The 72,089-nt window shown below is 45.5% G+C and overlaps 1 protein-coding gene across 2 annotated transcripts; it reads left to right on the forward strand.

Moving 5' to 3' along the window:
- The first annotated feature begins 7,090 nt into the window (after positions 1 to 7,090).
- On the forward strand, positions 7,091 to 59,387 carry LOC146180527 (uncharacterized). Of its 2 annotated transcripts, XM_084577801.1 has the most exons (5): positions 7,091 to 7,239; positions 7,367 to 7,426; positions 14,632 to 14,686; positions 54,327 to 54,473; positions 59,325 to 59,387. In XM_084577801.1, exons 1-4 carry the CDS (start codon positions 7,178 to 7,180, stop codon positions 54,435 to 54,437), a joined length of 288 nt encoding a protein of 95 aa, XP_084433927.1. In that variant the 5' UTR covers positions 7,091 to 7,177; the 3' UTR covers positions 54,438 to 54,473; positions 59,325 to 59,387. The 2 variants fall into 2 exon arrangements, with proteins under 2 accessions (XP_084433927.1, XP_084433926.1); XM_084577800.1 differs by lacking the exons at positions 54,327 to 54,473; positions 59,325 to 59,387 and adding an exon at positions 22,711 to 22,931.
- Positions 59,388 to 72,089: the final 12,702 nt, after the last annotated feature.

Raw genomic sequence — 72,089 nt, forward strand, 5'->3', positions numbered from 1 at the left:
AGATCAAGCGCGATGTTGTTGTGTGCAAGCTAAGAGGAGGAGGAGGATAAACATTTATTATTTGAGGAAGTCAGGCAGACAGGAGCTTCGGCGCCAGATGGCCAGGAGCCCTTGAGCTCTAGCGACCTGGATTGCACGCTCGATGGCCCGCAGTTCGATTGCCGGGTCCGATCTGAGCGTAGCGGCCTCCCACTGCTCGCAGGTGGATAGCTCCAGATTCCCATAAAAATTGGCGATGAGAACTGTACTTCCTAATGCGAAATTTGAGCGTAGATTGTCAGGTGTTTCAGTTTTTTGATAGATTGAGGGAAAGAATTGTACATACAATTGCAAACAACGGGGGACAACGGCGACAGCGACGACGAAGCGAAAGCCAGGAACGGGCACTAAAGAGCTTAAAAGATTTTTTTTTTACCGTGGTTCATTAGGTGTATATACGCAAGCAACATCAAAATATGATTATTTTCGTGTGAGTGTGTGAATTCCCGGTTGCTGCACATGTTACCCTGGTGTGCGGTGTGGGCGCTCGCATTATTCATGAATTATCTTTGCAGTGTGTACAGTGTGTGGTCACGCCTTCCACTTGAGCTCTGAAGCGTGCCTTTCATAATTGAGTCTTGAATTGGAAAGGCGCACAATCTGTCACACTCATTTCTGTCGACACCTGAATCATATTTGCAGTGTGTACCATGTGTTATGTTTTTCACTTGAGCTGTGAAGCATGCTTTTTATAATTGGTTCACATAAATGGAAAGACGCCGTATTTCTAACACGTTTCTCTGGACACCATAATCTCAGCGTAAGGGAATAAGGAAGGTGTGTGTTAAAGTCGAGCTGGTTACGAGGGACAACGCCGACGCCGCAAACCCAGGAACCCTCGAAGTTGCGAGGAATAACACTAATTTATGTACAGTCATTAGGGACGTCGCGGAATAGACAGCGTATGGTGATCCACTCAGCCGCCTTGCCTCCATTCTTCCATGTCTTCATCTTGATACAACTGGCAAAGTGCATCGCAGCACTTCACCCGGGTCAGTCAAAGGTCGCTCTTGAGCGGCAGATTAGTTAGCTGGCTGTCGGCAAGGTGTGAGGCGGACGATACGGACGACCTGATTCTACAGAAAGCGGCTGCGCCTTCAGGTAGCTCGAGATAACATAATGAACTAATTAACTTCACTGACGCGGTGGAGAATGACAGCTGGATGGGAGTACGTCGAGCGATATTTCTTACAGTATCTTCGTCGACTCAATTATGTATAAAGTCAAATGCAGTCCCCGGGAGAGTATATAAATGTAATGCGGGCGTCGTCGTACCCGACCCTGCCTAGGCCTTGTGAACTCATGTTTCTGAGTCGGGGAAGTCTTTGCGCTTCCTCTCCACGGCAGAGTGTCCTCGAAACGAATGTGTCAGGATGATGAGATAATCGAAGGCTTCTGTATGTTCGACCTCCAACATGGGACGCACGTTCTTGAAGGCGTGGTTTTTGGGCTCTCTGAAGCCACTTGAATATGAATCATAAGGCGTAGAACGCCGACAATCAAAGCAAAATTGCAGAAGGAACTCTTTGATATCATCTACGGTAAACTGACGTCTAATCTCTGTAATGACTCGATGAGCGATGGGGCAAAGAATGACAAAGCACAGCAGACGTTAAAAACGTCTCCTGCCAAGGCAGACTTGAGAGAAGAACCTCTCTGCGTATCTTCTTTAGTATTCGACTCATACAATGATCCAATGGTGGCTGGTTGCTGACTTGTTGAGCGGACCAAGCACCAGATACCCACTTTCGAAAATGGGGAGTGCAACCGGCTAATCAGTTGCATGTGCCAAACTAAGAAAAGTAGGAGGCTTAAAAGGTTGACACTGGATATAGCGTGATACGTACTGCCGCGTTGTCATTTATAATCCGGGCAGGGAGAATAGCTGCCATGTTCTGGGATATATGTACGCGTGAAGCCATGATGGCCGGACGCAATATAGTTGTGCATGACAGGCAGAGCAGTGCCTCGATGGTCAGGAGGGACACACAGAAGCAGTCGGCTGCCCTCAAGACAAACGTTTGGGGTGAGATTGCTGATCTCACAGAATAAAATGAAGAATCTGACGGTGAAAATTTCGAACAAATACATATTAGGACTTTGTTTGGATTATTTCACGTTTTTACATTATGATTTAGTATGCGGCTCCCTGGGCACGCAACACATGCATTCTCGAGCTTAGACTCCATTAGCGGAATATAATCGAGTAGTTTAACTTCATTGCGGGGCCTTCGAAGCTTTCTTCGGCAAGAATAACCCTACGCTGCGCAAGATGGACGAGCTGTTGTTTTCTGCATGGGAATTCCAGGAGAGATTGGTATTTATTGTTATATCTTCGTGTTTAAAACTGGAGACCATGTAATGGTGATTGGCAAAGGTGAGGCCTGCGATCAAAAAGATTTTTCCTACGTGTCATGCAAATAAGACTTCTCTTTTATTTGTGTATCACGATGACCCAATTCTGCCGCCGTTCAAGGATGACAAAAACGTCAACATCAATCTGGTTTTTCGATCACATGATATGATGAAACAGGCCGTAATCATATGCAAACAAACGGGTCTTACTACCTGTTGGTTTTTCATTATTTTCTCTATCATCATCCTTAACAGGAAGAGAACTGCAGCTGTTTGCCAAGAAAAAGAGACTGAGATCTGTATTCTGTTGAGATAACTGCAAGAAAACATACGCGCTGGGATGGCCTTGGAACACGACAATTAGTCTTAGCTAGTAACGTCCAAGGAAGTTCATTTTATGGGATACGTCATATTTGTCTGACGTTTCATCTAAAGCAAATTCTGGTCGCTCTGATATGACGACCCTAACGGTGAAGTATCTAACACATATATTTCCCAAATAATGCGAATTTTATAAATTATGGGCAGTAAGAACGATCAAGTTAGCCGTGGTAAACCACACTGTTTGTAGCACTTCTCCCTAAATGCTTTTTCATATTTGCTTATTGCCCTAATGAGAAACAATTATCGTCCCTTTACACCCCGTTAAAGAAAAGAGAGGTGTTCTTAACGGTGCTACAAATCAATAAAATTTCGGTTTTTGTTTTGTTGGGTTATAATATTCCTAGCGGCTGACATTGTCTGTTCTCAATGAATCTTCTCCAGTTTGCACGTTTCAGTTACCTTAGGGAAACTATAAGACGGCCACTTAGCGTTAGTTTATGCGCGGTTCAGTCGCCAGGGCCAGCAAAGACATTGCATGCCATTCTCGCTTCACGTTTTGGTGGCACTACAATGAGCACGCATGAAAAGGACCTGAATTCAACTCGTACGTATATTACGCTCACTGATTTTAAATGGTTCTTTTTTCAGTGGACGCCACCCATGACACTGCACACATTCAGCACTATAACTCTTATCCAGTTCGGCTGGGAAACCAACTAACTGAAGCTGCTAGACACTGCTTTTGAGCATTTGTTTGAATTCAAATTTATTTTATGTTCCGGCGAAACATTTTGTTTAAGGGAGTGTACTGAAAGCAATAAAATGCACGCAGTTCTGTCTTGATAAGCAAGGAAAATCGCGAACATGTCAAGCATCGGCGTTGTTCCAGCTCTATTGTGCCGCGTACGGCGCAAGTTGAACAGACAAACATTTCTCTTTGAGTTGTATCCTTGTTACTGGTGTGAGAGAAACCTCAGTACACGCGATAACTATTTTTGTTATAAAATGTATAATGCCCGTCGTTAGATGCAGGTGACAATCATGTGGGCGGAAACCGGCATCGTTTTATTAGAACACTAAAACTAAACCTAAAATAAAAAAATGCTCCAACTTGAACAAGGAACTCCATTTAGACATCATGTCTTTGGTTCCAGTGACGTATAATCTATCAGCAAGTGCATGAAGTCTGAGAGCAGCTCCTTAGCTTACCGGGATTTCGTTACCGCGCAGTGATGGATACTTAAGGTATTGGGGGGAAGCCCTTGAGTTTGACCAGCATTTGACCGCTTCATTGTGTGCTGTTTGAACATAGGTGGTCTTCCAAATTTAACCCAATGTGTCAATATGTGCCCTTACCAGAACATTTTGCCTTACCAATACCTTAGTAGTAGTGTACCGATACGTACCGATTTCGCAGATTTTTGCCTAAATACTAAGCTTTAAACATAATAGTCGACCAAATTGGAATTGAAACGAATGCGGCAGCGAACCTAATCCGAGGATGGCCTAATGATGCTAAAGCCTGCACAGCTTCGATCGGCATGCAGACTAATCCACCGGCGGGCTGTTCGTTAATACGATTAGGATGCACGAATTCATGCCATGCATTAAAAGGCTGTGCTTCAGATCTTGTAGCTCCTGTTTCAGAAATATCAATTATAACTTCTTTAAATTCAACGCCGACGCCTGTAATTATGCTCAAGGGAAATCTAATTCTTAACGAGTAGTGCCTTTAAAATTACTTGCTCCATAAACTTTGCATATGCGCTTACTTGGCATCTGATCGAATGAGCTATATCGACTGAATTTTGCTTTCAACCAAAGTCGAACTGAAGAGAGATAAAATATAGAAAAAAAAGGAACCGTTTTCTTTTGACGTTTTGAGATAATTTAGATTTTCATTTTTGCGTATACCATTTTATTCAGGCCTATTTTGTGGAGTGCCTGGGGCATTCATGTTTGTAGCGTTAAAACTGCAGAAGAAAGTGCTTCGAGCGCCTCTCGAACGTGGTCGATATATTTATGATGATCAGCCTGATTACACCCAGAGCAGTTCAAAAAGCGCTTCCATGTCTCTTCGAAAACCCTGTCTTGGTCGAGCCCCTCTTATCTTGGGACCGCGACGTTCCTTATCAACTATAACTATCCATCTTTCTCCTCTTTTCTTCTGCGCCTTTCTCCTCCTTGAACATAATCATTTATTGATATATGTCCACTATTTCTCCTCTTGGGACATAATCATTTATTGATATATGTCCACTATTTCTCCTCTTGGGACATAATCATTTATTGATATATGTCCACTATTTCTCCTCTTGGAACATAATCATTTATTGATATATGTCCACTATTTCTCCTCTTGGGACATAATCATTTATTGATATATGTCCACTATTTCTCCTCTTGGAATATAATAATTTATTGATATATGTCCACTATTTCTCCTCTTGGAACATAATCATTTATTTATATATGTCCACTATTTCTCCTCTTGGAATATAATCATTTATTGATATATGTCCACTATTTCTCCTCTTGGAACATAAACATTTATTGGAATGGGAGCAGTTAGGGATAAGGGTAGATGGAGAATACCTCAGTAATCTGCGATTTGCTGATGACATTGCCTTGCTAAGCAACTCGGAGGATGAACTGCAAATAATGATTTATGACCTAGACAGAAAAAGTAGAAAGGTAGGCTTGAAAATGAATATGCAGAAGGCTAAGGTAATGTTCAACAGCCTCGGGAAGGAACAGCAGTTTACATTAGGTAGCGAAATACTGGAAGTAGTAGGCGAATATGTCTACTTAGGACAGGTAGTAACCGCAGATCCGGACCATGAAAAGAAAATAACAAGAAGAATAAGGTTGGGATGGAGCGCATTTGAGAAGCACTCCCAGATTATAACTAGCAGCTTACCGGTATCGCTCAAGAGGAAAGTACACAATAGTTGCATCTTGCCTGTACTCACCTATGGGGCTGAAGCGTGGAGGCTAACCAAGAGAGTTCTACTTAAGTTGAGAGCAACCCAGAGGGCTATGGAACGAAAAATTGTAGGGGTAACATTAGGAGATAGAAAGCGTGCAGAGTGGGTCAGAGAAATAACTCGAGTTACCGACATTCTAGTGGAAATAAGAGGAAGAAATGCACGTGGGCAGGACATGTAGTGCGAAGAGAGGATAACCGATGGTCGCTGAGGGTAACAAACTGGATTCCAAGGGAAGGAAAGCGTAGCAGGGGGTGGCAGAAAGTTAGGTGGGCGGAGGAGATTAAGAAGTTCGCAGGGGTCAAGTGGATGCAGCTAGCACAGAACCGGGTTAAGTGGAGAAATATGGGAGATGCCTTCGCCCTGGAGTGGGTATAATCAGGCTGATGATGATGATGATGATGATGTCCACTATTATTGGTTATAGTTTCTTTGCAGAGCCTGCTCTGTCTATTATAAACTTCATTTCAGCTCACATGTCACAAGTGGACTCTCTTCCCTGACCCACAAGTAGCGGCGTCCTCTGAAATATTTCTCTTACGCTTAGTTATCTTTGCCATTTTACCTCATTGCTACGACCCGGTTGGTTGAAGTGGTTTTTTATAAGACACTCTAAGACAGATTTTGTTTATGTTCATTCCGTGTTCTTAAGATGCCTTGCCCAGAGCGCACCCTATACATGCCCAACCTCAAACCAGCAGCGCCTGATAGGTGCTCTTCATGGTTATCGACTTTCGCTAGCATGGGCAGCCATTAGGAATGGGAAGCCTGGCCCAGAAAAGACTTTGCGCTCGGTATTCAATTAAGGTTATCTCCCAGTCTGTTCCATCATTGTACTCTCGTTTTCCGGATGTTCCATGTGTACCTGTGCTGAGTCGCCGTTTATGGAAGCTTCCAATTTTCCATGTCTATCTCAAGAAGATGTCTACATAGAACAGGATACGCGTTAAAAGAATTTAGTAATATTAAAATAAATAACTCGTATGCAAGAGCAGCCGGTATGAGATATAAATTTTAATAAGAAAAACTAGACGCTTCTGACGCGGTCGGTAAGAATAAAATGCACTTCCTTAAAGTAAAATGCGTCTGTTACGTTTTTTTTTTTATTCCCTACTGTAGCCTTGACTAAATAAATACGCAAAAAAGATCCCCAGACGTTCGTTCCTAATAGGCTCCTTTCTTCATAAGTTATTCGTTTTTCATTACTTTATTTTTGCCCACGATTTGCAAGTTACATATGATGGGATACAGTGTTTTGCATCAATCATTACAGGTCTCTTACATTCCAGGACATGTTTTTATTTGAAGAAGATTTTGTGACATCACATTATTCATAGTAAAGGCTATCAAATACCAAGAAACATTTATTGTATATATATATCAGGACCCCCCTCTGTGGCACGCAGAGCTCTACATGTGTGAGAATCCCTCTACCCCTTGTTGCCAGCCTTATCTGCGAGAAAACGCTTGACATGATTACTACGAGAGCAGGAGTTATTTGCATTGTTTTCGGACTCCTTTTTGACATCTACCAGTAAGAATATTCTTACTATGTGACAATATATTTGAACGCAGATTTTCATCTCGAATATTTAGCGCCAATATAACTGGCAGGGAGTATAATTTGTAGCTCATATATGTGCCTTTTCTTTATTTTTCAGATGTGGTGTTCCTTCAGATAACTCTCCATCGAAAGGAACAGGACTGTCGAAGCCTGGAAAGTAAGGAACAATGCAGGCTGCGCACGCCTTCCCTCTGATTACTACCGTTTCTGGACTTGTGTAGATACTTCGGTAAACTGCGACCCACGAGATTCGCACCGAATGGAAGCGCTTGGTTCAGCTAGCGCCTTTGGCTTTTAGTTTAAAATTTCTCGACAAAGCCCAACACAGTGATACAGTCGCTATAATTTATAGTTTTAGTTCACATCAGAGAATATATCTGAAGGAAAATTGAAGAATAAAAGGACCAGTATAATGGTATGTATGGCGAAACTTTGACGAGCAGAAAGAACGCAATCCTTATATCTGCTTTATTTTGCATCATTCAAACACTTTTACTGGACATTTATTCAGCCTCAGTTCTGCATTATATAAGAAAGTTTGAGATTTCGTTTTACTAATATCACAGACTGCGCCGTTTAGTCTTTTAATGGTTCCGCCAGCTTAAGTTTCAACATAAGCCTTGGTTTTACTCTAGAAATATTGTACTCCCAGGGAGTGGAATGAAGTAAACAAAATTCGGTTTTGCTTCTTTCATGTTAAAGAACTTCAGGTGGTCAAATTTTCAGAGACTACCCCTCCCCCCCCCCCCCCCCTCACTGTGGCGTCTTGCATAGGCTGAGTCGCGTTGTAACGTTAAACCCGACAAACCAAACCAAACTAACTGGTCGTAAATTATGTGACCGTTTTGGGCTCATAACACAGACATTCATGCTTTGTATTCATCCCGGTATTGTGGTTTAAAGCAGAATAACGGAGTAAGACATTTTAAAGCAAAAGATTCAGTATAAATGAAAGTAATCGTCTTCGACAACACCACTTCGTCGTTAACGCATATTCTCCTAAACCAATATGGACTAATATGTACTTGCACAATTCAATGTACAAGCTTCTAAGACAAGCCGTTCTTGTTAGCGTTGATCTGCATAATTCTGCAGGGTAATTGGGTCGGCGTATTTTTCATATCATTCCGGATTTTCTATACGGGCGGAAAAACTCACATCCGTTTTGCAGTTTGGAATGAAAGGAGGATGAACCGTCAAATTCTGATTTATTCCTATATTACTTCATAAAGTCGGGAGTGAAACAAGAAAAGACATGTGTTTGTCATACTGGAGTCTACGAAGTAAATTTCAAACTGTGTATTTCATTACCGCGCACACAGATACCGCGCGTCAAAGAGAAAATTTCGAGTTCTATCTCCAATCGAGAGGTCATCGTTTTAAATGTGTTCGTCATAATAACTGGTGCCCACCTGCTAACGCAGTGATTATGGACCTATTGTAGGGGGTGCGAGAGGGTCTCGTCTTGCTCTTGATGATGAGGGGGCATACATAATCAGATGATACATAAGGACAACCAACCACCCTAAAATATAAGATATGTAGGAATATTACCCACGAGGGGGGTTACGTATGTGGCAAGATGCATTGTTATTGTGACTGATGCGGCTGTGTTTTTTACAATACCGTGACTAGCTTGCGATAGTAGAATACGTCTCGGGGGTAAGGTGTTTCCAGAAAGATGGTGTCGTGAAAATTGCATAATACTGACAATGACGGTGTGAGAAGGTTGACTGAAAGTCAAAAATAAGGAAGCGGAGGCGATGACAAAGAGTGTGCACAGTCTGCAAACTTTCGTTAGGTAATTGAAGATCTCAAACAGTAGACAATCTACGGGGAAGAGACAAGAACCTACTAACAAATACTGTATTCTTCATTGCAACGACGCAATATGCACCTGACGTCACACTTGTGAACACAGGCTGGAACGACATGTCATGTGGCCCGTCTTAACGTCGTCAGAGAGCAAAGAGATGAGGGAATACATATATTCTGGTTGGCTGACAAGGCTATTTGCTTCCCGAATGTAGAATTCGTATAATTTATTAAAGATACCCTTCTCTGAATCGAATATTGCATGCGATGTTGCTTCTTATTAGGAGTGTTGCTTAGTGTCTTTTCCGACAGTGCTATATTCTGTCATTGAGAAAAACATAAGAGCGGGTAAATTTGTACTGTGTATTTTCAATATTTGTTTCAATTTGTTTTTTGTGCACAAACTACCCACCTATCTCGCAATGCGGCTAGCAATGTAAAAGAGTAAAAAAAATGGTAAAGATCGAAATACCCTCAATTAATACTATAAAGGGATATTACACATAAAGTTTCATGGTGCCCTGGCTTTGTTAATTTTACCGCCACTCCTCCTTCTGAGGGCTTATACTTTCGAGAATAGGGTAAAAGGCATCCGAGATGAACGTCAGGTGTTCTATTATCATGAGGCAGGATACAAATGGCCGCAGGATTAGGAAAAAGTTGAGCGGTAGGAAATTCACAACCTCATTTGTCGTCACACGCATTTCTTGATTGCTAGTATACTAGAACCCTACAAAGGGCTGAGACATTGTGGAACGGCTTACCCTGTATATTATACTACTTGGCGCAGCTCCCCCGTTTTCATTTCTCTGTATGTACCAAAACTATGCTATAAAATTGAGGTGGAAAAGTTTTGCGCCTTAGCAACATTCTACCGTGCGCAGATTGCTATAATCTTTTTTTTTGCCTTCCAAACAGTAATAATTGCCAATCTAGTGAAGGAGGTTAGTATTGTGAATACTGAAGATCAGACATGAAAAATAAAAGAAATGTGCGGCGATATATAAATTCTGGTTCGCCGAAAAGCACTCTCTGCTCCCCAGCGCATGATTCCCTAAATGTATTAATGGTGTTCTGCGAATTGAACATTATATATGATGTTCCATCTGACTACTAGAGTTGCTTAGTTTCCTTTCCGGTAATGCAATTTTTTTTTTCAAAATGACGGAATAAGCAGGTAAACATAATTGTCTTTTTAATTATTTGTTTTTGTATTTTATGCACAAACTATCCACCTATCTCTTCAATGTGGCTAGAAATTTAAAACAGTAAATAAAATAGTAAACATCCATCTATCCTAAGTACTAATATATACGAATATTACACACGAGACGGAGTTGCGCCTGACAAAACATTGTTATTGTGACTGATGCGGCGATATTTCATAAGACTGCCGTGACTATCTTGTGATAATTGCATTCATCTTGGGAGTAAGCGATTCCAGACAGATGCGACTGGAAAAGGTCCATAATAGTTATAATATGATTATTTAAGGAGGTTTAATGTAAGCCACAAATAACGGAGCGGTAGCGATTACGGAGCGTTTCCGCAATCTGTCAACTTTCGTTATATAACTGATGAGCGCACACAGTACACAATTCACGGAAAAGAGACAAGGACAGTTGTTACTAACACCTACATTATATTCCCTAGCAATGACAGGCATATAACCCTCAAGCCAGACTTTCGAAAACAGGCTGAAACGATATGTAATCTTGTACAAGTTAACGTTGCGAGCAGAGCAACTTCTATTATGCTTCATACAGAGAAATGAAAGTATCGGTAATGAAGTCTTCAGCCTTTTTCCTGCTATGAAAGGCTTCGAGTGCCAATAGCGCACGTTCATTTTTGCTTCTACCAGTCAGCGACGTCTTATCCAATTGTGCTACACATTCGAAAGCAAGCATATGAAAGACGAGATGGACACGTTTGTCATCTTTCTTCTTCAGATTTAGCGCGTACTATCTGAGTCGTTCATTCATTCAGCGGCCAGTCTGCCCGACGTACGTCTTCCCACAGGAACCCAGCATGGTGGTGATGTGGTTAGGGCACACGAGTACTGTGGCCAATGATGCTAGATGGAATCCTGAACTCGGCGGCCGCTTTTCGATTGTGGCTACAAGCAAGGAGCCCGTGTGCTGTGCGTTGTCAGTACACGTTGAAGAACTCCAGGTGGTCGAAATTTCCCGAGCGTCTCTCATAGCCTTAGCCGCTTTGGAACGGTAAACCCCATTAACCAATATAAATGTTCCCACAGGAATGTGGGATAGCATACACCACTCCGATGGCGCATGGAACGTTGGTAGTCCCTTGCCTTGTGTACGCCTTCCATCATCGCATCTGCGGGAGCAACGCTTAGCTTGTCCAAATCAAAATACTCCACAGGGACAGAATGCTTGTTTGTTTGCTGTTCCTTAAGAAGTGAAACCTTATAAAATAAGGTACCACTATTAGGCTGAACATTTTGCGCTCGACCGCAAACCTCTAACTTGGCGTTCTGGTTCTACGCTTCAGAATCAGGCCCCCGAAAACAGCTGTTAAGAGCGTCAAAGGGAAACCAGCTGCCATAAGCCGGCACCGGTACAAGTCTGTGAGGGCCGACTACGTGTATGAAGACGCTATTCCTACTATTTTGAGTACTACTTTTGAGTGTAAAGACTTTAGCGGGAAAAGTTCTTTGTCTGCACGTAGTTGGTATTCGCATAAACTTGGCGTTCCGAGACCTGGAGCTTATGTCCAAAAACTAAAACGTATTCCAGTGAGGTATCTGGAGGGCAAAATGTAGGCCTTCTCCGTGCTGCCTAAAATCTTTCGAACCAACAATAATTGATCCTGGTAGAAAGAGTAAGAGTTGAAAACCAAAAAAGGTCAACGTGCTTAACTTTGTTTTACATTTGGCTTTTAAAAAAAAATTATAAGGTCCGGTGAATGTAAGCTAAAATATATCGCAAAGGACTTGAGCAACACTAGATCCAGTACATATGTCATTTCATTGCAAAAAAAAAAACGGCTTGTCACAAAAGACGGTAAAAGTCATCTGGAGGTCATATTCCAGAATATTTATAAAGGTCCGTACAATACGTCCGGCAGAATTCTGGAATTCAATGACAGCATTCTCCAACTTCAAGTGTACTGAACACCATCACAAGCAAAGAGCAAAGAAGCATTCATTCCCCCAGGGTTTCGCTGCCCCGAATAAGATTTTTAAGCTTTGCTCCAGCGCATACGATGATGGAAGGCTTTTTACCACATTATGCACAGCGCTACCTACGTTCCACTACCCGCCGGTGTGGTGTATACTATCCTACGTTTTCTGTGGAAATCTTGCGTCGGGCGTACTGGCCACTTTATGAATAAATCACTCAGTAAGCATGCGCTACATGCTAAGAAGAAAGATGACAGAGTTGTTTATCTCGGGTCTCTGATTCTTGCTTGAAAATATACACCGCGATATTTATAAGGCGTTCATTTCAGACAGAAGCAAAAGCAAAACTTAAAGCATTACATATCAATAAAGAACCTAAAGACTGAAGTAGTGATAATTACGTATCGCGGTACGAAGCAGAATATAAGTTTCTGTGCTCGCCACGTTGTTACCTTGGACCAGAGGATATGTTTTGTCTTCTGCTTTCTAAATTGTGACCTGAAGTGTACATGCATTGTTGCTATGAAAAGCAAAGTAGGGGTTAGTAGCACCGGTCCTCCTTGTCTCTTCTCCGTGAATTGTCTACTATTTGCGCTCATGAATGACCTTAGACAAGTCATGAACCAACTAGGGCGAACAGAAAGTTTATTGCCATCAGTCAACGCTGCAACGTTTTTCCGTTTACCATAAAAAAATGCCGAGAAAAGAACGCGTTAACGCCGCAGCGTGGTAGGAAAGGAAAAGAAAAAGAGACATATTCTGTATTGAAAGAGGTTTTTGTGGGTGAGCTGAAGGCATGACTCTAGCATAGGTAACTACACCTAAAAATATTCGCTGCAGTAGACACCCTCTTTTCCGTTTGACATGCAGAAGTGATGAAAAGTAAGGCTTATTGTACCCGTGAAATTCATCTGTACAATAAATAGCGATATAACGCCTATATCTTATGCCGTCTCTATGTTTATCCGTCCGTAATCTCTGGGCGTTTTCATCACACAGTAAACTTGAAGAGGATATTGGGAAAGTAGCGTTTTCACTGAAGAAAGCAGCACCATACTACACCGTTTGGATAGAGGATATCATTTCTGTGTTTATGTATGACGCACATTACAACATTTTTGTCAATAGCCTCAAGTCATTTAACTGGACCAGCCGGTATCCTTTCATTGTACCAAAGATCTTGTCTGTGTCATTATTCTTGCTATCTCATATATTTCTGACCTTTCCAATTATGTTTCCTCCAAACGTAAGCAGATGGGATATCGGACTTTAAAGTGGGAGATTTAAAGATGTCCGCCAAAGTTAAATGATCTCCTCTTGACCAACCAGACTTGTGCGTTGCCTGGTGGTGTCATAGAGAAGAAACAGTGAGTTAACACTTTCAGGCATTAAACACAAAATGGACGAAACTTCTTACTTCTTAAGTGTTACATTATGCTAGGCATTGGTAGTTTCACCACCATGCAATAGGTCGATATTTTTATATAATTCATAGTCATATAATGCAGCAGTCATTGCAAAGACCTTGAAGAGAGATTTCATCTTCTATAGATATGTTTAGCAGTGGTACCTTATAAATAGCAGTTTTCTCAAATTCCGAGGAATGGACATCGTTGCATCGCAGTTCAAACATTTTACATTTAATCGCCAGCATCAGCCTGACACCGAGGAAAAGAATTAAGAAATAGCTTCCTTCTTTGGTATCATCATTAATGTCTCTTACCTGTTGGGGAGCTCTGTGGTCATACTCCTTCAAATTACACAAGTGTTATACTATTGAACTTTACACTAAAAAGCACACGTCGCGCTTTAAAAAGACTTATTGGATTGCCATGTGTCAACCACATTTATGAGAATGGTTTTGCTGCAAGCATTCAGACTGAACAGCTGTCTGCGATGATAGAGTGCATGGAGATACAACAGGTATTTTGATGAAGGGCGCGTCGCTCAGTGACTCGCTGTGCTTTCGAATAGTGATATGCATTCACCGACTTCTTCAGCTGCCTGCTAATAATTGGGATTGTCTTGTTTTCGGCTAATGGGCACTAGATAACAGATCTTTTTTGATAAATTGGTGCTGCGTTTTGGAGACGCAATGTTGAAAGCTTTTCCGAGCAATCACACTGAAGGTTTCTGGGACGGCATATTTTTTCACGCCCAAGGGGAGGACGTGGAAAGAGACCCTTGCGTACATAGCGGAAGTGTCGTTTTTCGTCACCCTTATCCCTCAACCCTCATCAGGAGTACCATGCTAGGTTCATCACCAGGCAGACATCACCTGTTGCCATGAAAATATTAATTCTCTTTTCGAGAATCTGTCTGTGCTCAGACTTCCTCTAATATAAAGGAGAGATGATTTTAAATATCTTGTGTCTAATCAGCATTCCTCATTACTTTTTCAGACCCTCTGTGCCCGTTGTATATAACCCAAACAGACCTACCGCTTGCGCAGCAAGGGTAAGTCTTTGCAATAATCCTTCGGAGATGAGAGAAGCTATCTGAGAGGGCACATCAACATAGTATCAACGTGTATTCAGCAAGTTGGGGAAAAGCAAATCAATCATGGTTTTACATTGAGCAGCACTCTTTCGTGGTGCAGTCATACATTAGACACCTGGAGTTGCTGATTAAGAATATGAGGATTATCAAGCGGATTGTCAACCTCGAGAATAGGGTAAAAGGCACCGCAGGTGAATTTCAGGTATACGATTATCGCGATGCAGGATTCAAAAGACCGCAGAAATGGACCAAGCGTAAGCGGTCCATTTCTTTGTACGCATTTATTTTGGAAAGTGTACCAGTACACTATAAAGCGACAAGACATTGCAGAACGGCTTACCCTGCGGCATAATATATTACTTTGCGCAGCACCCACGTTTTGATTGATCTGTTATTTTGCCAACACTATGCTATAAATTGAACGTGAAAATGTTTTTTGTCTTGGAAGTGTTTTTCCGTGCTCAGGTCACTACGTATGTTTTTGTCTTGCAAACTGTAATAATTGGCAATCTACCGAAGGAAATTAAGACTGTGAAACACTGAAGATCAGAAATCAAAAGTAAGAGCGATTGAGGTGATACATAGGTTTTGGTTGGCCAAAAAGCACTAACTGCTCTCCAAGTACAGAATTTTCTAAATGTATCAAAGGTGCCCTTTTGTTAACCAAGTATTGTATATCATGTCCCTGTTCATGTAGAGTTGCTTTGTCCCTATTCCGAAAATGCTATACTGTTATTTAAATTAGAAGCAGAAGCTGGTAAACGTATATTGTCTGTTAACATTGTCGGTTTTTATAATTTATGCAAAAACTAACTTCCTATCTCGGCAATGCCTCTAGCAATGCAAAACATTAAATAAAATAAATTTGTCATTGCATATACAATGTCGAAGCAAACATGAGCAACAATTGCAATGAAAGAGGGGCTTTGATATTTCACATTCGTTGTAGTTAGCATGCATTTGTAATTGAATAATAATGATCTGAAATTCTTAAAATCTTCATCGGCTGAGTTGTTATAATTCGAAGGCAACAGAATTTTGCGTTACTTCAGTCTAGTCACATCTTTAGCCTAATTCGAGTCTGCAAGGAACGTGCCGCGCGAATCTTTGCATCTGGTGTTGTTTGGTTCCGAAAAAAGCGTCGATGTCTGTACTCAGCAGTGTTAGCAATTAGATTTTGTACTTTTCAAAAACTGATATATTCTCGTTCATGCACTCTCCATGCACTCTCTACGCGGCAACTTATGGGCTGCTCAGACCGTTTTATCCGATCAGATCAAAACTTTGTCTGCTCTCCGCCATCACTTCGTTTGGGTCAAATCCCATCGTTTCGAAGCACCCCTTACATCGTATAACGGCGCTAGTGAGCGCTTTTTGAAAGCATGTACTGTTCGGCGTGAGAGAGTATTGTTGGTCGCCCCTACGCGACAAGGCATGATGTCTTCGTATTATTGTTGGCGTGGTGGCTCAAGTGAATATTGGCCCCCTTCCTATCTCGTTTCCCAAATCCTAATCAGGAATTCAATTACAAGTCGCAAATAAACCTGAAGTAGAAACGGACTGCGAACACACTTTGACGGTCAATTCGATCATCTACCGTGTATAGCTTTTATTGCTTACTTAACCTTCCTCAACCACGGAACCGCATTTTGAAAAGACTTCAACGCAACGTCTATGTCATTTGCACACGTCTTTATACCAACGACTACTGCCGTGCTGTCACCGGCTTTGACCGGTTGCTCGAATATTATTTTTCCATACATCGTGCTCGAAATCATTGCATACCAATAATGCATGCTAGGAAATTTCCTGCGTTCACCCGAACCAATATTATTGCTTCTACAACTCGTCTGCTGCGATTTAGAGCTCATATTCGACTTTAGAATATTTCGCTCCTACTCTCGACTGCGCCTACCACAACTCCCGATGGTTCTCACGAAATCTGCTTGGGACCGGCCCTCTTGTTGTGATTACCACTACATTAATGAGATCACGCTTCCGAATCATTACCGGCTGTTACATATTGCGGAGCTGTCTTGATCACGTCATGGCGACGTCAGTATTAGTCTAATGTAAACTGCCATTTGTAAGCTGTGTAAGTGGTGACCGTTCCGCGTTATGTCTGGACGCCATACGCTGCCGCATCAGAGCTCTAATGAGACTTTAGGCGCATAACTGTGAATTAACGAACCTAATTAAAATACTTAATGCTGATATAAAATCACCTACTGAAACAGAGAAAGCACAAAATAATTTCAAGCTGAAGGACGAATGCAGCTATGACTCTCCATAGGCATATTGTCCGACAATTCTAAGTTTAGTCGCATTAGCATTTTTTACCAACAAGGTTTAAACGAATACGATGCCTTAGCATATCGTAGAGTGCGTATACAACACTCAGCCTATTAAGTCTCCTGCGACTACTAATACATAGGTGTACCCTTAGGAGATTGGTGCTTTATAGCGGTATATATTAAGCTACCCAAATAAAGGTTCACTACTGTTTTTGCATTCCTGCCTCTAGAGTACGGTGCTGGAGAAAGAAAATTAAAAGTAAAGTCATCACCATTTATCGTAATATGCTACTGTTTATTTTCGTATATCTACACCAGTTTGCTTGATTGTGTCATGATTGCGTCTGAAATGGTTACAACATATAAGTATGTTACGTTTTCTAATTCAGCCTGGCCTTGGATCAAGAGTTAACATTAAAAGGAGCGCCGTCCCGAATCCAAAACAACGTCAAAGTTATACCATACGTTTTAATGAATAGAAGAGTAGTTACATAGTGATGCACGTTAGATGGTTTATATTCGTAAGGTTACCACCAGGCAACAAGGAGTGTAGTAAGCTCTCGGTGCTATCGTCTCCCATTACTTCTGATAAACAGTGGAGGCAAGTTAACCTAAACGAAGAATTTCAGCTGTTCGGAAACTTTATAAAATAATATAAAGCGTTTTGTGTGTTGTGAGGTGTGATTTTGCACCTACATTGGGTGTAATGAAAGAGGGCGTGTCTACGTCTTAGCTATGTTCAAAGCAGCAAGTGGAGACAAGAGCAGAAACGGTGTAGTGGTTACGGAGCTCGACTACTGTTCCCAAGGAAGCGGGATCGAATCCCGGCCTCGGCGACAGCTTTTCGATGGAGGCGAAAGGCAAGGCGCCCGTGTGTTGTGCGATGTCAGTGCACGTTTAAGAACCCCAGGTGGTCTACATTTCCGGAGTCCTCCACTACGGCGTCCCTCATAGCCTGAGTCGCTTTGGGACGTTAAACCCCACAAACCAACCAACCAGCAAGGCCATATAAGAACGTTTGCATGCTAGTTATCTATCTGGCTTTATGCACGAATTCATTCAACCAGCTTTAGTGATCGTTAATTCCTCTCCTGCGGTAACTGGTGGACGGGTAGGGAAGACGACTTGATAGTCGGTTTTATCTGCGCGGTTTGGCAATTCATACAAGCAGAAATTCGGAGCACTAAGAAACATCAAAGCCAGCGCCAAACTTTTGGAATCGGCAACGAGAACTGTCCTTTAGCGCTCGAGGGAATTCAAGGTTATGGAGAACAGCGCAAAGTCAAAGGCTGCTTTAGTGTTTCAAGCATACCGGCAAAAGATTTACAAATCCCCCAAAAAATTCCCTCCTGACATAATGCTCAACTTCAACTTAACATTCAATATATTTTTACACCCTTACTACGAAGGATTGAAATAAATGCCTAATGTTTCGAACTGTGAACAACATTGGTTCTCTACTCCAGACAAATATTCCTTGAGAGCACAAAACAAACATTAGGAACAAACTTTTTCAGCGCATTAGGAGTTTAGAAAACCCTCACAAATGCATTTTTATTATCCGGATGGTGACTGATAAGTTTTGAAAACATATCTTGTTTGTTTCTTTAAAACAGTTTGACGGTTTTGCGCGAGCAGGAGAAAAGTTTCTGCGCCAATTATAATGCAAAAGCATTACTTCCTGTGACCAGGAGGAGCGCACTTCAGTGTCCCCACGTGCGGAAATGCAAAAACATTGCGGTCCATGAGTCGTACTTTTCAGCACAGCCAATCTTATCGCAATAAGACACCATTGCTTATGATTTCACCAAGTTTGTTCTTCACACAGTAGGTGTGCTCACTTCACAAGGTGGTTAGATATTTTTCATTCCTGATTTTCTCGCGCACCGCAAGCATGTTCCCATTTACATATAAACCTTAATATATCGACTTATGGCCTCAGAAATTTTCACACCTCGACTACGTTCGCAATATTTGCCATCTTCACGATAGTCGCAAAATGTTGACGCTCATAAAAACTAACATTCGATCAATAACGCAATAAAAATTGGTGGCAGATTCTATCAGTGCAAGAAACCCTGGAAAATTCTTGTTGCTGCACAAGATTGCAGTTTCAAAGGCTCTGCTGGTGCAAATAGAGTGTTTGATTCGCTTTTGACCAGCAGCAGTCGGGAAACCTTGTTGAGCAGCCTGGAACACCAGAGCGACAACTTCTGCTTCGTTTCACGCGGACAATTAAAGGGCAGCTGCATCACTTTTTAAAAAGAAAGAGTTCGGAATACAGATATACGGTTTACGACCCCCTTAACATGAATACGACGTTAAATTTAGTCATAAGTGACCGCAAACTACTTTTTAATCAGAAAAACGTGCACCAACGCCGTGGGGCGTTTTGAAAGTGGCGCTCTTGCCTGTGATTGGTCAAGCGCGCCGTGACGTCAATGACGGCGTGTTATTCAGTGGCAGCGGGCGGTCCAAGCGATTGTACATGCACGCACGTGCTTTTCTGTGGATGTATGCTGCTGAACATGCAACGATCACGCTGCTCAGGGGAATATGATAGTGAGCCGTACTTGTTCGAACCAGCGGCGGCTTCGGAGCAAGGTGACACTGGCGGCATCGGCGACATGACGAGAGAGGAGACAGCGCTAACCTTTTCCCGCATGGGAAATTCACACTGGTACGTACCGCTGCGCTGCTTTATGCGCCTGTGATCCGCTCTCAATTGAACATATCTGCGTTACTCGTGCCCTAAATCTCCTGCCAGACTCGAACAAAGCAGTGTCACGTCAATGCGCTTGATGTGACGATTGTAAACAAATGAACCCATCCAGACGAGCCGTCGCCCCAGTTTTGTTGCGTGAATTTAGTCATTTATATGTCAGCAAGAGCAGCAAAAGTCATGCTCTCAGCTTCCGCAACCTCGAGTACGTATACATTTTATTCTGGCGGGATTTAGCAAATTAACGCGGGAGCGCGGTATCGACGAGAAGTCAGGCCGCTACCTTGCTGCGCGCGCGTAATCCCATTTAGAACACCGGTAAAAATACCGAAACGCTAGGACAGCTATCGGCAGTCACGCGCTGCCATGTCGCGAGTTTAGCACACTTCATTTAGCTGCGCTTAACATCGTGACTTCGACCACAGACATCATGCTGCCCCGATTTCTCTTCTTAATTGGGATAGTCGAATTTCCCAGGAGCTCTCCAAGATCCTGAAAATAAGAAAATGGCCATAAGATATAAACATGACATAAGAAACTTAATTTAACAAAGCAGAGGCGAGTTTAGGATGTGCGTTCTCCTCTATGACATAGGTTTCTGACTTCCATTTTAAAAAGTTCATACTTGGCATGTGCAAGCAGAATCGGATCGCCAAGTGCAAAACGTATAGAGGTCCAAAACTGCTTGTTTTCCTGAACAAAACTTTTCATAAGCAAATAAGAGCTGCCTTTCCATTCGTCGATTCAGCAGTTTGATGACTCTTTCCGGATCGCACCGATACCGATAGCCTAATCATGAAAAAAAAAAAAAGTCCTACTCTCTCACAGTTTTCCAGCCGCGTCAGCGGGCGCCAATGCTGAATAGTTTTACTTTCACCTGTGCCTTCATCTGCCCGGCCACCCATGTGCCCCACAAAACAGAAGAGCAATATGATGTATTGGGCCTCTTACCTCGAGTTTTCTTCTTTTTGCGAAAGCAGCTCTTGGCGGCGGAGAGATGCTCTTGTGTGAGAAGACAGAAGGCACAGCACCGGTTTTCAATCGCGCAGATTTGATCGGTATCCCAAAAGATCCCATCAACGACAAGCTTTGGTGATAGTCACTGTCACGATTTTGTAGGCTTGAAATCCTTCCTTTTGACCGCGGAAACCCAAAGCACCGATAGCTTGCGCTCCTTTGGGAATTTATGAAACGCGACATCCTCTCGGCCGCCAGTGTTCGTGCAGCCATAGGCTGCGCAGAACAACGGCATGGTCGTTCTTTTCGTGAAGAACGGTGCAAGATGCACTGAAAAAGCTCGCGGTAATGTTCGCAAGAAGAAAACAAGAGCGAGACAAGAAAAAGGTTGCACTGCGTAGCCTGCAAGCGACAGGTGATGCACGGCCTGCTCTGGCAATAGAAGCGGAAGAGAGGTAGACGCCGTCCTTGACGTCACTACCGCCTGTCGTACTCCTGTCGTCTGCTACTGACATCCCCCCCCTCCAGCGCTGTGCACTGCGGAGAAGCCTGAACGGGGTAGCAACTTTAATCAATGATTACGTCACTGTTTCAAAAGCTAAAGCCAAAATATTTCGTATACTTAACATACAAACCCTGCAGATTCGACCCTCTGAAGCGCATCAAATTCTAAAACCGGTGCAGCTTCCCTTTAAGTTCAAGTGCTATTTATAAGCGATCATCCAAGGTAAAGCTTGCTGAGGCGGCGCTTTGTTTAGCAGGCTGTGTTTGTTGCGTATTTGGGTTTGCTCGGTACGGTGGCTCCGCAAGGGACAAAACGACAGAAGAGACGAAGAAAGCGGGCTGTTCCGACTAGCATCTACCGCCCCCAGGAGCCGAGCAGCCTAGCGATTAGCGGCGCATGCTTTTTCAATGGGCGTCATGTTGGACGCGGCACTAGCTTGAGAAAGCCTATACTACTACTGATACTACTGTTACTACTACTACTACTACTACTACTACTACTACCACTACTACTACTACTACTACTACTACTACTACTATTATTATTATTATTATTATCACTAGCTTGAGAAAGCCTATACTACTACTGCTACTACTGTTACTACTACTACTACTGCTACTACTACTACTACTATTATTATTATTATTATTACTACTAGTAGTAGTAGTAGTAGTAATAGTAGTAGCAGTAGCAGTAGTAGTAGTAGTAGTAGTAGTAGTAGTAGTAGTATAGAGCAAGACTCGTTTCACTAAGTTGACATTGAATTGTCTGTAGGTAACGGCCAAATTAACTGGCTAAATATTATCTTCCCAGTTTTAATTATTAATGATAATAATAATTGGTTCACAGGAATGGAAAGGCGCAGTATCTGTCACACTTGTGTCTGTGGACACCAATGGATGTGTCCACAGACACAAGTGTGACAGATACTGCGCCTTTCCCTTCCTGTGAACCAATCATTATTATTATAATTAAAACTGTGAAGGTAATATTTAGCCAGTTAATTCGGCTGTTAACTAGACAATTCAGTGCCGACTTCGTGAAACGAGTCTTCCTCTATAGTACTACTACTACTAATGATACTAATAATAATAATATTAATAATACTAATTAGCGGATAAATATTACTGTGTATTATTATTATTATTATTTAGTAGTAGTAGTAGTAGTAATAGTATCATAGGCTCTCTCAAGCTAGTGCCGCGTCCAACGTGACGCCCACTGAAAAAGCATGCGCCGCTAATCGCTAGGCTGCTCGGCTCCTGGGGGCGGTAGATGCTAGTCGGAACAGCCCGTTTTCTTCGTCTCTTCTGTTGCTTTGTCCCTTGCGGAGCCACCGTACCGAGCAAACCCAAATACGCGTGTTTGTTTCCGGTTTGTGCTTGATAGACAAGAGAGTAATTTCATGAGGGCCACTTCATTGGTGGCAGAATATATCATCAGTTGAAAGTATGTTACATTTTAGGTTCGTACCTAATTATTGTGCATTATATTTATTTTCCAGTGCCCGGAAGGAAGAGGGCTGTATGGCGGGCCTTGCGGACAAGATTGCACATGTCGCAGGCAGACGCGAGATGAGAACAGCCCCCTACACTGCGTATACACTCCCAATGGAGTAGTGCCACCGGGATATTATTAGCGACATCTGGAACATTTAGTCATCCAGATATTGGCTGTGAGATTGTGGGATGGAAGACGCACTAATAAAGGATTGGTATATAAAACAGAAACAAGTCGCCGCCGCCCCAATCTTTTTCTCTATGTGTTTGAAACTGTTTATTGGCATTTTGAGCATTTTCTTGGTATAAAATGTGTTATTTTACCTGCTGTGTTTATGGAAATAAGAAGTTCCCTAGGCTCAGGGGCGTCGTCGTTGATGATACTCAAGCCAAGATTAGTCACCACTTAAGCGGGTTTGGTGCAGATACACCTTACAAAGGCACAGGCTATGCAAAGGGCCCTGATAAGGCATATATCTAGGGGGACAATTCTTAGCAGAGCTCATTTTTAAGAGTTTAGGCAACGCCTGAGAAGGACATCAGTGTGTACGCGTTATTAGAACTGATGCAAGCAACGTATTAGAGGAGCATACGATTCACACATGACGCGTAGAAGCAGGAGCGTGAGCAAAACGAAGCCACCTTCGAACCACATGGACAGCGGCAATAGTGTTTTGCCACTTTATCGAAACTTATTTGAGACAATTACCCGCCTCAACCGGAGGCTCGTTTGCGGTGAAATCACGCACAAAGTTGTTAACCATATTTTTGCCAATTAAGCTTCATAATGGTTATTGCCTGGTTTAATCGCGCATGATGGGAAACTAGAATAGTCTGTGGAGACATTGCAGGAATGAAGGAAGACAATGCAGAATTTCTGGTGAAGACCAATAGTGGCGCCATTTCGCCAGCCATAAGCACTGCAAATTTATCCTGAGTGGTTCTTATTCGGGGTGCTTCCTGCCCTTTGCAATATAGGAAAATATTGCTAAAATCCTAATTGCGGGAATGGATAAAATTCTGGTCAAGCTGATGATTGTTAAAGGCTTTGCAAACAGTCATAACTAATAGGAAAATTCCGGACAGCTGACAGCAGAGTAAAATGAATGTCAATTATAAAGGAAAAGGAGACAGGATGCATATAAAACAAGTACTGATACATGGCTGAGGTCGTTAGGTACAATTTATGAGCAGTAGAGGCTCGTAACCGACCGCCAGTTTTTGCCGGTTCCCATGCGTGTGTGCGCCTTGGTGACATGCGCGCTTTCGTGCAGTTAGAGATGAGCACGTTGGAAATATGCGGCCTTCTCGATCAAAATTCTGCATATTTGCAACTAGTTTCACTCCTTGTCGATTGAATTTTGCGTCGCAGAGTTTGGCACTACAGCCAGGAAAGTGCTAAAAATAATGTGGCCCAAGCGAACACAGCCCGTGCATTATGCGACAAGTCAAACAGCCTCGTGGAGTTTCTGTACAGTACGCACGTCTTACAGCGACACTATATAGCGCGATATTTCACGCTTCTTAATAATTGATTCCTTCGTGACTTTTACTCCTTATTCTGTCTAGGTGGCTAACAGAACGAAACTGGGAGTGAGAAGTGCTCTACCATATTTAACAGCACAGTTGCCCGATCGATTAGGGCGCTCAATACAAGAATGCTTAAAACAAAACGCTCCAAGCAATTGAAGACTCAGATAAATGTGGCTAGATTGCTTCAGTGAGCATGATATTGTCTACAAAACCCACATAGTTCTGTTTGGGTGCTTAGCACAAATTTTTATTTAGAGAAATGCTCCAAGTGCAACTCCACCAAGTGTCGTATACCCAGTGACAAGCTTGGGCAGAGCCAAGTGGTATCAGTTACCACCAAACGCAGGCGTCAGTTAAACCCAGAAGTGAGTGAGTGAGTGATTGAGTGAGTGAGTGAGTGAGTGAGTGAGTGAGTGAGTGAGTGAGTGAGTGAGTGAGCAAGCGAGCGAGTGAGTGAGTGAGTGAGTGAGTGAGTGAGCAAGCGAGTGAGCGAGTGAGTGAGTGAGTGAGCAAGCGAGTGAGTGAGTGAGTAGTGAGTAAATTTTACTAAATGCTTGGGGATACTCAGAAGCGATTTTTTACTGCGTAGCAATACTAGCTGCAATTATGAATTTCGATTACTCTCTCTCTCGTTTAGTGAATATTTAGTAGAGAAAGGAAAGTGGGCGACGTGCGCGTCGCGCTGCTCACCATTGAGGATGCGGAGCGGCCATACAACTTCTGCAGAAGTGAGCAAAACTTCAGCTCTCACTCTCTGTTCGCATTTTCTTGAACTTGAAGAAGAGAAAGAGAAGGTACCGACGCCCGCTTTACGCGACGCATCAGGGGGCGAATCGGCCGCACAGATGCACCCAGTGAGAGAGTGCGGCGTGCCACAGTTGCGAACGTCGTTGTCGTCACCAAGCAGCGTTGTAGTGTACAAGCGTATGTTACTCCGGACTTGGCAGTCGTGTGTCGCTCGCGCGTCCTCTACTTAGGCATATCTCCCCTCGAATCAGTTACTCCTCAGCCTTCACCGACGATAGTCGTGTACGCGCGGTGCTCTCTGGAACTCGACTCCGTGACAATCGCCGGGTCGTGAAGCAGCTTGTGCTTACCTCCGAGCCTTAACGGTCGCTCACCTTCAAGCGCATTTTCCTGCTCTTGGATTACATTTCTTCCTCCTAAAGACCTTATTTCACTGCTCGGAATGTAATGATGGCGAAACTCTGGAGCATCTTCTTTGCTCATGCCCCACATTCTCCTCAAATCTCTTTCTCTACCAATATAATCCCACCCCAGACCTTTCGGGAGCAGAGCAGTGTATTCTAGAGATATGCACCACAAATTCTGCCTATTGTGAGCCTTCCAAGGATCTTTTTTTTTCATGTGTACATACCATCGTCATCATCCGGCGGCGTCACCGGTGGCACGCGCCTCGGTTGTTCAGCGGAATAAAAGCCAGACACGGCATACCTTGCCTTGCCGTCTCGACCTGGCCTTCTTCCACACTATTCTCATTCTAATAAGAACCACTGAAAATGGGTAAGGAAAGCTGGGGACGAGACTGTGCCGCGCGTTTGCTTCGCGTCGCAATGTCTGATGCCAGGCCATCTGGTACTAGGGCGCAGGTTATCCGCGACTGAAGGAAGAAGGAAAGGAAAATGCACTGCAAAGTCACAGGATAATAACGGCACAGGGAACCGCAACTAACATGAAAAAATATTAATAAAAAAATAAAAAAAAATTTTTGAGAACAAATTCAAGCAACAAGTGATAAGGAGGAAATGTGTTTAGAGGAACGTGTAAAGTTATGCTATTGCGGAAGGGAATAGAGTGTACATGCGTTGTGAATAACTGTACAATTAACGCTATGTGGAATTGTTTTCCTGAATAGTTCTGATGCAGAGGGTATATACCCAAGAGATTCTAACGTTCCCTTAGATATATTTGTTCCTGCTGGTTCCAATATTCTAAATTTATGAATTAGATATGCCTCTCTATATTTTCTGTCCCTTGCAGATTTAAAGCCTGACTGGAGAATATATATTGCCATCTGACGGTTTGAGGCAGCGCGTGAAAGACGAAAAAGTTGCAGACTCTCGCGCGCTTCGGCTAGCTAGGACATAGATAGATAGATGTATTTATTGAAAGGAAAGGGCAGAGAGGTTGGCCGGAATAATTCAAATCTGGCCTGCTACTCTGCACTGGGGAAGGGGAAGGAGAGAATAAAGAATGTCATGATGGGTGACGATGTGGGAGAATGCATATGAAAAACATATACAGACACAGTAGCTTGTTTTACAAGCGCGAATCAAGTCCGCTGGCGTACAAAAAAAGAAACGCAAAGGGCTCGCACTGCCTGGACACCTTTCCCCTTGTCCTGGCTAGCTAGGACGGCGGACTCTTGAGCCTGTGTCTTTGTGTTACCGTTTCCCGTGAACCCCTGTCTTGACTGTGTGTCTCTACCCTTGTTGCCGATTCCCATAAATCCCTGTCTTCGTGACAATGTGATTTAATTTCTTCGAACCTATGGTCTTTCTGACTGAAATTCTGGGAAATTGCTTTCGGGAGGTTGTTGCCTGCGTCTGCCCGATGTCCATTAAGCCGCATGTTCATTGGTTGCCCTGTCTCTCCGATGTACTGTTTATGACAGAAGGAGCAATCAGAAGGTAGATAGCGTTTGAATATGTGCCTGATTTTATGTGAAACGTGAAATCGCTTGCGTTAATTTTAACCGTGGTGTCTTTTTGTATATGACTACACGTCTTACATCTAGGTCGAGAGCAAGGGTGTGGTTTTGTTGGATGCTTGTTGTCGAGTTTATAATGTACTAGAATATCTCTGAGGTTTGCGTTATGTTTGTATGTTACCCTTGGTGCCTCCGGAAATATTTTCTTGAGGCGTTCATTACACGTTAGCATGGAATGGTATTTCCGCAGAATATTGTTTATGTTTGTAAGGGCAATGGAGTATTGAAATGAGATAAGTGCATCTCTCGAGAAATTGGGGAAATCAACCTGGCTCACTGCTCGGCTAACATAACCTCGAGCTATACTGTGAGCCAACTCGTTTCCTTTGTTCCCCGAGTGTGCCGGCACCCACATTAATTCCACCTCTTTTTGGTTACAGTCTTTAAATCTTAAAATTCGCTCTGTCTCTTTGAAAATCATGCTCCTCGCAAAATTATTTATAGCAGATTTGAAGTCGCTAATTATGGTAACCGCTTTGGTGCTGACCATTGCCATGGCTATAGCCGCCTCCTCCGCTGTCCCTGAGTAGTTTATGTTCATTGAACCTGCCATTAATGTTTGACCCGAGTCGTTCACGCCCACAATAGCAAAAGAGTTGCCTCCTTTGTATTCCGCCTCATCTTCATAAACAATGTATTCAGAGCCTTCTAACGTTGCCTCAAGGGTCTTTGCTCTTGCTTTTCTCCTGCCTTAATGAAATACAGGGTGCATGTTTTTTGGTAGCGGTTTAATAGTGAGTGCGTTCCTGACTGCAGTCGGCAGTTTTACTTGTGCATTTCTTTCCGGGATTCTTTCTTGTAGTCCTAATTTACCCAGGAGTTTTCATCCCGTGGATGTGGTGGCGAGCCTCTTTAGCTGTGTTATGTGCCTCGCATAGTTCCATGGTGTTATTGTAGACCCCCAGTTTAAGAAGTCTTTCCGTAGGGGTGCAGTGGGGAAGCCCCAGTGCTGCTTTATATGGCTGCCTTATGATCGTTCCAATTTTGTTCTTTTCTGCCACCCATAGCTTGAGGTAGGGGATGGTGTACACTAATCTGCTTATCACAAAAGCTTGAACAATTCGGCAAAAATCTTTCTCTTTGACCCCGCGTCTTTTGTTGGCATTTAGCCTTATCAACCTGGTTGTCATGTTAATTGTTGACTTAAGTCGATTTATTATTTCTGCGTTCTTTCCATTTTCTTGTATTATCAGTCCTAAGACCCTGATTTTGTCCACTCTGGTTATCGGTGCGCCATTTAATTCCAACAAAATGTCTTCAGCGTTGATATTGCGTTTTTTTGTTCCTCGGATTACCAGAAGTTCCGATTTGCTTGGTGAGTAGTTCAGCCCTGCCCATTCAGCATATTCTTCAACAATGTCAATTGCTTGTTGAAGATTTTCTTCTGTGGCCCCATCGTTGCCTGTGCATATTCATACGTGACATCATCAGCATATAGCGTATGTTTCATCCCTTTCACAGTTTTCAGTAATGATGGGAGGTTCTTTAACGCTAGGTTGAAGAAGAAAGGGGAAAGAACTGAGCCCTGAGGGGTGCCCTCGTCTCCTAGCTTAATTGTTTCAGGCCTGATGTCTCCAAGGCTTATTTCTTCTGTTAGTTTGGTTAGAAAATCCCTAACGTAATCGTAAATCCTCTTGCCAGGGGCAATTTCCTCCAGATTATTTATCATATGGCTTCGTGTTTGACATTATCAAAGGCTTTCTCTAGATCAAGGCCAAGTAGAGTTTTGTGCCCCCTTTATTGGGCGCGTCAATTATGTCTGCTTTGAGTTGGATCCTTACATCCTGCGTGGACAGCTTGCTCCTAAAACCTAGCATTGTTTCGGAAAATACCTTCATTTCCTCTGCATACTCCTGAAGTCTGTTTAGTATTACATGCGCATCAGGTTCCCTAGGCCCGATGTTAGCGATATCGTCCTGAGGTTGCCTACTTCAAATTTCTTCGCAGGCTTCGGAATAAAGATCACTTTAGCATGTTTCCACTGTGAAGGTATCCTACCTCGTTTCCATATCCCGTTAAGAAAGTCTGTGAGTGCCGTAACTGATGCTAAATCTAGGTTTCTCAGAATTTTATTGCTGATCCCACCTGCTCCCGCTCCTGATGTGGTTCTTAGCTGCTTCATTGTTATCCATACCTCCGCTATTGATATGTCCCTATCTAGCTCAGTGTTCTGTGGTACTCAATATGGTGCAGATGAACCCTGTTTGCACGTGTTAAGGTATCTGCTCCTCAGTTCCTCTATGAGATCTTCAGCCGTGCCCTAGTATTTATGGACCAATCTTTTCAGCTGTCCTTGAGCAGCGGTCTTAATTTGTTCTGGATCTAGCAAGTGGCGAAGAAGTTGCCAGGTGTTTCTACACCCAAGGTTTTCATTCAATTCATCGCAAATCTGCCCCCAGTGTTGACTGTGAAGTTCGCTCGCGTATTATTCTATCTGTCGTTCAAGTGTAGATATTCTCTTATTTAGCCTTCTATTGCGCCTCTGCTTTTTCCATCTTTTCATAAAGCTCTCGTGGGCTCCCCACATGTGGGCCAACCTTGTGGGGATTCACAATCCCCTTCCTCCATTGTAACGCCCGCGCGTAATTAACACGCGTGATTACGCGCGCTGGCAGAGAGGTTGGCGGAGGAGAGGGCACGCTGGCCACCCCCCGCCGCCTCCCGGGACTGCGGCGACGCTGCCGCGGGCTTCCCTCTTTCCTGCCGGCGTAACCGGGAGACCTCCTCTCCCGTTCCGTGTCGAGGAGCGCGACTGTAGCAACTCGCTTGGGGTTCTTCGGCGAATGGGCGCGCACGCGCGCGGTTCATGATTTCTGCCGAGGAGACCACCGCCGTCACCGAGAATCGCACACTGACCGTAGGCACCGCAACGGGATGTGAGCGAGAAGCTGTGTGAGGTGAGCAGACACTTCCTCTCACCTACTTGACGCGCTTCCCTATTAGGTGGTTGTTATTTCACCCCCGTACGCGGCGTTCGCTCGCTACACGGTGGTTGTTCTTAATTGCTATTCTCTTGCCGTGTACTCGAGCAGTGCAATAAACTCTTGTTCGAGTACGCAACTCGGTGTTTGTCCCCTCTGGCCCGAACCCGCCGCAGTGGCGATTTCTCGCACCGCGGGTTGGGGGTCACAGCTCTGTCTGCTAGGGCTGGCACGTCGGGGCTAGAAGGCGACTGTAGCATCTAGTCCCCTCGTGGCGCATTCTCTCTCTCTTACGAGAATTAACACCCCCATATTTTGGCGCCCGAACGTGGGGCCAGAGGTGTGGCAAATCGAGTGTCTGTGTGTTTACGACGCCGACACATAGACTAGCCATGGCAGTGAGCAGGACTGACTTTTCAGTATCTTCTAATACTGCAGTGGTGATTGCACAACGGCAAGCAAGCAAAACCACCTTAACTGTTATTATTGCGAGAGATCAGGAGCTGACGCTAGCCACTGTGATCTTGTAATTTTCTGCGAGGGCAGGATGTCATCTCACACGACTCCACCGCTCTGTAGCAGGGTGACGCGCGGACGCTGGTGTGACGGGCATTCTCTCGTAGTGTTTTGACTTACCATGCTCTACGGGAGAACTGGAAACGTTGTAGCGTATGTACTTTTGCACGCGCACGTTGAAGGCATGAGAAGTGTTATTACTATCCTTTCTGCCGCGCCCGTTAGCCAGTTCGTCGCGATGGCTCGCAGCCTCAGAGAAGGGCCGGCCTACCCGGCTTCTCTGAGTTTAAGTGCTGACCGTTTTAATTCCATCAGAGCAGTGGGGAGCCTAGTCAGCCTTAAGGGAGCTTTAGGAAAGCGGTAGGATCCTGTTTTTTTTTTCTTTTATTTTGTCGACCAGTGTTCGACGGGCTCCGGGAGCCGAGCGGCGCGGCCGCGGCGCACATAAGGGCACGCTGGTATTGCTGCCTGTGCGGGCGCTACACAACTTGTATTGCTGTGAGCGCGTTGGATCCCTGCCGTCAGTACTACAGCACCTTGCGCAATCCTTTCCCCACGCGAAGGATACACTGAGTCCTTCGAGGTTGGTCACGCTGAGACGAGCTATATCGCACGATGTGTGCATCGCTGAGCATGCGAACGGCCCTAAGACTTTTCTTCAAGTTGTGTCATTTCGCTGCCTAGTGATGTGCATGGTGACGTTGTCGAATGGGTAGAACTTCCTCTATAAGTTTGCAACAACGCCACGGTTGCTGCGTTGGGCACACGCCGACGCGCGACAGAGCTGCAAGCAAAGATGGCGGAGCTAGACTTTCACAAAGCGCACCGCAATCCGAGCCCCGCTGCGTGGCCCGAGGAGGACGCACTCCCCCACCAGCAGGCAGCTGCAGCGAGAGGCAAGGCTTGGGATTTCGAGCATCGCGCCTCGTTAGGACTTGCGCCCACGGCAGACGTAACTCTGACCAATGCGCAGGGAGTAATTTCTTGTTCTGAATATAGATGGGACGCTCTGTTAATATTCAGCACATTTTACTTCCAGAGCAAGCACGCGCTTTCTCTTGGAAAAGATCGAGCGGGGGTAGATTTGAAAAAAGAAAAAAAAAATGTAACTAGGGAAAAGACAGCATTGCAGCCAGCAAGGAGGGGAGCCGGCGGAGGCCACGACGGCCGTTGCAGCATCGAGGAGCAGGCCGTCAAAGGAGTGGCGTTCCCGCACCCAGAGCCTGCTGTCACCGTCAACCGGGCCAAGACGGACGGTTTCCGGTCGGCTACGGAGCGAGCCAGTCGGAGTTCGTGGAACGGGCCCCTGCGTCTAGCACGACGAAAGCTGCAGCAAAGAGCCCGCCTTGGCGCCGTTCGGTGCTCGCGGCCGTGACTTCACCAGCGGGAGCAGTTTGGCGCCCCGCTGCCCTCGCCACCGGCGGCGTCAACGACGGAGGGAAAAGAGGCCGGCCGGGAGCGAGCGGACGACCCGCTGAGGGGGGCCTGCAGCATGCTACGCAACGCGAAGACGCAGTTCCTAACCGTTCCCCGGCAGGCTGCCCTGGCTGACCGACGATGAATGCAGTAGTAGGCCTGCAGCCATCGACACTTCCAAGCCTGGCCGAGTGACGGTGAAGAAGCGGGACCTGCGGCCGCCGCACGTGTGCCCCCAGCTCCAAGGTCGTCTCCTGTGGTCGTCGGCCTTGCCTCCCCCTCCGACACCCGTGGCTGTGAGCTGTCTGCAACTTTTTGTATATTGGCACTTTTCTTTGGGTTTAAATGGTTTTCTTTTGGTTTAAAAGTTAAACGGCGTTTAGCCGGCCCCCTCGATATATCCCTCGGTGAACGTGACTACTTTTAGCCGTACGGCGGTTTTAAGGAGGGGGGGATGTGGGGATTCACAATCCCCTTCCTCCATTGTAACGCCCGCGCGTAATTAACACGCGTGATTACGCGCGCTGGCAGAGAGGTTGGCGGAGGAGAGGGCACGCTGGCCACCCCCCGCCGCCTCCCGGGACTGCGGCGACGCTGCCGCGGGCTTCCCTCTTTCCTGCCGGCGTAACCGGGAGACCTCCTCTCCCGTTCCGTGTCGAGGAGCGCGACTGTAGCAACTCGCTTGGGGTTCTTCGGCGAATGGGCGCGCAGCGCGCGGTTCATGATTTCCGCCGAGGAGACCACCGCCGTCACCGAGAATCGCGCACTGACCGTAGGCACCGCAACGGGATGTGAGCGAGAAGCTGTGTCAGGTGAGAAGACTCTTCCTCTCACCTACTTGACGCGCTTCCCCATTAGGTGGCTTTTATTGCACCCCCGTACGCGGCTTTCGCTCGCTACACGGCGGTTGTTCTTAATTGCTATTCTCTTGCCGTGTACTCGAGCAGTGCAATAAACTCTGTTCGAGTACGCAACTCGTGTTTGTCCCCTCTGGCCCGAACCCGCCGCAGTGGCGATTTCTCGCACCACGGGTTGGGGGTCACAGCTCTGTCTGCTAGGGCTGGCACGTCGGGGCTAGAAGGCGACTCTAGCGTCTAGCCCCCCCGTGGCGCATTCTCTCTTCTTACGAGAATGAACACCCCCATAACCTCCAATCTGTAATATCATTTCCAGCGGTTGGGATCTCTCTATGTGTGTGTTTACATCACTTTTGAGTCGTTCAACCCATTTATTTAGATTCACGCTCTCCCTCGGAGCGGTTCTGTCCCTGACTTTTCTAAGAGCATCCCAGTCTGTCAGCTTCTTTTTGTGCAGCATCCCCTTCAGCGGTCTGGTATGTATTTCAATCTCTGTGTTATAGTGATCACTACCTAAGGTGTGTCCTGGTGCTTGACCACTTCTCGCCCTCTAGGTCTCTGCCCAGCGTCAAGTCTAGGGACGCGTCTACACTGATGCTGCTACCTATCTTTGTGGGGTCTTGTGGTTTGTTTAGTATTAGTAGTCTTAAGTATTGAATTTCCATCCATAACTTGTTTCTTTTGGGGTAGGTCATCCTATATCCCCAAGCCGGACGCGGGGCATTGAAGTCCCAAGTGATTATTAGTCCTTTCCTGACAGCTAGTCTTATGGCTTTCCGTAAAAGATCTGCCAGCCCTGCCCCTCTGTTTTTGGGCGACTTGTACGTATTCAGAATAAAGAGACTGTTGTCTCCCTTATGTTTGGGATTAGTTCAATCATTACATAATCTTCACTCGTGTTTTAGAGTTCGTGTTGTATTGCTGTCAAATTTCTCTGCACTAACGTAGCCGTGAACGACGTAGGTTCATGGCCAACTTGTAAGTCTAGCGGAGTATACCCGGCGTAGCCGGTTACTTTTAGCGTGCCGCTTGCCTCTTGTAGCATGATTACATGGGGTGCGTTTTCAATTTTTTGAATGTGCGCATGCAGGTTCCCTCTCTTAGTATGGAAGCCTCTGTAGTTCCACTGCCAGATTTTAATTTGGTGGTGAGGGGCCATGATGTTCAAGGACTGTTGCTGCGATGGCAGCTGAGGGAGGGTGTTGCTGGCAACCGGGGGAAGCCTTGCTTCTATGTTTGTTAGTCGTTCCCTAATTTGCTGGAAGCGAGTCATTGTTTGTTCGATGAATTCCGCAGTAAGATTCTCTACCTGCTCGATTCGTTTGTAAGTTCTAGCCGAAACGGCATCTATTCTGGAATCTTGAGCTCCTGCCCGCTTCATGAGTAGATTCATGTCCAACCTAAGCTTGCTGTAAGTCGGGGTCGATGCTTCCTCATTCGAATTTTCTGCCACCTTTTGGGGCTTGCTGTCTCCTGTGTTTTCCTCTCTAGGTAGAGGTCTTTTCGTGGGAACTCGGGTGTCCGTCTCCATTGCTATTTCGTTATGTACCATTTCGTTTGTATCACATGGAGACGATTGACTAGTGCTTTGTGAATTCTGAATAGGTGACTTGTCGAATACCCTCTGCATTTTCTTGTTATTCATTTCTGCCAATTCCTTCTATATGGTTTCAAGCTCTCTGTCCCTATTAGCGAGTTGTTCTACAAGTTCCTTCTCTAGAGCCGTTTCGTAAAGGCAGCTCTTAACTGGCCAGCTCACCTTTTGCTTTTGTCTCCCCTCTTGCTTGAACTCCTTCCTTTGATTTCGTCAGGACCTGAGCCGATGACTCCGTATCCTGTCCCCGGCAGTGGTGAAAAGCAGTTAGACCTACTTCTCCCTCGGTAGTCTTTCAGGTTGTCGCTAACCCGCGATCGTGGCTGATGTGCAGGGTCATGTAGCCCTAGGTCGTTCTTGGATTTGTGGGGCCGTGTCTTGAGTAGCCTTTACTTGCAATTCCTACTGTCTGTGTTGTGCATCCCCCCGCATACAATGCATTCGGGCTTGCACGTCGGTAGTTCGTCCGTTGGCTCCGGGTGGCTTTCGCCGCATCTGCGGCAACGCTCTAGCCGTGGCTTGTAGCACACATCGGTACTGTGCCCCGTCTTCCTACAGTTGTAACATGTCTCCACTCGCTCTCGGTACGGGAAGACGGTGAACACTGAGCCCCAGTAGCAAACTTGTCTTGGAAGCCTTTCCTCTTCAAAGGTGATCAGGATAGATCTTGACTTGCAGATTCTCCTTGCGTTGAGTACGGCGATGTTCGGGTTCCGCTTGATAAAGCCTTAGCTGACTTCTTCCGGAGCTCCGATGCCGTAGCCGTTCCATACGACGCCCTCTGGTGCCGCGATATAGGGCGCCATGTCGATGGTCTTCTGGTCTATAATTATGGATTTGATGTTCACGAAGTGCTCGCTCGTTGACGGTTGGGCGTGCTGATCGTGTACGTGTTGCTTCCGGAGTTGATTCTTGAAATATCTTCGTCCAGGACGCCTACATAGGTTAGGTTTGCAGACGTGCACATGGCCTGGAGTAGGCGACGTGGCACATAGTCATTAAATTCCAGCCTCTTGGCCGAAAGATTATTTTATAGTAGCTTTCCGGGAGCTTCGGCATTGGTGCCCTCTTGCGGATGTTGGGATCTTGCCTGCTTTTCTGGATGACAGATTTCTTCTCACCGGCGCCGTGCTCGCCGGCGTTCACGGAGCTCGACGAGGGTTTTGCGCCTTTCTTCCTCATGCGGTCGTGCATGCTGAGAACGGTCTCCCACTCACCGTTCTCGAATTCTGGAGGGTCAATATCTTCTCCGTCCACAGCGCTTTTCATCGTGGTAGTCTGAGGGCCGCCACAGGGGCCGACGTCCGTCGACGTGGGGTAGGATATGCGACGCTAGGTCTGAAAGTTACGCCTTGCTAGCTCTTTTATCTTGAAGGGGAAATTCAGATGAAAAAATTCGTAGTGACTTAGCTTGGTTAAGCCTGGTAATTGCGAAAGCAATACATATGGCTACGCCTAGGTTCAGCTGGTGGTGTAGCTGGTTGTGGTGCTTGTGGTTATGCTTATGGGTATGCAGTGATTCACTCTGGCCACAGCATATGGTTCAAGTATTCTTCATTGCGGAGTGCTACCTGGTTATTCTATGTATAACTAGTAGCGAGGCAAGGAGTGCCGTGGCTGCAACGATATACTTGGTTGTGCGTGAGGTTAAGGCAGAATGTACAACTGCCGCTCCGGCACCGGCTGCAATGGCATTTTTTACGCCAGCAGAAATGAAAGCATCCCTGGAGACTGCGATGGTTCCACCAGCCGCTAGGCCACCTCCTATAGTGTTCAACGTCGCACCCCCGGCGGTAGCTGCGGCTGCAGCCCCATAATTCTTCTTAGCTTTAGGAGCATGTTGCACAACTGCAGTTTCGCCCAGCCGTAGATCAACGTTGGGCTTAACTCGGTGTATAAGGGCGTACCCGAACCGGCGCCCCAAACGTCGTTCTAAACGATCTCACAACAGTCGCAGGGATGACGTCACTCCGGCTGTAGCGCTCCCCCACGGAGGGAGCGGGAGTTAGGCCGCGGCTGGTAGCTACCGCCTCGCGAGATGACGGCGCGAGTTGGGGCCCCTGTTTTAGCGCAGCTGTGCTTGGCGGCGCGCCAAACGTCACGCTAAAGGTTAATGGCAGCTACCGCCTCGCTACGCGAAGGGCTGAAAAGTGAAAGTAGTACTGCTTTCGCAATAAAAGGAAATAATCCACCGAACGGCTAAACTCAACTCTTGCAAGGAGTGATGACCAAGGAATCCAAGGGAAGGAAAGCGTAGCAGGGGGCGGCAGAAAGGTATGTGGGCGGATGAGGTTAAGACGTTCGCAGGAGTCAAGTCGATGCAGCTAGCACAGAACCGCGTTAAGTGGAGAAATATGGAGAGGCCTTCGCCCTGCAGTGGATATAGTCAGGCTGATGATGATGATGATGATGTACATATAAAAATGTGAAAGCACAACCTTGACCGCTATCTCCCCGACCTCGAGTAATCTGATTGGTAGAAGTCTCAGAATATGATGTGGCCACCTCTTCCGGTTCCGTATTGGCAACACCCAGTTCCCGCGTTTGGACCAATCAGATGACTCGAGGTCACGTTAGATAGCGACACTTCGATAACGACGCAAACTCGAAATACGGACCCTGGTTTGGTAGAGTTATCCATCTCTTCTGTCCGCACGACGCAGCGGAGGTGGCTCAGCTATAGAGCCAGTAGCAGGCCCGTGCATTTTTTGCTGAAAATGTGTGTCGCCGGCGTGGTGCAGTGGTAAGACGCCCGACTGCTGTCCGGAGCTTCAGGGTTCGAACACGATCACGGCAGCTGCATTTCGATGGAGGCGAAAGGAAGTGGCGTCCATGTGCTGTGCGATGTCAGCGTACGTTAAAACTCCGCAGGTGGTCGAAATTACTCCGTAGCCCTGCACTACGGCTCCCCTTTCTCTCTTTCCACTTTCACTCCAATCTTCATCCCTTCCCTTATGGCGTGGTTCAGGTGTTCACAGAGCAAGTGTGACAGATACTGCGCCTTTCCCTTCCAGTGAACCAATTGTTATTATTATTATTATTTAAACGTCACAACTACAGCATTTCGAGCCATAAGCTTGACGCCGGTTTTCACCTTCAAGTTACCTTAAAAGCTACTGCACCTTTCTTTTCTAATAAACTAAGTTACAACTGAAGCCAAACGTTCACCCCGTCCCCCCGTCGCGGTGCCCAGGCAGCACAAAGCATTGGGCCAATGTTGTAAGTACGACGGCAAGCAGTGGCCCTACATTGGGCCAGCCTAACCAGCATGCTCCCAACATAGGACATGCCAGTCAACACAATGTCCAACAATGGCCCAGTCTAGCCAGTGCTCTCCCAGTGTTGGCGCTGCCAGTAGGCAACACTGGCTAGCTTGAGCCAAGATGTGCAGTGAGTTCCCGATATTGGCACTGCCGTACATACAGAATGTCTTTGTTGGACCGAGATTGCCGTTGTTCCTCCAATAATGGTCGCACGGGTTTTAAAACTGGCTATAATGGGCCAAGCTGTCCTGCCTTCCTCCGTCATTGGGTTTCCCGTTTTTTAAAACTGGCTACAATGGACCAAGTTGTCCTGTGTTCTTCCGGCATTGGATGTTCCGGTTTTTAAACATGGCTACAATGGACAATGTTATCCTCTGTTCTTCCAGTATTGGATGTTCAGTTTTTTAAAGATGGCTACAATGGACCAAGTTGTCCTGTGTTCCGCCGTCGTTGGCCGTTCCTTTTTTAAAACTGGCTACAATGGACCATGTTGTCCAGTGTTCTTCCGGCGTTGCCCGTTCAGTTTTTAAAACTGGCTACAATGGACCAAGGTGTCCTGTGTTCTTCCGAGGTTGACCGTTCCGTTGTTTTAAACTGGCTGTAATGGACCATTGCAATTTATCTTGTGTTTTTCCAGTATTAGCTATCCCTGTATGAAAACTGCCCACGATGGACCACTTTTTCCCCTGATCTCGCAAATGTCATTGCCATCCTAAAAACGCAGCTTTAATGGGCGGCCGAAGTGAATATTTTCCGTTGACCATTCAATCAAAACAAATTCTCCATTTTTATGGTTGAATACACATGCGCTGGACGCCAAACCGCGGCATTTAATTCCGACAACATTTCAGCCGATCGTTCGGACCTCACCAAGTACCACGTACGGGACGACAATTACTATAACGCATTCAAGCACGTACCGCTGCAACTGTCTGGATTCGTCTTTTCGGTGCGCTCATATGCGGCGCACCTTTGGGGGTCAGCTATATGTGTTTATGGTTTTAGCCTATTGGCATGCATGCAGATTTCGTCGCAGGCGCATACGTTTGTCGCACAATTATATCTAATGATAGCACGACCGTGCGACCACATATGTATACCCCAGACCGGCTAGCACTCACGACCCAATATGCCTGTATTGGACGCCGATTACATTCCTGCATCTATACTTAACCTATAGTACAAATCCAGTTGTCAGCGAGAACGCGCATAAAAACGAAATCGTGTCGCCATAGCATGTTCGTGTGACATTAAATTAGTGATTAGAAGGTAGCTATTTCATTGCCGAGAAGGAAAACGTTGCCTCAAGTTGAAGGAACAAATGACCATTTTCTCAGCGATGTTTTCGTTCTAGTGCTTTTGTATTATCCATAAGGAACTACGCGCAGCATCGTCTGTTTACCTGGAGAAAGGACCGAATACGATGTGTGCACTTACTAGACGCAATCACTGGAAAATGAAAAGCCGGAAGACTTGCGAGGTTACCATTTTAGTTTTGGGCATTCACACGGTGGTAAAAAAAAATGACAGTTTTTCGTGCAGACTGCGAGCATGAAGGCCCCGGTACATTTATATGGCGCACAACATATATATCGCCAATAAACAAAAAAAAATAGTTTTTTCCGCCTATTAGTTTAGAGTTTGACCATTCCAACCGCGCTAGGCGGTGGCAAAGGAATAAAAAAAAACTGTACAGGAATGAAAATAATGTGCGCTGTCGAGTCATTCGAAAAAACGAATGCAGCCTACAAACACTGTTTTAATGAGGCAGTTTTCCATGCCCTTTCCAATTCTTTCATTCTACTAAAATGATTTGGAATACGTTGCTAGCTCATTGAACGTTATCGTCTTTTTGTGCAATCCGCGTTAAGGTGAAGGTGATTGCGAAAAACGTCTGTGTATTGCCTGATGCCACAGCGCTTCAGGACTTCGACGCGCACAAAATTGATTCTGAATCATTCATTGCTGTGTCTGTCACCGTCGATTTGCGAAGTCGAGACAAAACATGAGCGAAGAAATATTGTTACAGCTGGAGAATGATGAGGACGAAGTGGCGCGCTCGTTTGTGGGAGATTAAGAAAAAGAAGTGCGTCGAGAGAGAGAGAGAGAAAACTTTTAATGAGCATGTAATCAGTAAATATTCGCAGGAGCTGGGTGGTCGGTGCCCCTAGTCCAGGGCTCCGCTGGCAGCAGCTGACTTGCGGACTAGCTGGATAATCCAGGCTTGCTGGTCCAGGTTGTCGCTGGTCAGGGCCGCCTCCCACTGCTCGTGTGTCGGGCATGGCACTATTAACGTTGGGTCAGGTTTGTCCTGGCATTCCCAAGAGATGTGAAAGAGTGTGGGGCTTGCGCCGCACCAAGGACAGTAGCTCGTGTATTTTGTTGGGCTTATCTTATTTAAAATTTGAAGATTAGGGAATGTGTTTGTATTTTTCTCCAGTCTATAGCGTCCGAGGAAGGAAGGTGTTTGTGTGGTGGTGAGAAAAGTCTTCTTTCTAACCGTAGGTGTTCCAGCCTGTCGCCGTAGGGTCCTAGAAGAGGGGTGAGGTAGGGATGGGGATCCGCCCGGTTTGTGAGAGCCCGGGCTAGATCATTCGCTACCTCATTTCCTTCTAGGCCTTCGTGTCCAGGTGTCCATGTAATTGTGTGCGTCTGGGAGACGGAACGTAATATTGCACACGCTCTTTTGTGAGGTTTTCCGGCCAGGTAGTCCCTGCAGGCTGGTTGGGAGTCCGTCACTACGTGTGATGACTTATTTTGGTTGTCTTGTGTTTTTATGGTGATGGCTATTGCCAGTGATTCCGCTTCCGCAGGATCCTTTGCATAGATCGAAGCCTGAATAATTGGCCTCTTCTTGTGGTCAACTGCAGCTATTGTGAACTTGCCAGGTTCGCCGTAAGCCCCTATGTCCACGTAGACAACTTCCGCGTCTTTAGACAATTGTTTTTCCAATGATTTGACTCTGGCTTTCCTTCGACCCTTTTGTAACTCATGGTGCATGTGCTTGGGTATAGGGTTCACATAGATGTTGTTTCTTGTGGATGTCGGAATTTGTGATTTGATCTCAGAAGTTCTTAGTGCCTGCCATAGCCCTAGTTTTGACAGGATTTCCCTACCCGCCTGCGTTGTTGTTAGGCGTTGTTTCTGACTCTCTAGAACCGCCTCCTTGAGCTCCTCGAAGTTGTTGTGCACTCCGAGTGCCCAAAGACGTTCCGTTGATGTTGTTGGCGGGAGGTTTAGGGCCGTTTTATAGGCTCCTCTTATGATAGTGTCAATGGCCCTTTTATCAGTGAATCTAATTTCGTGATATGGGAGCCCGTAGGTAATCCTGCTAACGACTAGGGCCTGTACAAGGCGTAGGGTGTCCTCCTCCCTCATCCCTTTCCGGTGCCAGGTCACCCTTCTAATCATTCTGGAAATTTGGTTGACTGTAGTTTTGAGTGTTTTGATTGTATAATCCACTCTCAAATTGTTTTGCAACCACAGCCCCAAAACTCTGATCTTGTCCCCCTCTTGAATTATCTGGTCTCCTAGATAGAGCTGAATTTCTCCTGGGGACTTGTAATTTCTTCTGTGTAGCCTGATAAGTTCGGGTTTTTCTGGGGAGCATTGTAGACCACTCTCCCCGGCAAATTCTTCGACTAGGTCTATAGCGGCTTGCAGAGCTTCTTCTTTTTGCGCCAAGGATCCCTGAGTAGCCCAGATGGTGATGTCGTCCGCGTATAAAGTGAAGCCAATATCAGTGCGGGTCAACAGTTTTTTTTGCTAAATTTATCATTGCTATGTTAAATAGCATTGGAGAGATTATAGAACCCTGCGGTGTACCTTTGTTCGGCATGGGTACTTTTGATGATCGGATCTCTCCAATTCCTATGGTGGCTGTGCGATCTGAGAGGAAAGCCTTCATGTATTTGAAAATTTTCTCTCCGCAGTTGATATTGTTTAATTCTTGCAATATGGTTTGGTGGCCAATGTTGTCGAATGCTCCTTTGAGATCTAGTGCCAGAATGAAATTTTCGCCTTTTCGGGGTATGGCGTTGATGACTTCTTCCCTAATCCGGAGGAAAGCATCTTGCGTGCAGAGTCCCTTGCGGAAGCCCAGCATGCAGGAAGGAAAGATGTTGTTTTCGTCGATGTAATTTTGGAGCCTTATGTGGACTACTTTTTCATAGAGTTTTCCCAGGCAAGAAGTGAGGGAGATAGGACGGAGACTCTCCACAGCCGGTGGCTTTCCAGCCTTTGGTATGGTGATGATATCCGCGTGTCTCCAAGCTGATGGGACCTGTCCTTTCTCCCACAGTTCTTTGTTGATGTACTTCGTTAGGTCTTGCAGATGTTCGGTGCTTAAGTTCCTAATCATAGCGTAGGTGACTTTGTCTCCTCCAGGGGCAGTGTTTCTTGTAAATGTACGGGCGGCTGAGTAGACCTCCGCCAGTGTTATGGGGGAGTCAAGGGAGGTGTTTGGTCGACCCGCATATGAAGTTTGGCAAGCCGGAGTAGGGTCTCCTATGTATTTCTTGTGCATGGAGGTGATCAACTCTGCATCTGTGCCCGGGTATTTATGGGCCATGGTGTGGAGGGTTCTTCTTGTGGCCGTTTTGGTTTTTGATGTGTCTATCATGCTTCTTAATATTGACCATGCTTTAGCCGTGCTTAGGGTACCTTTCAGTGAATTGCAGAAATCTGCCCAGTTTTGCTTGGCGAGCTTTATAGCATACTCTTGTGCTTCAGCCGTAACCTGTGCTATCTTCATTTTAAGTTTTCTATTTAATTTTTGCATTTTCCACCGTTTTAATAGACTTTTTCGGGCGTCCCATAAATGTAGGAGATGTCTGTCTACTTCCGGGGTTTTTGTCGTTGTGTTGATAGTCTTGGTCGTTTTTGCATGAGCATCCTTCAGGCTTTGAACCCAATCTTCAATTGTTGTGATGCCGTCGTGTGGCCGTCTAATTTCTCTGAACTTATCCCAGTCTGTTATTTTAGTAGAGCCAATGTTCCTTTTCATACGGGTTGTCATTAGGGATAAGCTAAGGATTTTGTGATCGCTGCCAAGTGTTTCTTCTAGATTGGTCCAGGTGCAATGTCTTATGTTTTTGGTGAAAGCTAGGTCTGGGCAGGTGTCTCTGCTTACACTGTTTCCTATTCTAGTGGGGGACATGGTGTCCGTCATAAGACAGAGGTCCAGCTGCTCAGCCGCTTCCAACAACTTGGTTCCCTTCGGGGTGTCCTTGTGGTAGCCCCATGCCGTATGTACAGCGTTTAGGTCCCCCATAATAATAAGGGGGTTCGTTCCCGCTATGCGTGTGCATTCCAGTAAAAGTGGCTTGAAATCTTCCTGCGTGTTGCTTGGAGGACTGTAAAGGTTTAGAACAAACACACTCTGCTTTCTTCTTTTTTGAGAGATGATCTCGATGAGAACTTGATTAATTTCACTGAAGGGAAGGTCGTGCGGTATGACTGTTAGTGTGGGGGCCACTAGTGTAGCTATTTTAGGTGCCGTGTCATGGGTGTATGTGAAGTATCCTTTGAGGTATGTTGTGCATCCTGTTTCTTGGAGACAGATGACGTCCGGAGGTATCGGTTGATTTTGAATAAACATCTGCAGGGAGCTGCGTTTCCTCTTGAAGGAGCGACAGTTCCACTGCCAGAGCTCTAGGTGGTTTGGTTGCCGGTTAGGGGAGGCAGCCATCAGCGTTACTCGCCACTGACTCGCAGTCGCTGAGATCTGTCATGCCAGCGGACCTTCGGTGGGTTTTTAGTCGAGGGTCATCGGGGATTCCCGTGCGTTTTCGCACCCCCTGAGTTATTATTTGGATTTTCGAATTGAATTCTTCTTGAACTGCCGCAAATTGAGTTTGCGTGGCAATTTGTTGGTCTTGGAGTTGTTTGGTTAGTTGTGTCATGGTCTGCTGCATTTGAATAATCATTAGTTGCATTTGAGTAAGAATGCTTGGTGCGTTTTCTTGAGTGTGAAGTCCGAGAGTTTGCGTAAGCGTTTTCTGCCGTTGCGTTTGGAGTACACTCGCCTGTTGAGGTTGAGATGCGGAGGTGTTTACAGCATTTTGTACCGATTGTGGCTGTATCGATACTATTGATGAGGGTTGGGGGGCAGTTTGCTTCTGACCCATTTGTAGCAGTTGTTGTAGTTGTTGTTCCACCTTAACAAGGCGTTTCTGTTGTTTTGATAGGTTTATTTTCAGTTGTCTATTTTGCTCCTCGAGCCTAGTGCAATCCTGGCATGGACCATACCCATTTAGAGCAGTGGGAGAGGCAACCTGAGCCCAGCTTACCCTTTTGCTGTCGTGCTCTAGCTTGTCTGGCGTCGCCCCTATCGCTTCTGGTGGTCCCTGCTGGTTGGGCCTGATCTGTTGTGTCTTCTGTTGGGAATAGTAGGCTGTCAAGTCCCGTCCCTTGGATCTCGATCGGGATTGGGGTCTCTATTTCTCTGCCAGCTGCTGTTCCTCCTCCTCCGATGAAAACCAGCGGCGCTCCATCGGCTTGACCTGCTGATCTCTCCGGCTGACGTGCTGCTTGGGGGGCTTCTGTTGCTGATTGTTATTGCTTTGTTTAGCTTTGTTGTTGTAACGTCCGATATGTGCCCTGAGGCGCTGCTTGCAGGCCTTGTCTCCCGTTGGGTGGTTTCCCTGGCAGGCCACGCACTTGGCTTCACAGGTGTGGTTTTCCTCTGGTTCATGAAGGCCGCAGTTCCGACATACGCTGGCGTTGGGTGTTGGGCAGACATCCGCTCTGTGGCCTGCCTTGAGACAGTCTTGGCAGATCTGTTGGGTTGGTCGATATGGGTAACATGCCGTCTCTCCCCCGTAATAGATGACGTAGCGGGGGAGAATGGGGCCTATGAATGTTAGCACTGCCGTGCGAGACTTTCCCAACATTCGTGCTTGAACGAGCTCGACCCCTTGTTGCGTAGTCGGATGTTTGTTAGAAGCTCCTCTGATGGTGTGTTTGGATCCACTCCGTGAATAACTCCTCTGATGACGTCCTCAGGCGCCGCCAGGTAGACGTTGACTTCGTAAGCCTTGTTTTCCAAGGTCAAACTCTTGATGTGCCGTATGGCGTCCGCAGTCTCGTCGTAAGGAGTGCTGACTATGATGATGTTCGATCCTGTGCGGGGTCTCAAAATAAATTTGGAGAAGTCGCACAATTCCGAGTTGTTGCAGGCAGCCACGATGGCTCTTGAGAACTGGGTAGGAACGAATTTTCTGACTTCCATGCCCTTCTTGGGTCTTATTATCACCTTATAGTCAGTTTTAGGAAGGAGTGGTAATTTCCTCCTCTTCTGAGACGTTGTTTGATCCATAGCCGGCTGTACTGGCGATGCTATCGTTTTCTTCGGTTTCACGACGGTCTGCAGCAAGTGTGTCGGGGGAGCATAGATCTTTCCTGCGATCACGACTTGTTCGCCTCTTGCTAACCTTTGACGATTCTTCTTGCATATGTTTACGTGCCAGTTGGAGTAAAGGTCATCCGGCGTCCAGGCATGACCCTCTTCCATGTCATTAGAAGTTTGGATTTGGACGTCTAATTCCATTCCCTGGTGTTTAGCAGAGTGAGCTGGGTTAGCGGTTGTTGAACACAGACCACTAGATCCCGCTTCGCCTTGGTCTAAGGTATCCATGCGCTCTGGATCGGCATTACTAGGCCTCGCATCGCCTAGCATGGCCGCCGCTGAGGAGCTTCAAAAGCCCATTTTGATGTCCAATAAAACACTCACGGGATTGAGAAAGGCCTCGGTGAATTCCGGTGACTTCAGGAAGGTCCTCGAAACAAACTTTCCAGGATTTGTTGGATTTTCCAGACAATTTCCTTTCTTGTTAGCCGAGCCCAGTCGAAGTGCGTCCGCTCCCGTCGGCTTCTTCTTCTCTCTTCGTCGAATGGGCGACCCTCGTAGCCTGGCTCCTTGGCTGTTCCTCAATGTATATATCTTTAATCCTCTTTTGTAAATATATTTCTCCCTGTTACAAAATTATATGCCAAAATTTAAAAACCTTGAACAATTCACAAATTCCGTAGAATGTTCAGAACAGCGCGGTGCGCTATAATTGGACAAAGGCTTTATCGATGTGGCCATAATTACTTGCGCAACAAAATTACGCAAGGTGTTTTAATGGTTTTGAAAGCTGAGGTAGTGTAGAATAGGTAGAAAAAGTTTAAACAATGTGAAAACTGTTTTTGTTTTCTTAAAAATTTTCAATGTTCGCTGTTTTCTGTAAATTAGCGCGATCGTATCTCTGTATCCAAATGTCATAAAAATATGAGCTTTAGCTGTTTGCGGATAATTATGCTGAGAACATATTGTAGAATTATTGCTGCTCTGCCATGAACCTTTTCTGAAATAAAGGCCTGCAAATTAGGAAAATTTTCGTTTCCTGGGCCGATGTCTAGAATTTTTATAAAAACATCTACTCATACCCGAAAAGCAAACATTAACTGAATATAAATAAAAACATGTATATATTTAGTCGGATAATTTTCAGCTAGCTAACTTGAGCATAATTTGTATAATCTATAACCAAAGTTGGCCAGAATAGAAGAGGAGCTCGGAACTCCGCCTCTTTGACATTATTAATCAGTCATCACGCAACAGTATATAATATTTTGAAGTAAATATAAAAGGTCGAACGACCATCCTTTGTTCGATCATAGGTGGCGAAAGGGAGGGGACGCGCGCATTTGTCGATGCACCAGCTGTATGGATTTAAGCAAGAATGTGGATGGTAGATGGGGAGGCTTTCTATATTTTTAGAAAATGTTTGTCCGTGGTTGGCTTGAAGAAACAATGCGTTTGCGAACACACAAAACAAAACTATTTATTAGAACTCGACTCGAGCGGTGCGCGCTGGCGGCCGCTCATCGGCACGGTCCGAAGTCACGGCTGGCCGGTGCAAGCAGAAGAGGGCTGGGTAAAGGAGGAATGGAATGTTGAGAGGGTCGTTGGTCCTCCGTTCCCACGCGCAGCCCTTGCGAACACAACACCGCGGCGGGAATCACGCGCTGGTTGAGCGGGTCGTTGTTCCCCCTCGCCTACGCGTCTACGTGCAAGACACAACAGACAGCATCCCCAGCTGCGCTGCTGTGCGGCCTCCTCCCGAAGCGTTCAGTTCAGAGCTTGTTGGAGACGCTAAAAGACTTGTGAGAGCTTCTTAAACCTTTCTTTAATTTCTTCCCTCATTAATTTTCTTTTTCATTGTGCTGTTCATAATTTTCTCTTGCGCCTATACATGTCCATGTGCTCCGGTTGGTGCTTGCTACATATCAGTGAATAGCTGAGCTGTGAAATGTCGCCGGAGTACGGATTACAGCAACGGCGGGATACCATCGGCATTATCAGACTCAGTGAACGCCGTCATCTTAGACCGTGAGTATATATCTTTGCAGCATGCCATTGCTTCATAATTGGTTCTATATAATCTCCTACCAGTCCCAAATGTTCTCCTTCCTTATTCTCCTCGAAACAACTGCGCGAAGCATGACTTCAAGAACTAAGCGAATTTTCGTCCGGGTTACATGCAAGCAAGTGCGTGGACTTATTTGCTGGCTGCGATATGAATAGCATTTGCGCCGAAAATAGAGGAGCCGTGCGTAACAGGTGTGTATGCCACCAACACGTGACAGAACACTGCAGGCAGCCATTTGCGCAGTTTTTTTACTCTGCAGCGCGCCGCAATCAATTAGTAACCAGATACTATGCGCCCGGCTTTGTACGTATATTTTGGACAGCCTCTCTTCTGCGCGCAGGAAGCCATGTTCACACAGTTTTTGGATTTTGTTAAGAGTTAAGGGCAGTTTTTTGTTTTCAGATGTACAGACGAAGTTTTGAAAACTGTTCGTGCCGTCTGTGCAAGCGAATTTTACAGTGGGGCAGACATGTGCGTGATGCCGCTTGATGACTAGGCTATAATTAAGTCGTAATGAACCTCCACTTTTATAATGGTTTATATCATATTGAGGAATTGAAAGCCGTGGAGGAGGAGGAGGAGGAGGAGGAGGTAAACTTTATTAAAGAAGAGGTCGTAGGCGCGGGGTGGGTTGGCGTTCCCGACCCCGCGGTGGGCTCCTCTTCTAGGCCGGACGCCAGGTGGCCGACCGACGATGTCGTTCGGCGACCTCTTCGGCTCGCTCCGTGACTCGGAGTTGAACCTCCGGGTCGGAGCTGAGCAGCGCGGCCCCCCACTGAGATTGGGTAGAGAGCTCCAGACTCTGTGATGGCTTGTCTTGATTACATGAGTATAGGATGTGTGGTGTGTCTGCCTTTTGATGTCCACAGAGAGAACAGACAGGGCTGAACTGCTCTGGGAACCATATGGAGTACATGTACGGATTAAAGAAAGTGTCTGTTTGAAGCTGGCGCCAGGTGACTTGTTGTGTTTTACTTAGTGATCGATGTGGTTCTGGGAAGATTTGTCTTTCTTTCTTGAAGTGGGTAGTAATTTCTTTGTAGGTTGTCATCCGCTCCCTAGCCGACCTGAGCTCAGGGCAGCGCACCTCCCGGTTAACTACGAATCCTCGGGCAAATTGGTGCGCTGCCTCGTTCCCAGGATGGTCCGAATGGGCAGGGACCCAGATCAATGTGATAAGGCGGGTATGGGAGATTTTTTGCAAGATTTTGATGGCTGCGGAGTGGGCCCTTCCTTTTGCAAAATTTCGAATTGCAGTTTTAGAGTCGCTAAGGATGTATTTGGCAGTGGTGGAGGTAATGGCTAAAGCTATGGCAGCCTCTTCGGCCTCCTCCGGAAATTTTGTTTTATTGATTGTCGCCGATGCGAGGGGAGAACCTCGATGATCGACAACTGCCAGGGAAAAGGCATCTCTGTCCGCATGTTCTGCCACGTCCACGTGCGCCGTGTCTTTCTGTACTGAAAATCTTCCGTGTAATTTTTGTGCTCTAGCCCTTCTTCTGTCCGTATCATATTCTGGATGCATGTTTTTAGGCAGAGGACGGACTATTAATTGCTCGTGCACGTGTCTTGGAATCGGCAAAGTGTGGGCCCGGGTCCCTTCATATTGTATTCCTGCTTTTTTTAGGATGAAACGTCCCGTTTCAGTGCTTGACAGTCGTTCGTACTGTGCGGTGAGGTGTGCTTCCACCATTTCCGCTAAGGTGTTATGAATTCCTAACTTTAGTAGTGTTTCATTTCGGGTATGACGAGGGAGGTTTAGCGCAATTTTATAGGACTGCCTAATTAGTGAATCCAGGTCGTCTCTTTCTCTAACTGTGAGGGTGACGTATGGTGTAGAGTAGATAACTCTGCTAAGAACGAAGGCTTCTACTAGTTTCCTGGTCTCAGCTTCTTTAACTCCTCCACGCCTAATCGCGATTCGTCTGAGGAGGAGGGAAATTTGGTTCACGGTGTTTTTCAGTTTCTTAATTAGTGTGTCGTTTTTTTGGTTTGACTGTATGAGCATTCCCAAGATTCTTAGTGTTTCCACTTCTTGGATGGCTGCACCTTCCGCGTAGATTTTTATCGCAGGCGCTTTATTCTTTCTTTGACGCTTTGGGTGTAGAATGAGTAACTCAGATTCTGGGGGGAACACGCGAGTCCCGCGGCTTGCGCCTCCTCTACGACTACGTCTACCGCTTGTTGTAGCGTATCTTGTATCGTGCCAATACTCCCCTTGGTGGTCCAAAGGGTGATATCGTCCGCGTACAAAGAGTGTGCTAGGTCTGGGATTCTTGCGAGTTCGTGTGCCATTTTGATTAGGGTTATGTTGAATAAAAAGGGGGAGAGGACCGATCCTTGCGGAGTTCCTCTATCTCCTGAAGTGAAGGTGTCGGATTTGATAGTGCCAATTTGAATTTTAGCCGTCCTATCGGAGAGAAAGTCTTTGATGTAGTTAAACGTTCTTGCGCCTACATTCAGCAGTGAAAGAGATTCTAGGATTGCTTTGTGTTTAACGTTATCAAAGGCTTTGGTTAAATCTAGGGCTAGGATTGCCCTGGTATTCCTTTCTTGCTCATGAGATAGGACTTCGTTTGCTAGTCTTAGCATCGTATCCTGTGTTGATAAATGTGGTCTAAAGCCGACCATAGTGTTTGGATATAAATTCTCTTTTTGCATGTGGGACTGGAGTCTGTCTAGTATGACGTGCTCTGTCAGTTTTCCTATGCAAGAAGTAAGCGAAATAGGTCTGAGGTTTTCGAGCGCGAGCTTTTTGCCAGGTTTTGGGATAAATTTAACGATGGCATGTTTCCAAGACGCTGGGAGTTTTCCCTCCCTCCAGCACTCGTTCGCAAAGTCCGCGAGGGCTGTGATAGAAGCGTCGTCTAGATTTCTGAGTGTCTTATTGTTAATGCCGTCCTCTCCTGGGGCGGATGTTGTACGTACCTTAAAGAGGGCTGCTCTTATTTCCGCCAATGTTATGTCAGCATCCAGGATGGAGTTAGGCTCTCCTTTATAATTGGGCAGGGACTTCGTCTCACGGGTTGTGCAGAAGTATTTCTGCTGTAGCGTGTCTATAATATCTTGATCCGTGCCTGGGTCTATGTTTAAAATTTTGGTGATTTCCTTTTGAGTGGTAGCTTTGTTGGATTCCGGATCAAGGAGATGCCGCAGAAGATTCCACGTCTGCCTCGTGCCTAGATTGCCATTCACATTTTCACAAATATGGCTCCACTGCTGTCTCGCTAGTTCTGCGGTGTGGTGTTGAATTTCTTTTGTGAGTGTGACGATCCTGTTTCTAAGCTTTTTGTTATATTTTTGCTTAAGCCATCTTTTTTCTAGGCTCTGCCTTGCCTCCCACATGTGCGTAAGTCGGCTGTCAACCGTATTTACGCCTAAGTCATGTACTATTTCCTTAGTGGCCTTTCCCACATCCGATAGGAGGGTCTGTGTCCAGTGTTCTAAGTCTATGATTGGTTCGTTGTTTTGGTCGCGGATAGTCCTAAGTTTGTCCCAGTCGGTGATTTTGTTTTTTCTGGGTTGGGGTTTGAGATTGGCAATGGTGATTTTAGACATTATGATATAATGGTCACTTCCCAGATTTTGTCTGGTGTTGCTCCAGCTTAAGTCTGGGAGATTTTTGCCTATCGTTAGGTCCGGGCACGTGTCCCTGGTCACGCTGTTTCCTATCCTAGTAGGTTGCATGGGGTCCGTGTATTGGGTGAGCCCTCTTTGCTGGATAAAATCCATTAGGGCCGTTCCTTTCCTGGACATGGTTGCGTGTCCCCATTGCACGTGTTGAGCGTTGAAGTCGCCCACAATTAGAATTGGGTTTTGGCCTGCGATTTGGAGGGTTTTGAGTATAGCGGCTTTCGCTGGTCCAGCCGGTGCCCTGGGGTGGCTGTATGCGTTTAGTACGAACAGAGAAGAGGAGTTTCTTCTGCTAGGCAGAATTTCAATTAATATACAATCGAGCTCTACGTTTTCAATCTCGTGGTTAACCACGGTAAGATTTCTATGTACCAACGTAGTGGTTAAAGGCTTTTCTTTGATGTGACATGGCAGAACCGCCCGGTACCCTGGCAGTTTTAGTCGAGACATCCTGGGTTCTTGAATCGCTATAATGTCAGGTTTTTCGGATTGCGATTGAATGTGTAACTGCAGATCTGTTTTTTTGTTGCGCATAGACCTGCAGTTCCACTGCCAAATTGTTACGGTTTTAGGATTGGCCATTTTGCTGGGATAGATCGATTGGCGCCCCTTGAGCTAAAGGGGGAAGCCGGTGTAAAATTTCCTGTAAAACGGTGTCAATTACTCCGAATTTGTGATTTACATCCTGTATGTGTTGTTCGAGTCTTTGTGTTAAATTATCAACTCTTTGGGTTAGACTATCGAGTTTCTGGCTGTGCTCCTCCACTTTTTGTTCGAGTTTTGGGACTCTATCCTCCACTGAGGTATTTCTTACGTCAGCTGCTACTGCTCGTTTTTTGCGAGGTGTTTCTTCCTTGCTAACTACGCTTACTGGGGTTTCGACTGAGGCGGTCACAGTAGTTTCCATTTCTGTGACTTCCGGCAATGGGAGTGGTTTCGGAGGTGGGTCCTTAGATATGACGGGTGCTTTTAGTTTACTATTTTCCTCCTCCAAGTGTTTGATTCTATCCGTGAGAATTTGAATGTGATGGAGTGCCTGATCTAGTTTAGACTGTAATGTCTGCAGCTCCATCCCCTTCCCATGAGAGGCCACTCCTGCCCAGCTCACCTGTTTCGGCCCGGGGCTCTGAGTCCGGCTGCTAGTGCTGGCGCCTCCTCCATTGCTGCTGCTTCCGTTTCGTCCGCCGCTGCTGCTCCGTCCGCTACGGCTGCTGCTGCGTCCGCTGTCCAAGGACGGGAAGGAGCTCGAGCGGTCCTTCCTTTCGGTAGATGTTGGGTCGTCACATGTCCGTGATTTGGGTCTTGATTGGTGCTCCGACATTTTCTTTTGGTGTCGTTGAAATCGCTTCTTGCAGCTGTTATCGCCTGTGCGGTGCCCTCCTCCGCAGATAATGCAGACCGGGTCGCAGACTTCTTCTTTCAGGTGTTGGTTTCCGCAGTACGGGCACCGTTGTTGCGGTGGCTCCGGACATACGTCTCTTCTGTGACCGACTCTTCTGCAGTTTGTGCACGCCTCTACTTTAGGAATGAAGGGGTAAACTGGGTACAGGACTCCGAAGTAGACGATGCTATCTGGGAGTTCGTCCGCGTCGAAGTGAAGCAGGAGGGACTTTGATGTTCTTCCCATGGTGCGTGCTTGAACGATGTCCGGGTTTCTTTTTCGGAATTCGGTCATCAATTCTTGGTGCGTTTCGCCATCGTAAGCCCTATAGATAATGCCTTGCAGGGCCCTGTCCGGAGGGGCGATGTACGACGTCATAACAATGTCTTTGCCTTCTATTTTGATTTGCTTGACTGCGACGTAGCGTATAGTGCGTTTGCCTGCACCGGCGTCGATATGGTGATCACATTTTTTGCAGAGTTGGTTCTAGATTGGTCGTTTTCGGCCGCGGACGCGGTGACGCCGCTCGCTGTTGCGATCGCTTGCCTGATAGATTTCTCGGTGTAGCGCGTGATGTCTACGCCACCCGTTGGTCTGTAGATGATTTTATAGTCCTTTTCCGGGAGTCGGGGTAGCGGTTTCTTCGGATGTAGCGGAGGGAGAGGTTTCGCCTTCGGTTTCTCGGACTGCTCATTTTTCCTCTGAGGTGTTAATGACTCAGATTTGGGGTTCTTGGTACGGTAAGAAACAATTGTCTTCAAGTCTGGTGTTTCGAATTCGGCTGGAGAAGCGTTCGTCCCAACTACGGCGTATTCCATGACTGCCGCCGTGGCGTTCGCGCCGCATTAGGCCTGGCGTTCGGGTAAGCAAGGGCGCCGGAGCGACGCTGGATTTAGACAGTCGGAGCTCGGTCTCCCGAGCTCCGATTTGTGTAAAAAAGGTCTTGAAATGTGCCTTGTACACTCACGGTTCTTGTCCGTGTGTCGCAGTCGACGTATCCGGGTGTTGTCCCTTGTAGCAGGTGCTCGAAACGCGGAGCCCACACGAAGCACATGCGCCTCCGTGTGAAATGCACAGTACCTTGAAAGCCGTGAACAGCGCAAGTGAGCCCCTTTTCAAAATTTTCTTAATCGACGCCCCCCTTCTGAGCACGTGCCTTCAGGAGAGGGCGTTATCAGAAAGCGGCGACAATAGGAGAGCGATTTCGCAGACGCGCTTCGAGGGCGGGGGAAAATAACAATACAAGCAAAAAGGCACATCAGCCGTGTGTGCACTGCATCCCTGTCACTGCAAAGTAAACAACGTGCACGCGGGACACAATGTACAAAACATTGACGGCCGGTATGAGGCAACCATATCGTCCGAAATATATTGCTCGCGAAGCGCTCGATGACGGCGCGCACTTTCAGGCGAAATGGGACAGGACGTCAGGTCCGCCTGTTCGGCAATTACTGCGCTTTGTACCTCACGTGCCGTACCGTATGCATGAAGTGCACGCCATAGCCATCGTGCAAGAATGTTGAAACCGAAGCAGCGATCCACGTATTCTAATTCTATAGGAAATCATTTGGGAGTAGAAAAGAGCAACTTAATATGATGTGCATGGTTCTTTAATGAACGATATGTATAAATGGACGGTTGAATAGTTACAGTAATGGAGTGTTCCGCTAGAATTGTTTACGGCCATGACCGCAATAAACATTACTCATATTGCTCTTAGCTTTAAGCTCTGGCATTGATAAGCCTATCTAAAGAACCGACTGGCAGTGACAGGTTGTTTATAGCTGTTGATCAAAAGGTAGGCCATCATGCTATTATTGCAGGCATATTTGCTTCTTTTTGTACCTCTGTTTACTAAAACTTAATTTTGTTCCCCATTCCTAGGGACGCTGCACCTCTTACAACACTCACTGTTCAGTCGCTTTTATTCAAGTACACAAAAAGGAGGAAATGCGCATGCACTCATAGGATAGCCTGTCTTTCCGTTAACAGCTGCAAATAACACGCCACTGCTCCTCGGTACCTTGGATGAAGTTTTCAATGGGGTTACCTGAGATGCCTAGCAATTGCTGTAATATTTATACCAATCACTGCAGTGAAACAGAAAGGTAACACTGCATCACTTTAACTACTGCATGCACCTATAAACGTGCCTTAATTTATTGCCTATTCTTATAGACGCAGGACCTCTTACTATAGGCTTTGTTCAGTAAGCAACCGTCCTTCATTGCTTCAATTTCTATCTCTCCACCACTTTCTTGTTGCTCTGGGTGTGATCATTTGATTTCATTGTATAAATCATATTGTTTTATCATGTGTGAATGATTAAGTCTGCACATACATGCTTTCATTTTTAGTAGATGCGCATCGGGAGCGTTTTCTACGTAGAAGTGGATCGATTGAGTTGTATCACTGGTGCGAAAACCGACAACCCTCAGAAGATATGTTTCTTGTGGTTGGAAGGGCAATAAAGAAGAAAATCAGCGGGAAAGCCTGCCTAAAAAAAGGTAGCACTGCATCACTGTAACTGCTGCATGCACCTTTAAATATGCCTTATTTTTATTGCCTATTCTTATAGACGGTGGACCTCTTGCTATTGGCTTTTTGCAGAAAGCAACCGCCTTTCATTGCTTCAATTCCTATCTCTCCACCACTTTTTTGTTACTTCGAGTGTGATCCTTTGATTTTATTGTTCAAATCATATTATTAAATCGCCGGTGAATGATTTCGCCTACACATACATGCTTTCATTTTTTTTAGGTGCGCATCGAGAGTGTTTTCTACGTATAAATGGATCGATTAAGTTGTATCACTGGTGCGAAAACCAACAGTTCGGTACCCCCAGAGGATTTGTGTCTTGTGGGTGGCAGGGGTATAAAGAAGAGGATAATCAGTGAAAAAGCCTGCCTAAAAACTTACAAAGATGGCGCAAAAGCGAAATGCTGATCAGGGTTAGAGTCTGATTACTTCTGTTATCCCATTTCACCTGCTAGGTGATGTGACATATATGAAGCACCTTAGTATAATTTGTGGTATACTCACTGAAAATTGTGTAGACATTAACTTTTTTCTCGTTCAATTATTTTGAGTGACGCACGAATTGGAATAAAACGAAGTCATCCAGACGTCTAATGCCCATAGACATTAGATGCGTGGATGAGCTCATTAATTGTGTTCCTATGTGAGCATGCAATAGTTTGTCGAATATATTAATATGTTAAATGTTGATTTTTTTACTGTTAACCGGAGTAATACATATGCTCCATATCATAGCATTATTCGCCTGTAGTTTGTATCTGCTCTTTCCTAAATTGTATTCTACAAAGTATACGTGTGTCATCTCGTACGTCTATTTAACTAGCGAACAATTTGCAATCGAATCCCTTTTGTGATGTTTCAGCTACAAATAATGTATGACAGTTGTGACAATATAGGTAGCTTTAGGTATAACATATAGCACGAAAATCTTTAATATATGCGATGATATTTTTATTCACCGCATTGGCTAAACCAGCCTGTTGAAGAGACGAAATGAAAACAAATATGGATGTCTTCGGACAGGAACAGTAATCATGGTGCCATGACCATTTTTTTAATTAAATTTTCATATGTCGTGGGCTAATGTCTCGACACAAAGGAATGACCCTTAGGTTTGCCAGATGCGGCGTAGTATTCTCGAAAAAAAAAAACGCCTATCACTAAAGCTGGAAAACGCCGTTTTTGTCGTTTCAAAAAGTTGCACGTTTGGAGGCCGGCTGGTTGCGTAAAATTTTGTCATCCACTGTTTTTTACTCACCGCATTTGGGTAACGTTTACTTGTATAAGAAGTATTAAAAGTGTGTTTCATTGATGCAGTTGATTTAGTAAAAAATCGCAAACTTTGCTTCAAGAACAACGCGCTACAAAAATGTTAATGTTCAACCTTACATACTGGCGTGACGCATTGCGTTGTTTGCACTAAAATATTCTGTGTTTATTACGCAGGTCATATTGTTAATTTAAGGCAGAATTTGGAGCTCTAAGCTGCTATGTGTGTTCTCTGTAACGCCACCAAAAGTATTATGCTGGAAAGCGATTTGCTTAAGATTGTAATTATAAAAATTACACATTGAAAAATCATCTTCAAAAATATAGTATTGTTAGTGGTGGTCAAAGCTGACAAATGGAATAATATATTAATAACCTAGATTGAATACTATTGCACCTAGCAATAAAAAAGAATGCAGGACAGAGAAAAAGTTCAGCCTTCACTTGCGTTCTGCCATGAAATTGACAGAAATAGTGAATTAATACCATTTTAAGCTATATTAAGTATTTGTCCCAGAAGCAGAATAAACGGTGTTAAGCGCTGACAATGTTTTAAATTTTACTTAAGGTAAAATGTAATTAAATTAAGCAAATACTAAATTGAAGTTTTGATGCCTATTCCATAAGGGGGAGCCATATAAGCACATCTATAGAACAAAAACAAGCATTTTTATATTTCTAATATTACATTTTGCAGAATTCAATATATTTACTGACTCAAATTAACAAAGTACTTTGCATTGTTTCCACAGATTTTGATAAAAATTGATGTTTTGGCCGTTTCTTCAATTCTAATCAGTTTTCCTTATTTTACCATTTTCTTACTTTTGTCCAATTTCAAAATAATATGCAGATACGCACACAAATCTAGAGCTTCAAAATTTTTCAGAAATAAAGAATGGAACCTAGATAATGTAGAAAAATAGTTTCTGTGCCAAGATATTATTGGATCTTGCAAGAATGCAGGCTGAGTTTGGCCATTATCAGCACAAGCACTCGGTTTAATATTTAATGTTATATTTTTAAACAGTATAACGCAACACTTTTTATTCCGTGATATTTTTGAGGTACTGAAGATTTTTGAGAGGGATTTGAATGAAAATCGAAGATGATCTTTTTTTAATTGCAGCAAATTTGCCCTTTACTGCTGTTTTCGAATTCTGAGCAATTTTGATGCGTTGTGGAGAACACACCTAGTGGTCTGGAGCTCCAGATACTGCCTGGAATTAAGAACATGCGTCAGGAAGTGAAAACATATTTAGTGCAACCAACCTAATGCATCATATGCCAGTACATAAGGTTAAAAATGAATATTTTTGCAGCGTATCGCTCCTGAAGAAAAGTTTGCGATTTTTTAATAACACAACTGCAAAAATAAAATAGGTTTCTAATAGTGTTTGTAAATATAAAACCTGCATATATTTAGTGAGTAAAAAAGAGCAGATGACAAAATCATGGTATCCAAACTTGCAACATTTTGAAATGGCAAAAACAGCGTTTTCTACCTCTAGAGATATACCATACAATTGTTGTTTTTTTTTCGAGGCAAATACGCGTATCTTGAAAAACTAAGGTTAATTCTTTTGTGTCTAGATACTTGCCCACCACATATAAGAATTTCATTGGAAACGAAAGATGGCCATGGGACCTCGATTATGTTTCTTATCTAAGGCACCCATAATACGCTGTGAGAAAGCCAATATCAAGGGCTTTTTTTAATATTCCATATTTCGAACGGTTGTGCCATCTGAGAAAATTAGAAAGCTAGGCACACCTTAGGTGTAGCCAGCCCTCACTTTCTGTTACAGCTGCATTTGCTAAGCTGAATTAATGCGTTGATTACTTTATTTTAGCCACGAATATAGCGCTATTACGTGTCAATTTTAAAGAAAGGCCGCAGTGACGCGATTCCTGTAGAATTTGTAAGTGAAATCTGTAAACCTTACAAATCTACCCATATATATGATCTCTTGCAGGTTTTATTCAAGCTACATTACACTTGCTGCGCCCCATAGCTTGAGCCAAGGGTTATAAATAAACCATTAGAAACAGACGATGGAAACCGGTGGTGCATTGCTGGCAGCCACTTAGGACAGCGCAGAAAATTTTTATTTTGTACGTGGGGAAGTGAGGTTATTCGCTTCAAGTACTAAATATTCACTTTAGACAATAAATAGGACTTACAGAGTCGGTGAGCACGTTCGGAAACCCCTGTTTCAATATTTGCGGTTAGAAACCTCATGTGTACCTGTTTTTCCAGCTGTAGATAAATTCCGGGTTATGTAGATACCGAAACCGTTACCAGCCCATTCGCGCACCTCAACTGTGCTGCTCACAACATGATTTTGAGCGGACAAAACAACCTGCCGCTAAGGTTGCTAGCCCCATGCATGAGTAACGGTGATATGCTGGCGATGGTTGCTTCGCGTCGGCCCTTTGGCGCACATGAAGGCTCGAGTTACAATGAGCGCGCCGAACTTTGCAATGCGGATAATGACTACAAAGCGGTAAGGATATAAATGAGTTTAACAGTATTTTTCAGCTGTAAAATACAAATACAGTCTTGTTGGACGATGTGCTGGCGCGGACGAAGAAACCATAGGCAACTTGTAGGTCTAACGCTACACAGGGCTGTCGAGCCAAGCCAAGTCCTCAATTGTATTGTCCGGGAATCAGATTTCTGTATTTTCGTGGTTTCCTATTGTATCTGGCGTTCAAAATGCAGACGTGAGGGTTCTGTATCACAAATAATCAAACGTGGATTGTGCCGGTACTCTTCAAAGTAGCAACATCATTTATTGTGTAAGTCATTAATCAGTAATTTCGGTAAATAATGTCAATAAGGATTCCAAACAAAACCTTTTCTGTGGCGCTCAAGGTAGCTTCCAGCAATATATATCTGGTTTCCTTTGCCTGCCTCCGAAATGTTTTTTTTTTTATCCCTTGGATCAAATTTGCTTGGACAAGCAGTATATGTGTAAAAATGATGCACCTGTGAGCTACCCGTTTAAGTGAGCTCCCGTTTAAGTGAACTACCCACAAAACCAGTCAAAAGCGTATATCAGCTAACCAGCGGCCAGTGCAGCAGTCGTGGGCTTAGATCGCTTGTGTATATTATATCTAGCCATTTAAAAAAAATGAAAATGGTCGCCGAACATTCTCTTGGTAACGATTATTAGTATGAACTGTTTGCACATCGCAGGAAGCGTAGGAGTGGCAAAAAACTAGCGCGCCAGTCATATGCGGAGACAGCCGATAATCAAGCACTAATTCCTAGTGTGGGATGAAACACTGGCTGTCTCAGCCGTATTGCTGTGGAGGCGATCAAAATGCAACAGAGCACATTCTATGCAATGTATGTGCGTCTTTCATCCTAGTAAACCCAAGGCAGCTGAAACTAGTCTGGAACTCATCAGTATAGTGTTTCTCATTGACCATAAATTTCGGTACATGAATCCTGGAATTTTCTACATCTTCCTAAAATAATGCGCGCGATTTTATATGCCTCGTAATAGTGTTGTAAACTTTGTTTCCTCATTGTTTTTGTGCAGGTGCCATTTGCGAAAAAGTTGGGGTGGACGATTTGGAGGCACACGCATTTATTCGCAGGTGGCTGCCTGGTTCCTGTGAAAGGGGGGGGGGGGGGGTGGAAGAAAAAGGCGTTGTGCTGAAACCTCCCCTGGCGAACCAGGCATGCCACCTGTGAATGCAACTGCAGGGTCAGCCCCCTCACTACGCCTATGAGTGTGCCCTCCAGCTCCCTGACCCCTTCCACTTCCCGAGAGCCCGCCCTGCCCTGACCAACCCTGCCACTGCCCCGCTAACTGCTGCTGTGTGTGCCCTCAGCGCTGGCTAGTAACAAGTGCCGTCTATAGTAACAATTGCAATAAATATTATCTTTTTGTGAACCATGCCCTTGTTTTGTGAATATCTACTGGTTGCTCATGAGCAACAATTTGAATTTATATGGCCACTCCTATTTGAAAGGCCATTATTGTCCCAGCAAGTTCGATGTGCTGTCACGAATATGGCTAGAATGAAAAAGGCTGCATTTTATGGCCTGCACAGGCAGTGCCACAAAATGTGTAATCTTGACATCATCAATGGCACATGAATGGAGTAGCCGGTGTACCCATAAACCATTGGATTAATATTGGTATCGACAATATGCGGCATGAATGGAGTAGCCAGTGCACCTGCAATGGCTAACCAGGTATGATATTGGCATTGACAATGGGCCATCAATGGAATAGCTGGTATTAAACAAATATTGGTAATACAATGATGGTATAATGCTGGACAGTATTGGCAAGAATCATGGTGCATGAATGGAAAGTCTAATATTGTGCCTACATTGGTGGCTCCAGCTTGGTTGAACACTGGACCAATCTTGGAACGAAAGATGGGCCAAGAATGGAGAATGTAGTAAAATGCCCAAATGCCAATATCAGTCCAATATTGATGCCATTCTTTTCCAGTGATGAACCATTGTTGGACCAATGCTGGTGTGCTGCTTGGGTGGTGGATGACTTGGAGGACATAAGGAAAACCATACAAAAGCTAGAACTAATTGAAGAACAACGTTACCGGGGAGCTCTGGCTAGGGCAAGGGCCGAAGACAGCTGCAGGCGAAGCGCCAACGAGAAGAGCGCTCGGTTTAGAAAAAGCCCCTACTGAAAGGAATCACATCGAAGAAATAGAATGGGGAGGGGTGTGATCAATTGACATCAATCATATCAGAACAACGTTTTTCGAACATTACCAGGCGCTCTTCGCATCACACCCGGTAGATGTTATAACATTTAAGAATGAGTTTCTAGCTGAGCTACCGCTTCTCAACGACGAAACAAAAGCCAGATTACAACTGGACATAACAGAAACGGCGGTGGAGCACGCAATTGATAAATTAAACCCCGGTAAATCCCCTGCACTCGACGGGTTCAGTGCGACGTTTTATAAAGTACTTAAACACGAAATAGCCCCTGTCCTAACTGTAATCTTTAACGAAGCCTTCAAAGAAAAGGCTCTTCCCCCGTCATATGGATCGTCTCACACTGTGCTCATTTCGAAAACAAATGAAATAAGTACGTTAAGAGTGGTTACTGCATACCGGCCAATAGCGCTCCCAAACGTGGAGTACAAAATTTTTATGAAGGTTCTAGGGCGAAGGTTGCAGACCGTGATTAGAGAGATAGTTGGGCCTCATCAGACGTGTGGGATCAAAGGGCGCTCCATTTTCACCAATATCCATAAATCGCGCAGTTTATTAGAATACTGTGATGACAGTAATGGTCGGGTTGCATTTCTCCAGATTGACTTACCAAAGGCATTTGACTGTGTCGCTCACGAACTTTTGTTTGCCATTTTAGACTATGTGAATGTGGGCTCTGTTGTACGTGAGGGTGTGGCTTTGGCGTACCGGAGCTGCACGACAAGATTGATTGTTAACAAATGTTTAGGGGACCCCATCAGTGTACAGCGTTCCGTACTACAGGGCTGTCCCCTCAGCCCTCTTTTATTTAACTTCTATATAGAGACCCTTTGTTTGAATTTACTCAAGAATAATGGCATTCAGGGATTCAATGTTTAAGCAGCCGAACTAAAGCTTTTAGCGTATGCAGACGACATCGATATTTTTACCGATGATAAGGGGCATAAGCCCAGCTGTGAAGTGTTTGCGCGAATTCAGTCACGTCACCGGCAGTGGAGTTAACTGGTCGAAATGCCTCGGACTCTGGCATGGAAGGTGGTCGTCTACGTCTGAACGGTTTGCATGTGTGCCTCGGACGGCGACAGGAGACAGGTACTTGGGAGTTCTGCTTACGGCTTACCGTGACAGTGAACAGTATTGGAGAGGGCAGGCTAAAGAGATAAAGGATAAAGCTGAAAAGTGGAGAGGGACCAACCTAACTATTTTTCCAAGAGCCACAGTTTACAATTTGTTCTTCATCAGTAACCTCTGGTATGTTATACAGGTGTTGCACTGTTCTCACTTAAATATTCAGATACTGCACAGGAATTTCACTGTATTTGTCTGGGCATCTGAATGGGAGTGCTGCAGCCGGACTAACTTGTTCAGACGAGTAAAAGATGGTGGGCTAGGATTGAGCCACTTGTTTTTGCGACAGCTGGTCAGTCGTTTTTTGTTTTTAAGAGACACGACCGACCCGTTCTTAGGCACCGTATGCCAAGTCAGGCTAAGGCGGCTGCTACCAGAATACGTGGTTTCAACAGAAAATTTTTCCGCAGGGATTAAGGGCATTTATAGAGAAATCGTAGCAAGTGTTCGGTTCCTTTCAGCGTGGTTCTCAAGGGATTATTTGTCTGCAGTAGAAGGAAAGAAATTATATCGTGCATTGTGTGACATTATGTTCCCTATTCCTTTGTACAGGGCCTTGTACGATGGAGGCCCAGGTTCAGATGTTTTAAAAAGGGTAAAAAGAATGCATGTGACGCCAGGAGCAAAAACCTTCTTTTTTAAATTGCACACCGGAACATTGCCGGTGGATGGATGGATGGACTAAACTTTAATGTCCAAGAGATAAGGTGATCTACCCGCCCCCCGACACGCAGGTCAAGGGGCGGGTGCCGCCGCAGGCCGGGAGGTGTTGGGTCCCAGCAGCCTCTTCAGCCAGTTGGACGAGTAGGAGCTGGAGCTCAGGGTCCGAGCTGCGCAGCAGGGTCTCCCAGGTGTCTCTACAGCCTATATTGTTCGTCCTCCTGGGAGAATACGGGCATTCCCATATTATGTGGTCGAGGGTCCCTCTCGCCCCACAAAGATTGCACTTGTCACTCCTAGCCTCAGGGAACATGTGGTTCGCCATAAGCGGGTGCGGATATGTATAAGTTTGCAGTCGCCTCCACGCCACTGCTTGTCTGCTGTTTAATTTCGGGTCTGGTGGGGGTACCAGTCTACGATCCAATCTGTAGTGCTGCGTGATCTCCCCATATTTTAGCAAGCGCTCTCCGCTTCCTCGGTCATCAAGTGGCCCTGTAGCGGCTCGGCGGTAGAGATCTCGAGCCAGCTTGTGGGCCGCCTCGTTGCCGGGGACGGCTTCATGCGCAGGAGTCCAAATTATTTGAATTTTTCTATCCAACTTTTTCTGGCCTAGGATTCTGGCTGCTAAGGGCGAGATCCTGCCCTTGCTAAAATTTTGTATGGCAGTTTTGCTGTCACTAATGACAAACTTCGCTTCCGTTCCGACGCAAGCTAACGCGATCGCAGTTTCCTCGGCTATTTCTACGCTCCGCCCGCGCAAAGTGGCAGCTGTTAAAACATTTTTGGAGAAAAAGGGATTATTCATTCCCTGGGGATCGCACTGTTTATATGCAGGAAGCCAGAAACCATAGACCATGTTCTTTTACACTGTTGGGAAGGAGTATATTTTTGGGATGTATTGGAAAGAACGCTAATGAAATATTTTCCGCTAGACCCGCATTCGGTACTTATGCGTAGAAAGTGAGGATGGGGTACCTTTTAATTTAATTATGCTCATGGGCCCCCACTGTATATGGCGCTCAAGAATGGCGGTTTACCATTGCGATAGAGATGCACGGCCTGCCAGAATTTATTTTCGGGAAAGCGTGGACAGGTATTTGGCAATCCAGAAACCTACAGCAGAACCTCCGGAGTGGCTGAATTTTGCGTGAATTTTAGCGTGTCATATGCAAATAGCGTCTGCATATAGCATTTGAGTGATTTTTGTATATTTGGTTCTCGTGTCAAGACCAGGCAATGAAGAAACATAAATTCGCGGTGGTGCAGTAGTTAAGATGCCGGACTACTGTGTGGGAGTAGTCAGGTTCGATGCCGACCGGCGGCGGCTGCGTTTCAATGGAGGTGAAACGAGCAGAGCAAAAGCAGCGGAGGTGGCTTAGCTACAGAGCCAGTCCGTGCATTTTCTTTTCTCCTTCCTAGAGTCACAGCAACAACAACGAGCAGCCGTCAGTGTGCTTTGCGATGTCAGTGCACGCTAAAGAAATTACAAGGGTTCAATGCTGCTGAACCAAATATTGAGCGAAAGCATTAGCTGCGGGTGACCGAGCGTTCTTCTATTTTTCTTCTTCCTCAGCCCACATATAAAGCCCCGCTTTAACCAACCGATATGAACGAATGCCAGGGTCCTAGCAGGCTGATTCTGACATCGTCTCATGTGAAACGGGAGACCCAGGTTGGCAGTTTCTGCCAGCCCGTGTGTCACGTGGGATGTGACGTCACAGCGCCGCGTGGCGCGCACCGTGGTTACCGCTGGGACCACGCCAACGAGCTCAAGTTGTTGTTGTTGTTGTGGCTGTAAGAAGAAGGAAAAGAAAATGCACGGGCCTGCTACTGGCTCTGTAGCTGAGCCACCTCCGCTGCCTCGTGCAGACAGAAGAGAAATAGCGAAGAAAGAAAAGTAAGAGGGAAAGAAAGACGCGCGCCGGAACAACAGCCGTCGTCCACCACCGAAGCGATGGCGGGTGCAATGACGGCCTACAACAGATAAAAATTCGGTGGCAGGCTAGCCACCGCCGCAAGCGGCGGTGACATAACTGCCCCAGCCCCATCGAGCCCAAGTTGGCAGCCCCTGCCAGTCCATGTGTCAGGCGGGGTGTGACGTCACAGCGTCACGTGGCGTGCCGTGGTTACCGCCCGGACCACGCCAACGAGCCGAGCTGGTCTCCAGTTTTTCCTCCGCTCGGTGTGATGTCACTACGGACTACGGAAAAGGGAGATCCAAGCTGGCAGCTCCTGCCAAAGGTCAAAGGTCAAACGTGGTTACCGCGTTGACCCCGCTGACGGCTTGAAAGTGCGAGTAGTATTGCTTTCGCAATATTATCCCCAGGTGGTTGAAAGCAAGCCAGAGCCCTCCTAAATGTTCCCCTTTCTGCCATTCCACTTTCACACACACTTTTCGGCCCTCCCTTACGGTGCCGGACACAGAACACGGTGTGTGCACAAAACAAGTGTGACAGATACTGCGCCTCTTCTTTCCCCTCAACCAATTATTATTAGGATTATTATTGTTCGCTTCGTCGCGGTGCGGCTGTGCCGGGGTAAGTGGATCCGATCGCGATCTCCGGGGACACGTTCCACTGGTGGCTAAACGAAGAGGCTTCCGTGTGCTGTGCAATGTCAGCGCACGTTAAAAAAAGGAAGGAAAGCTTCATGTTATATATCACTTCGATTCCCATTAATATAAATTTGCTAATCATGTTCAGGACTAGCTTTCAAAGGAATTTGAGAGGAGGATTTGTACCTCAGGTTGGTGGTGCTATCCACATAGAAGCGAGAGAGATGCTGCATCTTACGTTTACCAATATCCCAGGTTCCTTGTTTCGAACTCGCCGGTCGGTGCCTCCGTTTCGATGGAGGCGAAACGAAGAGGCGTTCGCGTGGTTTACGACGTCGATTGATTTCGAGGCTCACAGGATTGCTGAAATTATTGCGCAGGCCTCCGCTGTATGAATCTTCTTTCCGTGTTCACTCCTCCATACTCACTTTGATTAGCTGTTCAGTTGTCTGCATCAAAAGAGTTGAGATTCAAGCCTTTCCTTTCAATAAGCCAATTAACTTTTTTTCCCGAGATGAAAACGCTCTGTTAAACGCATTAGGACATTGCCTTCCCCTGATGGGGCTGGTACAGGTGGGTCACCACTGCTTGCGGCAGGAGGCTAGCCTGGCACCGAATTTTTACCTGCTCTAGGCCGTCATTGCACACGCCACTGCTGGTGGTGGACGACGGCTGTTGTTGCGGCGCGCGTCTTTCTTTCCCTCTTCTTTTTCTTTCTTCTCTATTTTCTCTTCTGTCTGCACGAGGCAGCGGAGGTGGCTCAGCCACAGAGCCAGTAGCAGGCCGTGCATTTTCTTTTCCTTCTTCCTACAGCCACAACAACAACAGGACATTGCCTGGTCTCTCGCCCTAATTCTAAACGGTATGCGTATTTTATCGCACCAGCAACACTGCTGCATTATAATTGTACGGAGAGCAAGAGAGCAACACAAATATTATGTATAAATTTTTAGTGGATAATAATTTTCTAAACAGAAGTTGATAATTGTTGCGAACTTTCTAACACATTAGCTCGTGTTTGTATATATCGTGTCACAAAAACCTGCTAAAGACTGCGTGCGACCAATAGCGTTACTTTCCGGCATACGCTTCACTCTGAGCATTTAGATGTTCCGTCCAGCTCTCGAATAAGGAGAACGTCTATCCCAAAACGCGATTCTGGGTGATCTCATATTTCAATGCCACACTCCCGCCACTGCGTATGGCACCTCAGAGACACGGCTTCGCATCCTCGTGCACCTGTAGCTAAACCATGGGATCACCAATGCGTCCCAGACCTGGGGTGGAATATTACAATGATTCTATTCCATTCCAAAACTATCGCCTTCGCTGCCATTGGTCGGTTAAAATTCCAACCTGTGCGTAATAAGTTTCCGTTACAGGACGTCACCAGTAACTTCAAGTAGTCGGCACCACATATGCAATTTTGACGTCAGCGCTGAGGATATGGAATAAAATTTGGAATCGCTATATAGCGTTACTTTCCGGCATACGCTTCACTCTGAGCATTTAGATGTTCCGTCCAGCTCTCGAATAAGGAGAACGTCTATCCCAAAACGCGATTCTGGGTGATCTCATATTTCAATGCCACACTCCCGCCACTGCGTATGGCACCTCAGAGACACGGCTTCGCATCCTCGTGCACCTGTAGCTAAACCATGGGATCACCAATGCGTCCCAGACCTGGGGTGGAATATTACAATGATTCTATTCCATTCCAAAACTATCGCCTTCGCTGCCATTGGTCGGTTAAAATTCCAACCTGTGCGTAATAAGTTTCCGTTACAGGACGTCACCAGTAACTTCAAGTAGTCGGCACCACATATGCAATTTTGACGTCAGCGCTGAGGATATGGAATAAAATTTGGAATCGCTATATTATTTCAGCCCTGGTGCATGCAGATCGTTGAACTCCTCTCACAGTGCACTAATCGTAGGCTTTTGTTTTCCACACCAGGACCAGGACGTCTAGCTCACCAGGACTTGCATCACTGGCAATGCTGTGGACGGGTCTTTCGCTATGCTCAAATTCTCTGATGTCGCGTCCGTTCAAGCCTGGACCTGCGCAGTACTAGGTAGGTATCATAGGTATTTGCAGGGTTGGTCCCACATGCGAAACAGGAAGCTTGATTTGGCCCTACAGCAGGACAACTGTAAAGACATCTCGAGAAAGGTTGGCGAGACGAGCCGATTATTGCAGTAGGTTTTCACGTAATGCATCTTGATCGAAATCCCACTACACTGGAATGTGCGAATAATGGAATAGATCAAGCTAGCAGACACAGTGTACAAACTAAACACACAAAGCTCATTACCGCCACTCTCGGAGGAATGCTCGTCACACTCTACAACTCCTTGTTTCAGCGCGCAGATATCTAGGTGCCAATTACCCCGGCTTGCTCTTCCCTGCTTTTTGCTTAGTTACACTGCAATACTGAATACAACATCTGCCCTGGGCTAGATGCAATGTGCGGACACGTCTTATGAATATATGGTGGGCCCTGCACCTTGCTTCTCACAACATTATCATTGCCATGATTCTTTGTCTTATCCATGTAGCCCACGTTAGGGCTGCCATCTCTACCGCTAATGGTACCTTCTCGGTTTGTCTCAGCGTTATCGATGCTTTTAAGAGGAGGTTTCGCAGAAGGCCGGTGGCATGCCGATAGCTGACAAGTCTGCTCGAGCATCCTGTCCGTAACACGCCAATGTTGCACCAGGAGGTTTTTTTTTTTTTTTTTTTGGATTTCGTCAATAAAATCCTTAGTGGTTATGTCCGGATTCTGGAATCTTGTAAAGAGCATGTAGGACTCCGCAATGTCATTGCCATTCGGCGAGAAATGTTTAGTTAGCAGTAGAACCAGCTGCTCGTATGTAACCTCTTTAATCTTGACCGTCGCGCAACACCCCATTATTGTGCTGACTGTTGCAGCACTTTCAGCTGTAGTTGGACGAGTCCGTCGTTTCTCCGAGTCATAGATTCTGTTAGCTTCACAATAAGACTCACGACAATAACAACTCAGATGCACCGTTTTTGCAAAAAGCAACCGACCTGCCCCGACGGTTCTCGGAGCAGGCGCAGGGAGGAGTCGGGGCGCTACATTCGATGTCGCTGGCCACAGCTCTCCTGGAGCGAGCGTAAGTTAGTTGACGTTATCTTGCTCCGTCTCTCTCATTCGTGGGATGTTAAAATGTAAGCGCGCAATCGCATGAGGCGTCTGATTTGGCCTTTCGGAGCATTGCACTGCTGAGGAAGGGTGTCCTGATAGCACAACTCGCTCAATACTCATTTTACGCTTGCGCTGTGAAGCTGCGCTCTTCATTAGAATAATTAACTTGTACGTTTAATATCAGCACGCAGCTCCTATAGTTAAATACATAGCGCAAATACTCACTTGCTTTGCTACGTTTTAGAATATCGGGAAAGTAATTGCGAAAATAATTGTAGGAAAGCATTTTCAGATTTAGCTCCTTCCAATATTCGACAATACCCTCATCTTCGAAAACTTCGCTTTCGATCACTGAAGATCTGCTGAATGTTTCTCACGTTTGCCAGAATCAAGGTCTATCTCCTTTTGGAAGTCTTGGTTCAAATTCGAACAGTGTTCTCAGCCAGGTTTTCTTAGCAGGAAGAACTCATTATGTTAACCTTAGAAATACTCAAGGAGTGTAATCAATACACCCAATATCGGAGCGAGAACACCACGAAGACAATCGCATCGCTAACAACTAGCTTTTGGGATTCATGTCCGAATGTCAAGCCTCGAAATGCTCGAGCTGACATGAACAAAAAGCTACTTTATAGTTTATTAGAGGCATGGTACAAAACAAATGAGCATGGGATCAGGGGTGAAAAGCTACTTATTATAAGGTATATATTCGCAACCTACTCAGCATACGGAACAGTTTCGCACCATGACGCCTAGGAAGATTCCATCGTGTACTCTCTAGGCGACAAGCACTGTACTCAACCAACGCTGTTGTTTATCCCTGGCATCGCGGCAGCGCTCATTCTTATATAGGCCAGGACTCTGTTGCCACTTCAATTGTTCAATCCGGATACAGCATGTCACGTTGGCCAAAGAAGTTAAACAACAAGCGCACTGACTTCCCGTTTCGAAACTGCTGCGGCCCTAGAGTAGAGGAAGAGCGGCGTGAAGGCCCCACCGCCGTGCAGAGACACCGCGAAGTATGCAGCCTGCTCAGGCTTGTCCGGAACCGTTGAATTTCAATGCACCGCTGCCATGCACTGCAGTACGGGAACGTATGAAGAGGTGCTTGCAGGAGCGTTAAATCGAGTCCCTCCGACATCCTCTCGCTGTTACCCTGACGATAACAGCTAACCTCGGTTGTTATCCCAATCATAACTACTATGGGGATTCTTACAACAAAAAACTCTTCCAGCAGTCCCAGTTTTTTTCCCTCTCCACTGCTGCTGCTCTGCTAGAATGCAAAGTCTGGATGCATGCTCAGTCATCTAAATAAATCAGTTGTAAACAAGGAATATAATGTGATGAAATATCAAATCGCATTTGTATTCCGGCTTGATCTCGTCTTCATAGAAAATGCTGTTCAAACTATTAACAGCTCACAAACGATCCTAAATATCCACACATGACTGTTCACGTTGGCAGGAGTGCTAGAACGCCGAGATAGATTGTCTAAACGAATAAGAACGCATTTAAAAGCTACTATTCCGGTCGTTTAGTGGCGCAATGGAAGGCTGCTAACCATTGATGTATCTAAAGGAATTGTAGAACGACGAAGCCAGCTCCTGACAGGCTTATTATATATATGCCTTGTGTGTGTTTGTGTTGTCTTGCAAAAGTCAGGCAATAAAGAAAAAAAAGTTTAGTAGCGAAATAAATTAACACCACGCATCTCTGCACTGATGCCACTGAAACATCTGCTCGACTCCTGTGTTGTATTTGTTTTAAATATTACTTTGCAATTGCCTTCCCCGTAATTATTTCCTGCCTTCAGTGAGTGTATGTTACCTTTATGTAGCGTTCAGAGGCCTTTGAACAACAATCGCCGTTTAACTAGCTGAGAGCGCCGTCTGCTCTAGTGCGTGTACGGGATATGGTTTGGCCATACACCTTACATTGGTAGCAGAGGCTAGCAGTGGCTAGGAAAATGGCTAAGAATATCCACTTCGTTGCTGTGTAGTTGAAATACTTCATAATCTGGCCTTCAATGAAGGAGGCATGCCAAACAATGCCAAAGATTCTGCGCAGAAAGTACCCAACATGCATGTATATCATTGATTGCCTTGAAGTACGGAAAATTACACCTCACAGCATGATTGGCGAGGGATGTCGCTTAAAGTAGACATAAAATGAATGAATGAATTAATTAATTAAATAATTAAATAATTAATTAAATAATTAATTAATTAATTAATAATTAATTAAATACGGTCGCCATGTGTATGTTGCGACGAAAAGAGGAAGATTGAACAAGTTTTAGTTAGGGGACCTGAGTAGAAATCTGTCGCTAGGTATAAAGGAAACAACGGACAAGCCAGGGGGCTGAGAGCTGTGGGCCTTGTGGAAAGCTGCCCGCAGCGTTGAACAAAAGGGTTATAGGAGTATACGCTGAACGAATATGAGAAAGTAAAAATAGGTTGGGGCAGGGCCAAGATAACGCAATATAGACAAGAGAAAAAGACTAAAGCGTATAGAAGCTAAGAAGCGCACACTGAATTAAAGATTAAAAAAAACGATGCTTTTACATTATACTAAAGGCACTTGATTTCACTTTCTCCAGCAATGTTGTAACGTAACTATATATAGACCTCGAAAAAGTTAATCTGATTGCTCTTTATTTATAATTCACTACCTACATCTGTCAATACTAGCACTATCAATATTTTTATAGTCTTGCACGTGAGAATTTGGGCTACGTTAAGAGACTGATGGCATCAAGAGTTATTAGTTATAATTCTCTTTGTTGTGCATGACGGTCAATGTTACTAGGTAATATTGAAACCATAGAATAAGAAAGAACGAAAACCAGTGTTAGGAAATGGGAGCACCTGCAGTAAATGTAGTGAACGTAAAGAGAAAGAATGGCATGAAAAATGAATGTTGCAGCTTAGTAGGATTTCATAGTCGCCACGAGGGAAGATAGTATGAAGACACAGTTGAGCCCACACTGTCATTGAGGGCAGCACTTTTTTTCAACTTGAACTGAGCAGTTTTGTACATGGTAGAACACGCGGCATTCATGTGGCAATCCGGACCACACGTAATGACATGTTGATAGTATACTCCCGAAAGCAGAACCGCCGCCCCGGAGAGGCTAGAGGGCTCAAGACCCCTCGTCGATCTGAATAACGGGCTTAAGAGTATTTTCACTGATACCGTTGAGCGGTTGCACCAGAACATGTTTTACCAGAGTCGTGATGCATCATTTGTACAGCAGCGGCAAACATCAGGCTCCATCCTTCGCAAGACTTGCCTCTGAAGAAAATTCGACATGACTCACTGAACAAGAAGGCGAACCGGCTCTCAAAAGTCCCAAAAGAACCACCACTGTCTCTTACTAAACTACGACTCACTCTGTTCTTTACTAAGAGCGATTGATAACACAGCCGAAGGCAAGGAGGATATAGTGCTCTAGCGAGAGAGTGATTCCGAGTCGTACGAAGAAGGGGGGAAGAACAGTTCCTTTGTCGCACAGCGCTCAAATCGAACCCAGCTACCCGACTGTAACGGAACGGTCCGGCAGGTAGAACGGGCGCGGATCAGTGAACGAGAAATGGAGAGATAGAGCCGGCTTTCTCTCTCTTCAGTCGAACCAGTGCTAACTCCTGAGCGACCCAGATTTAAAACAGGCGGGGAACAGTTCAAATAAGCCAACTAAAATCAATAAGCTGTGCCATTCAGAGCCGCTCACTAAAGTGAGCCGCTTTGCCCATCTCTACTTTCCAGCCGCTCCGTCGCCTGTTTCGGACGTGGTTGAAGAGAATCCAGGTGCTTTTGGGAGCGTGGCACCCTGTACAGCGAGAGTTGAGAGTCGAGCGCAGGGCGAGGCGACCTGGGCAAATGGAGCTCTCTATGGCATGCGTGGCGAGTAGAGAGAAGCTCAAGGCGAAGAATAAGTGTTTTTATATGAATAAATAAATGATTATGGACAAAAGGCGCAATTTCGCGGGGCGGCGGGATGCTTGCCGCCTACACACACGTTGCACGTTTTCCCTAACAAATTTTGCCTTCGCGATGTCGTTGTTGAAGGTAGTAAATTAGGAAGACGTTCAGT

The sequence above is a fragment of the Amblyomma maculatum genome, chromosome 8 (assembly GCF_055883805.1).
Source record: "Amblyomma maculatum isolate TAMU_Amacu chromosome 8, ASM5588380v1, whole genome shotgun sequence".
In the NCBI taxonomy this organism is placed as follows: domain Eukaryota; kingdom Metazoa; phylum Arthropoda; class Arachnida; order Ixodida; family Ixodidae; genus Amblyomma; species Amblyomma maculatum.

Bases quoted from the DNA above. Each gene is read 5' to 3' on its own strand.
- LOC146180527 (XM_084577800.1), top strand. From the start codon at position 7,178: ATGATTACTACGAGAGCAGGAGTTATTTGCATTGTTTTCGGACTCCTT. The intron at 7,240-7,366 runs GTAAGAATATTC...TTTATTTTTCAG, and splicing joins CTCCTTTTTGACATCTACCA to ATGTGGTGTTCCTTCAGATA. The intron at 7,427-14,631 runs GTAAGGAACAAT...TTACTTTTTCAG, and splicing joins GGACTGTCGAAGCCTGGAAA to ACCCTCTGTGCCCGTTGTAT.